This window comes from Micropterus salmoides, unplaced genomic scaffold, assembly GCF_014851395.1.
Source record: "Micropterus salmoides isolate LMB-PRFRI ecotype aquatic unplaced genomic scaffold, ASM1485139v1 Ms_hic_scaffold_12, whole genome shotgun sequence".
Taxonomy (NCBI): domain Eukaryota; kingdom Metazoa; phylum Chordata; class Actinopteri; order Centrarchiformes; family Centrarchidae; genus Micropterus; species Micropterus salmoides.
In genome coordinates this window covers 33,304,623-33,365,570 of record NW_024040263.1, presented here as the reverse complement: position 1 = coordinate 33,365,570, position 60,948 = coordinate 33,304,623, and the positions used below count along the sequence as shown (strand labels likewise).

General features: G+C 39.7%; 2 protein-coding genes across 2 annotated transcripts; one reads left to right on the top strand and one right to left on the bottom strand.

Annotated features, from left to right (window-relative positions):
- The first annotated feature begins 1,153 nt into the window (after positions 1 to 1,153).
- Positions 1,154 to 14,370, top strand: dok1a (docking protein 1a). Its single transcript, XM_038714630.1, has 7 exons — positions 1,154 to 1,305; positions 2,250 to 2,328; positions 6,883 to 7,022; positions 7,108 to 7,218; positions 7,399 to 7,468; positions 7,788 to 7,957; positions 10,739 to 14,370. The coding sequence occupies exons 1-7, from the start codon at positions 1,249 to 1,251 to the stop codon at positions 11,666 to 11,668; spliced, it is 1,557 nt and encodes a 518-aa protein (XP_038570558.1). The 5' UTR covers positions 1,154 to 1,248; the 3' UTR covers positions 11,669 to 14,370.
- A 2,731-nt stretch (positions 14,371 to 17,101) lies between these two features.
- Positions 17,102 to 57,934, bottom strand: gpm6ab (glycoprotein M6Ab). The gene is made up of 7 exons (XM_038714629.1): positions 57,720 to 57,934; positions 32,365 to 32,557; positions 27,392 to 27,548; positions 25,635 to 25,788; positions 24,737 to 24,813; positions 24,555 to 24,620; positions 17,102 to 22,126 (listed from the first exon to the last, which is right to left on the bottom strand). The coding sequence occupies exons 1-7, from the start codon at positions 57,754 to 57,756 to the stop codon at positions 21,974 to 21,976; spliced, it is 837 nt and encodes a 278-aa protein (XP_038570557.1). The 5' UTR covers positions 57,757 to 57,934; the 3' UTR covers positions 17,102 to 21,973.
- Between the last annotated feature and the right edge of the window lie 3,014 nt (positions 57,935 to 60,948).

The window sequence follows — 60,948 nt, the reverse complement described above, 5'->3', positions numbered from 1 at the left end:
ACAGTCTCTGAGTAGTCATCTGGTTTATTAGAAGTAAGAAGAGAAGTCAAACTTGGACAAATGGAGGAGCGCACGTGTTTTTTAGCGCGAGCCGATAGCGTGTGAATCTTCATGGTCAAAGAAGCGAAAACACAATGAAGCCAGATGAAGTCGGGACAGATGAGGATCGATTTTTTTGAAATCGTTTTTTCGAATCGATTTTCCCAGGTAGAAGGCTCTGATGCGGGACAAATGTTTTCAAAGCGGCTCTGAAGTTGCCTGTTTTCTAACTGGTCAGGTAATTATGTTAGTCCAACTTTAGCAATGCAAATGAAAGCTGGTCATAATCCCAGAGAGAAGTGTTGATATGTAGTTGGAATAATTGTAATGTAACGTTATGCTCCAGCGCCGTGTTTTGGCTTTGCTACATGGACAGAAAAATGTGCCACCTATGTTCATGAGACAATCAGCTGATGAATGTTATTGGCAATAAAACGCATGGAAACTCAGATCAGCCAGCTGAACTTTTACTGCCCAGGTAGAAAAAATATGTAGTTGGATTGTAATGTCATGTAGTTATTCTCCTGCGCTGTGTTTTGTCTTTGCCACGTGGACAGAAATGTGTTGATGACGTCACCCAGTAATAAGTTAAGTAATATCATTACTTTTTTAAGCAATTAGTAAGTTATTACAATTTCTGAGTAACTTGTCCAACACTGTTTATAATGGACTGTGGCACAGAAACAGTGAGGCTTACATTTTATCTGTCAGTGGTCAGACTTGATGCACTAGATGTGATAGTTGTAGTTATAGTGATAGTGCTGAAAAGAAACCTGGGGTTGTACTTTGTAATGCCAGAGCGAATTACTTGTCATTAATAGAGGGCCTTCCTATATGTTTTAAGACTATCTTGCCAAATTTACCGAGATTCTTTCAGATTGGTGGAACGTCATTTCCTTCTAAATTTTTAATAAATCTCTAACACTGACTGCTGATTGATTATATATATATATAAATCCTACAATATTAACATATATAAAAAGATAATATTATATAATAAGAAATTAGTCCTTAACTCCATCCCCCACACTTTCTTGACTACACCTCTACCTGCGGACGTGTATCAGGATGAGGATCATATTTCAAGAATGTCTCACTGCGGGCACGCCTCCCCTCCACTATTGACCAAAAAGAAGGAAGCAAGAAAACAGAAAAGCTCATACGTCTTTCTGAATCTAAAGGCAATAACTGCACTGACTTGCTTCTCAGATGGAGTCTCAGACCAAAACAGGGAAGGTTTTTCTCCAACCACGCAAAGCTGGCAAAGTAAGTACATAACAGATTTACTTTGAACTTTACTGTTTCCAGTAGGTGTGATAATTTATGAGCCTGAGATATTACATAGGATTCTTTCAGATGATATTACTTTTTAAATGTATGTTATGATTCCACTAAAAATAGAAAAGAAAACTGACTTGACTAAGTGTGAAAGACCGAGAGATGATGTTCTGTAATACTGGCTTATAATACTGTACGGCTCTGTGCTTTATGGATTTAACATGTGAAACAATATTATGTCTCGGTTTCATTCAGATTCCAGTTAGTTTAGGGAATAAAATATGAGCCATAGTTTCTGTAGAAAAAGCTCTCAGCCTTTCTGTGTGTTGCTCAAGGGACACTCCAGAGCAGAAATCCAAATGGACAAGTTGAAACACAACACAGTTTCCATGCCATGCATTCCTGTGTAGCACTGACAGCACACGCTCATGCTGTGCGGTATCACTGCAGCAGTATCACTGGATTGACTCAATCTTAATCTCAACCGCCTCATCTATAAATTAAACTGCTTCCTTTATAAACCTGCTTTAATCTATCAGATTGAAACGTGAGGTACAGTATTTGTGACTTACTTATTAGTTCTTTTAAAGCACAACTCACAAACACATGCATGCACTCCCTCCTTTATTTTGAAGGAATGGTTCAGAAGTGCCTGATGGTGTTTGTCCTTACTCACATTCTCTAGATTGTTTTATATGATTAACACGGAGAGGATGTGACTAATGTTTACTTCTCTGGGTCACATGTGGAAGGGTCACAATCACAGGGAAAAGGTTTAGGTAAGTGCATGTGTGTACGGGTAAAAGGTGGAGCTCATGTAGAGGGCGGAGGAGAAAATTATGTAATCCATCATAAACGTGAACTACTATATGTGATATAGCTATTTTGCTACTTCTACTACTCATTAACCATCTCTTGCTCACTCTTATCAGAGATGGAAGCCGGTGTGGATGTCTCTTTTTCCCTGCAGTAGCAGTGGAGTGGGTCGCCTGGAGATCCAGGAAATTGGAGGTATAGTAATGTTTTATACTGCTTGTATTTTTCCAAGTGTGGTATTAAAGGAAAGTTCCACAATATCAAATGTTTTGTATAATTTTATACCAGTTATGATAACATTATAATCACCAATCAATCATAAATAAGTAAATCACAACCAGCCAAACAACAACAACAATAAACAGCAGACATGAAACAACTGAGGGAGAATGAAAAAGTCAAGTAAAATACTTAAATTGCACAGCACACAAATGAGAGGGAAATTATCACAATTGAATTAAATAACTTATTGACATGCATAAATAATAATGCAACTACCTGTTGACATATGGACAACCATAAATTTGTGTGCAGGTGTGTGTGGGTGTATGTGTGTGTATATCAGCCTGCAACAGCGCTGCACCTGCCCCGACAGCAGGCAGGCAAAAAACGCAGTATCCACCCTGCAACCCTCCCCAGAGCGCAAAGTACTTGAAACCACATGCCCCAGGGACAGCCACACCGCCCCAAGGGGCAACAGCAGAGAGCAGTACCAGGGAGCCCCGGCGGCCAGGAAGCGAGAATGTGGGACAACCAGGGCTGACAGCCCCCAAGCCCAGCCAGAGCCTCCCCTTTCATCAAATGCAGGCAGAGCCAGGGGCCCGGCGAACCCGATGCCGGCCCAGACACCGGACGAGCAGGCCAAAGCCCTCCCCAAAAACAACCTTGTTTTGAGAGAGCCGGGAGACCACCCCCGCCAAAGAGGTCCTCCGCGAGGGGAGGAAACAACCGATCCCAGGCCCAGACACACGCCACCCCACCCAGACATGAGCAGAAGCTAGAGGCCCCAGGTCCCCAGAACCACAGCATGTCCTACACCAGGGGTGCCATGCCCCACCGCCCCGCCCCGCATTACCTGTCCTGGGTTCGCCTTGATGCACTGATAGTTAGTCAGATTTTAATTGAAGTTTGACCTTTTTAATAATAATAAATAAACATATAATAAATAGGGCTGTCAAGTGATAAAAACTTGAAGTTTTGTAATTAATTAATAGAATGACTCCAAATTAATCACCTCTCACATATCGAAATTTGCTGTGATAGGCATTTAAAATATTCAAATTCAAATAGATTTTGGTAGATGAGTGCATCAATGATAATAAACAAACTTATCTAGCAAAACATATTTATTTTCCCATACATTCAGAACCTTTTTTTCACGGTTCATATGCAATAACAATGCCACAACAATTTTTATTAAAAATACTAATAGTGTTTTTATGGTATTGAAGACCTTGAAGAAACTTTAGGATGATACCTGCCTCCTAGGTTTGAAAAAGCAAGTCACCACATCACTGAATTAAAACCAGGTCAAGCCTGAACAGGAACACTTAGGTCACAGTTACTAACTACCAACATGTCACGTGTACAGTCAGTCAGAAGGCTAAAATAGCTACAAATGTCTCTTGTGCCAAAATTTTTTCTTCTAAATTCACATTTTCTCACCATATTTACCGTCTCTGTTGTGCTTCTCACACAAACTGGATGGAAAGTAAACTCCAAAGTCGCAGCATATGTTAATATTGTAGGATTGAGTTTGCTTTCTCACGTGCCACTTATAATGTCTCTGCATTATTAGTTTTTTAGCTATGAACCTTAATTGATAGGTGACAGTCGTGTCTCTTTCATTCTCTGTTCTAACTCCAGCCTGAGTTCTCCCCCGTCACTAATTCTTTAACTTGCTATATCTTTCTACCTGTTTGGAGTTTGGACAGGCTTTAGCTAAAAACACCAAAATGATAGCTGCAAAGCTTTTTTTTTTAAATAAATGCACTTTTCTATCAAGAAATTATCAAATTAGTCTGCTCACTTGCTTAGAGTGCTGGTTTCCCATGCAGCTCTTTTTGGTCAGACCCAGGTTTGAATCCCACCTCCAGCTGCCATGATAATTGCTTTCAACTTCAAACACCCGTGTGGTGTTCAGTTCCCACTGCTACGCAGTAGTTCTTTTGAAATTTGTATGCTGATCGTCTTTCTAAATGCAATCAATGTTTATGGATATCAGTTTTTCCTTAAGATAGTTGATAATCTATATATTTTATTCGTCCACAGTGGACTGGACCTAAAAGAAAATACATTTACAAGCTAAACAGTGGTATGCTGGGAATGTTCGCTCGTTCAGCACCCTCTGTTGGTGCTTTGGAGGCATTTCATGTCCATTAAACCAGAGCAATAGAGAAAGTTGAAATCAGCTCTTAAAGAGGTGGTATTCTGCTTTTTGGCTTTCCCCTCTCCTTTATTGAGTTATTTACCTTTTGTGCTGTAACAGGTTTGCAAAGCGAAAAAACCCAAAGTCCAGCCCAAAGGGAGTTCCCATCTCCCACAGAAAACGGTTTGTAGTCCAGCCGCTTCCCTAAATGCGCTTCATAAAACTCTCGCCAAGCGGCTACTCGGACACGCCCTCAAAAACACCGGTTGAAAAACACTGAGCTGCAGCACCAACCCGTTCTCACTCCAGAGTCATCACATATGGACTCATAGTTGTCAGTTTGTGACGCACTGGGGATCCCTTTTCCGTCATGGTTCGACGTATTGGGGGAAGCCCTGCAGCGTCAGTTTTTGACGGTAAATGATATTTAACAGAAAACACTGAGTAAGGAGGTGGTTGGGGTTCCGGGGTTGAGCCAGGAGACTGGGGTTCGTGCCCCACGTGAAACAAAAAGTCAACATTACATATTTTTATTTAGGCAAGTTACCAAGTGACGTTACTTAACTTACTTAACTGACATACATAGTTATTTAAACCCAAACCATGATCATTTCCTAACCTTAACCAAGTATTTTCTGTGCCTAAACCCAACCAAACTGCAATATTTGAGGACTTTACTAACGGCATTGCAAAATGGCGATGTTTGGAAACGCTTTTATTTGGAAAGTCTAACCGGACGTTACATATTTATTGTTGCTAACTTTACAGAAAGTTGTGTTTATTGTTGCTAAGCATTGCTAACTTGACCACGGATCCCTTAACGTCAATAATTGACACAAAAGGGCTACCCAGATCGTTAAAAAGCGACGACAAAGGTGTTGGCAGCACACAGCTCTCCTCTCCCTTCCAAACACTAGCTACCCTCCAGGCAGTCAGTGGACATAAAGTTGTTCCTGTGATGTAGAGACAGAGCTCAGTTAAAACTTTATGGATACAGATTAATAACTCACCGCTCTGAAACTCTCGCTCCAGTCCGTGTTGCCGAGCCGGTCGGCAACACGTACGGCTGAACCCGAGCTGTTTACCGGCTTCTCGCTGACCCGCCCTACTCTGCTTCTGATTGGCTAGTAGTCCTTAACTAGGAACTGAGCATGTGCAACTCCCAACAAAGATCATTTAGAGGCAAGATGTATCACTCCATAGCTAAAACGAAGCCTAAATCCTAAATAACTTGTGTCCTCTAGGCTACATAGTAACTTAGGTTTAAGTATGTGTGTATATATATATATATATATATATATATATATGATATTTTACAGCAGCAGGCCAACTGATCTGCCACTTTAACATCATTATGTGCAAAACCCAACACAATGGTAGATCTATGGTATTAGCCTAATATCACAGGATTATTGCTGTAGTGCACTAATCACATTTTTCCTGGCTGATTCTAGTTACTGATATTTTTTAAAAGGTCTGACCTGCCGATTCTAATGTTGGCCGATTCCAATATTATTTCTTTCTAAGATCTATAACTGACAGCATACACAAACATTTTTGTAAGTATTTATTGGAAAAATGTATTTTTAATAGGATCCCCATCAGCACCAATAAAATGTTAGCTATGGTCACTGGTCTCATTTGTATGGTCATAATGAAACACTGATTATAAAATAACATTTTCACTGGAAGGAGCTGAAAATAAATTGCACAGCATTTTAATTCTACTTAATTATCCAATTTATTTTTGTGTTTAATCACAAACTACAGTAATCTGCAGGCAGTGGACTCAAAATGTTTCTAAACTTAAAAAGCACTTTCATTGCCCTGTTTGCTTTTGTCTTGTTTTACTATTTACACAATGCTATTTTAAGTATATTTCATTATATTATTTGATGGTTTTTAAGGGGGGGACATGACCCCCTGGACATGACTGGAAAACAGAACTGAAGAACTATTTCTGCAAACACATTTCATTATTTGATGGACTAAATAGTCTCGAAAACCTACAAAACTTTGCACACACGGCAGGCAGGTCAACAACCAACAGAAAGTCAGCCATTTTGGATTTAATTGTCATATTTGGCGATGTAAGGGCAGAAAATTGTTTTCTTCCTACACTTATCATCTTTTATGCAAGTACTTACAAGAGTGCTATTTTTCTCCTTTTATTATGTCTTATATATTGTTTTAAATCTTTAACCTGTTCTATCTTTATTATTGTTCTTGTTATTCCAGTCTGTCTACATGTGTGGGGTTTAGGTCAGGGATGTGGGGTTGTTTTCCTCACTAGCTGTTCTTCTCCTTCTCCATCTTTTGTTCCCCAAAAATTATTTCAAAATAACAATCCTGTGTCTGTTTGTCCATCATGTGTTCTTCAGGCGGTGGTGCTGGAGGTGATCATGGTTCTGGGGTCAGGAGACATCACCAGCTTCGTGAGGAAAAGAAGATGAAAGTTGTCCGACTGTCCGAGCTGATCAGCGTCCTCAGACTCCCCCCAAATGCTGAGGCCTGTCCCATGGTCAGCCTTTCTAGTGCCTTTCATGTTCACATGTATCATTAATGGTTGAAGAAGTACTACAAGCTGCGATCTGTGCTGTTTGCAGGAGAACATGTCAGCATTTTGTGTAGAGACACAGGACAGAACAATGGTGTTTGCTGCACTCAAAGACGACTGTGTGGAGTGGGTAGAAAAACTGTGTCACAGCACGTTTCAGGTGAGAGGTAACAGAATTTACATCAATAATTGTTAGGCCTCTGATTATTGTTGTTCTGGCAAAACGGACCATAAGTAGGCAGCATTCAAATTTTGTAAGTAGTATAAATCAGTTTGCATGCAGCACATTTGATAACTCTGTGCTTCCCTTTCATTTCCTTGCTCTCTGTTTCTCTTTCAGAAAGGTGTTGGCTCAGGCTCTCGTCATCATCATATGGAGGAGAACCAGATTTATGCCTCAACAGATGAAGGTAAATCTTCTGCTCCTATGCAATTTCTGCTCTCCACCTCTCACAAACTCTTTCCCTCATTGAGCTCCACAAATTACTTTTAATTACTGAATTGAAAGTGATTGGCTGCATGCAATACATACCTGATTTGCCTGCAGAGTCTGTAGGTAACTTCTCATTCTAGTTACTTGTCATTCTAACCAGCAAAAGCAAAGGTATCTGCATGCAACAAACCTAAACAGTTTACTGTGGTAGAGACAAGCAGAATCTGTGGAGTTATCCATACTTGCTAAATGTAATGTAATAGTAATGAAAAAAATATCCTCCTTTTTCTTTCCAGTCTCAGAGTTCTGGGTGGTGGTTCAGAGGAACGATGCAGCGACACGTTGCGGCCTGCAGGGGTCGTACTGGCTCCAGGTGGGGCAAGAGGCACTGCTACTGAGAGAAACACAGAAGAACATTGTTAGAGAATGGCCCTATGAACTGCTGAGACGATATGGAAAAGATAAGGTGAGGTGTTTAATATCATAAATAATCCCAATGTCCCCTTTAACTGATCCTACCGTGACCATTAAAATGGAATTATAGGCTATCTAAGGGTAGGAACTGTGATAATCCAGTTTATCCACAGCAAAATGCATGCAGAATATGTTCTCTGCATTTAACCTGGGGGTGGTGATGGGACCGTGGATAAGACACATGAGTTCAATTCCCACTGTGACACATCAGAGAAAGACACTTAACCCTTAAGTGTCTTTAAGTCAAAGCGACTTAACTTAAAAGTGTAAGTCGCTTTGGATATTAAGCATTAGCTTAATGAATAAATGTAAATGTAACCCATCCTAATTAGGAGGAGTGGGCAGCCATTGTGCAGGGCCTGGGGAGCAGTTAGAGTTTCAGGACCTTGCTCAGGGGCACCTTTGACAGTGGTCTGTCCTGTACTCAAACAGGTGACCCTCTGGTTCTGAAGCCAAGCCCCCACATACTGAGATAATGCAGCCCCACTATTACTGTCATATTGTCTCTTATTATGACAGAGATTAGAGCCTGACCGATTTATCGTTTTGCAGATATTATCGACAGATATATCTGCATCGGCCGATATATGACTATTAAAAAAGAGAAACAGAGAGTCGGATCCTTCACTCATGTCATGAGTGTTGCATAGTTTGCCCACCAGAGGGCGCGCTGCAGCACCACAGAACCACACATCAGCTGACAGCGGTCTACCGGAGCTCAGAGCCGGTGTTCTGTCGATTTATGATACCTATCGAGATGTGCTACTGCGCAGGTGTATGACCCACAAGCGTGGTCTGTTTCCACGCCCATAAATCTGTGCAACCTTGCTGTTGGGAATGCCGTCGAGAAAGTGGCTGATAGGTCAATATCTGTCAGTAATATAAAAAAACAACAACATTATTAGACGCTACCCCTGATATCTTAATTAAAGACGGCATAATATAGTATTTCAACATGCTCCCCGTCTCCGTACACATGGAGTAGTGGTGCAATATAAAATGATTTTGTAGTGGGAGCATTATTTGATAGCGGATATTAGATATCAGTATACGCTGCCCCTGAAATGATGTTTTAATATAATCAAAAAACAGAAGATGTCATAATACTGTGAGAGTTTTTTATGGGATTTTTATGCTGTCGATTTGCGCTACGGTAGCATTTTTCAATAAGGCAGCATATATCGTCAGAACACGGAGCTATGTTGAGTAGGTCCTGGTAGCTCTCACACTCAGCGTTCCTGGTGAGTTGGTCTTTTGTCACGTCAATTATATGACTTAAATATTAATAAAAATAGCCCTCATCACTTTTCCTCTTCGGAGACCAGACCTGATAACCCTCCCATTTTTCACTGCCCTCTCCAGGCTCAGCAGTGTGTTTAATGTTACGGTAACCTCGTGTTGGAGGCTACGCTGCTGACAGACGTGCATGTAGATTTATTTATTTAACAGTTTGGCAGATCTAGCGACCGGGCCTCTCATTTTTCTCTCATTTAATTACTTCTAAATATTTTCTAACATCACCAACAGCAGATAACGCTGCCTGTTGCTAAATTAGACACAAAGCTAATGCCCTGTTTATCAGTGGACGATTACACTGTAGTTTCTACAGTTGGCGTGTGAGAAATGATTAAACCAGAGGAGCCTTGTGAATAGTCGTGAGTTGAACCAGTATCTAACACACAGTTGCAGGTCCTCATTGCAGACAGTCATGTAGAATTAGATTAATTCAAGGGCAGCGTTTCCTCTGCGTCACTGTGTCATAGAGCCAGAAGTGTGTTAGGAAATAGTTTCTGCATTAGAAGATAGAATTAACAGCGTGCAGGTGAAACTAGATGCAGAAAGCAGTCATCGTGGCAGATTATATGTAAGGTAATAACTACTGCATGACAAAAAATATACATATCTAATTATTTGCCTGTGTAGGAGAGCCCTGTTTATCATTATTATGATAGCAATGACATGAGAGATGATATATGGTATTAGTATTTTTAGTAGTAGTAGTATTATATTGGTATTTTTTAGTTTCTGTTTGGCTGGTCCCCACAATACATACACTATTTAATTTAACGTTCATTAGTCGTAGTAATTTATAATGAATCAGATATTTTAATATAGTTTTCTGTAATTTTATACATTTGACTATTATTTATCAAAACTTTAATATATTTTGTTGTACTTTTGTTCAAAGTACTATTTCTAACAATAACAAAGTTTATTTTTAAACAGCATTATGTCAGGGTATCTCGGTGAGGTCTCAACATGACAAATGTTAGGGATAATCTGTGTTTATGTTATGTGTTTCTTAAGAGGGGAAAAAGAATGTCGGCTGATAAATCGGCTATCGGATTTTAAAATATTCAAATATCAAAAACGGTGTCAGACTTAAAAATCCCATATTAGCCGGGCCTGGAATCGCCAGATTAGTCTGGAACCTCTTCATTTTCCAAGGGTCGTTATCAGCGGGCACAGACCAAAATGCCTTTGGCCGCAATTTGATAGACCCGGTGCAGCCATCGGCAGCCATCTGATTGTTTATAAAAATGTCTCAATGGCGCTCCTCTGTCATCGTATCTAACTCATGCCATGTTAGATAAATGGCTGTGATTGGCCTGACCGTATCCAGGACAGGTAGAAATCTGTATCTGTCTGATTGGGCCAGACGTATACGCCAGAGCAAATGAAACCCGAGTTTGCAGATTCGAAAGGCTTTTCATTTATAGAACTGCTGCTTACATGAACATGCTTTATATGCCTCTTTGTGTTTTCTTACTAGCTGGCCTTAACCATTGAAGCAGGTAGACGCTGTGACTCAGGTCCTGGAACGTTCATCTTTGAGACACAGCAGGCTGAGAAAATATTCTCCCTGATTCAGAGTACCATCAAACGTAAGACTTCAGCTGTTACCTCAGGAAACCAAAACCAAGAGGGTGAGAAAGTTATTGTAACCAACATACAGGCTCACTCCCCTCTCCCCAAAATACCTGATATGACCAGTATGGCTGCCATTCTGGAGAACAACCCGAAGACACAGGAGAGGAAATCTGCTGCTTTAGAAGAGAGTGCACACGCTCAAGAAGATTTGGTTGGTTCATCAGAGTGTGTATCACAGCAGCCAGCTTCTATCACCCTCATGCCTCTCCCGCTGATCCCCACACACGACAGCCACTCTGAAGGTCAGCTTGGTGACCAATCAGAAGCTGTATATGCTGACCCAGCTGACTGTATCCAATCTGTACCAAAACGGCAACCAAACTCGGCCCTGTATGTAGACCCTGCAAGTGTTCTCCCACTCAAACCCCCCAGTTCAAAAGAATCTCTCACTATCCCTCGTAACTCCTCTGCTCCACTTCTGTTATTTAACATTGATCACCCAGATTCAGTCTACTCGGAGGTGTACGACAAAATATTTCCACTCCAGAATAAACAAACTTTCAGTCAGAGCAAGGGAAACACAAAGTGCTGTGCAGATAATGAACCCATTTACAGTGAGCCCATAAGCAAAAAAGAGGAAGTGTCTCGTAAAAATGAAAGCAAACCAGACCCATTTGCCCACCTTTACGCTCAAGTCTGCAAAACACCATCATCTAGTCTTTCGTCGTCCTCAAAAACCATCCCATCTAGCTCTGCTTCCTCATCCAGCACAACAGAAGCCACGGACCAGTTGCTTGATGATGTCATTTACGAAAACCTGGGCATTATTTAATTCAGTTGTCAAGTGTAGCTTCATACTGAAATACCTAAATCACGTTTGTTAATATTTCACGATCAGCTCTGGGCATTGAATGACAAGTTTCTGACTTTTCAGATATTTATACCCAGTACTTCTAACACCAAAAATAAATTACATTAAAATGTTAAATAACTTAAAACTTAAATTAAAAACAAAGGAATGATTCATTATCGATACATTATCCAATAGTCTACTGCAGGTTGAAATGAACCATTCGATAGTAGCCTAATTCCCAGTTTTGTGTAAAGGCCTGTTCCATTCAGACAGCTATCCTACAGGCAGGGTGAGTTCAGTGATTGAAGCAAATAAAAACCGGTCTATTGACTTAAGTTTAAGAGTATATGTTTGTTTGTTTTCTTAATATTTTGTTCTGCTAAATAACTGCAGAAAAAGTCCAATAGTTATTTTTCATTTATATCAGATTGTTTGTATAAATAGTGAAAGAAAGAAAGAATTTTTGTATTGCACTTTCATACTGTGTTACTCAAAGTCCCATCACCCCTTTCTATCTGAACCACATAAATTGTACCTCCAATACATAGTGAAACCATTGTATATCATCTGTTTTTAATTAATGTGTTTGTTAAACAATTTCATACAACCCAATACATTTTAAGCAGTTTATAATTACAACAATGTAACAATGTTATCAACACTATTTTCACCTCTTCCATACAATATGTCATGTGTTGAATATATATATATATATATATGTAAAGATACACATAAATTGTCTTTATAGTGGATGTTAATATATGTCGATCTTGAATGTAAACTGAACATTTCACTGGTATGTAGATTCAATCTGCTTGATTATTTGATGGGCAGTTTTCTGAGCTCAAGGCATTATGTACTAAATGTCCGCTCTTATATTAGTAGATAAATGAAACAAACAGATTTGTTGCCATTTTAGCTCGCTACATTAAAATGTGCTTCAAGGAGCGTCAAGGAAGAAACATTGGGGAGGTGACTAAACTGACAACTGACTGTTTTGCTGTCATGGTAGGAGTGTTTTCTGAAATACCTTTGTGTCGCATTAGGTCTGCCTTCCCTCTCAATATTTTGCATTACATTGCAATATGTTTTGAATTCCCTCTGATTCACAGAGAAAACTGAGCACATTCGTATTATGTATTATGTAGTAGACTGCTGGTTGTGACTGCTGTTTGTTTAAATTCTGATTAACTCTTCAGCTTTATTGGCAAATCTTAAAGCAACATTATTGAGTAATTTACCACTGTGGTAAATAAGGTGAGCTGTGTACATTCATTTGTTATGATTACATTACTTATGATCCAAAACTAGCAAGTCGACAACATTGCTAACAGCCAAACAAAAACATAACATAATAACACAAAGCTATAATACTTACTAGTCCAACAGAAAGGCAAGCATCTGTCTCGCTGCCTTTTATTTCACCAAGTTCTTGGAGCCCGTTCTCATCTCAGGGCGTCATATAGCGACGATTTGAGAAAGAGTGACAAAGCGTAGGTATTTGACGGGACCTTTAGTGTCTGTGCGTCCCGTACAGACCGGAAGTGCTGCAACGTAGGAAACGGGGGCGTTTCATACGGACGCTGAAGGGTACCTTTAGCGTAAAATCCTTACGCTTTGTCACGCCGTCTGAAAGCGTTGAGATGAGAACGTGTTGGAGTTCTTGCCAACATCCGGGAACCTCTTTCTTGGTCTCTTTTTCTCTTCTCGGCTTCCTCTGTCAACATCCTCTCTGGTCTCTTAGCCTCTGCCATTAGCTAACGTTATGTCCATAGAGGCTGCTGAGCCCAGATATGTTTTCCACTTTCCAGGCTCCAGCTAAACACCACCATCTGTTATTTTATGAAAAAGTTACATAAGCCTGCTTGAAACTTGGGTAGCAAGCTAGCCAACAAAGCTAGCCAGCAACCGACGGAAGAGAACTTCCATTGAGTGTGTCATCCAGTAAGTTCGCTAACATCAAGTGAAGATTTAATACCAGCGGCTAAACCAATGTCTGTGACACCTCTGTCTGATTTTGCTCGAGTCGACAACTTTTCTATCACAGGCAGACATCAAGCAAACGCAACAACAATAGAAACAGCAAGCAGCTAACAAGTTATTACTAACTAAACCAACAGTGAGAAGGCAGCTCAGCATCTGCATCCTTTCAGCTCTTTATGTTCACGCCGATAAGTAAAAGCCAGTCCGATATTTACTCTTGTCTAGTCTCTTGCTTGGTCACTCTCTCTGTTTCTCTGTCTTGCTTCCTCTGACCACGTCTTCTTTGGTCTCTTCACAGCCTCTGCCGTGAGATCCATACTGAGAATACCGAGCTGGCTTCTTTTAAAGAATGTACATTATATACTTTTGCTTCTTATAGCTTGCTTGCTGAAGAGTCGTGTTGGTGCTATAAAGCTTTATGCCATTGTCGTGAAAGGTTTTGTTCACGGGATTCCACGGGATGTTCACGGCCGGATCATTCACCCCACGCCAATTCAAAAAAAGCAGTGCAGAATGTTCGTGTATGTGTATATAAATAACTGTATTTTTGTTTTATTATTATTTTATATGTTAATATACACTAACTTATATGTTAAGTTCTGTGTGTAGTATGAAGGTACTACAAACTTTGTTTTGTTATACAACCTTGAGCTGTATAATGACAAATAAACGACTTTGTACCTTGAGTTGTATCTTTACACATATTAGTCACTCTGTAAATACACGATCTACACAGACCTTTCCAACTACATATTTACATATTCATTTTAGCCTGTGAAAAACTCTTTTTTTCCATTATAGAGGAGGAACTCTAAGACTTCTTTCTAGAGTCTCCCACTCAATCCAGTTGAAACTGTGGTGTTTTAATGTGTTCTCCTCTGAATCCTGTGCTGTTTGGTTTTAATTTGACAGAGCAACCAAATATTCTACAGTGAAAACACTAGAACATAAAAGTTCCTGACTGAAATGTTTGAGGATTCGGGACTTTTCAATAGATTTCCATCCAAATGTGGCCTCAGAACAGTATTTCACTCACCAGAAAAACGACAATATAGGTCGTTTGTGCAGCTCGTTACGACCCACATTTACTTTTATTGTAGCTGCAACCTCTAGTGGCCGTAGACATGAAGTCCACGTAAGGAGGTATGATGGGGCGGTCGGATGGGTCGGAACTTCGGGCTTTCACTCAGGAGAACCTATGTTGGTGTTTAGCTTGGAGGACTTGTTGGTATTAAATGCTGATGAGTTATAAGACGGAGCTACAATACAGCTTTGTAACTGTGATTATGTGTCTTAAACGTATCAATACACATAAATACCAGATGCTATGGAAAACCTAGAGAGATATGTTAAAATCTCCTACCAGTGCTGATTATGTCGCTTTTATTTTAGATTGTCAGCCACCAAAACTGATACTGTTCTGAGCTTTAACATTGTGGTAGACATCTTAAAAAAAATTGTCTCTTCCAAGACTTACATTTTTACCAGGGCACTTTGATAGCACATAACCAAGCGAGAAGCTTCTGGTCAGCGATCTGAAGTCCCTGAAACTTGAATACTATTAAACGGCCAGCAGGGGGGCGACTCTTAACCTAACCACGGCAGTGTGTAAATTTAACCAGCGCCGTTGAAAAAGCTTATTAGGAGTTGGCTGTTCATTTTCTCTGGTGAGTACATTTAGTTTTAAGCCTTCTGTTCGCTACACAAACTTATCAGCCCTGTTAAAATGACAGTTAAGGTGAATCACAGCACCTAGCTAAGCAAGCTAGCTATCGACCAAACTCGAGGCTTCACAACTGTAGTCCACAAACCAACAGGTGATGTCACCTTCTTATATACAGTATATGCAATTAACCAATAGCATTAACCAACAAATACAATTCTGTACATTTTATTTATATATGCAAGCAAGTTTATGTCTTTACAAATAAAAAAGCCACCGTCTGCCAGGCTGTTGGAAAAACACATGATGATCAGTTTAAGGTCACAGACTGTAATCAGCTTTTAGACCTGTGGTTCAGTTTGGATGGACAAGAGCTGAATTTATTCAGGCACAGAGGATCAAATTTTTTTATCCATACTGAGCTGAGAATTTATAGTTATATATAATTAGATCAAAACTTTCTCACAGGGGATTGAAAATCAGATATAATGTTAGCTATCATAGAATTACTATAATTTTGGCCAAATTCATGGTTTATTATACTGACATGGTCACTTTTCTTAATACAGTCACAAATGTGTGTGGTCGGGGTTATGGAATGGTGTGTTCATGTTCCGCCATGGTCAGTGAACGGAAGACAAGAAGGACACGGGATTAGTACGCGTCAATACACATGTTTACAAGGAGACTTGGGTTAGAAAGTAAATGAGGAGACTTAAACGAACGAAGAGCAGACAGATCACATCCTCTTCCTGTTGTCAGCAGCAGCTGGATCTTCCCACGGCTGTTGAAACCATATAGATCAGATTGTAGGTGCTTTGGCTTAATTTAGGCTATATTTACACCGTCTGGTAAAGATTGTATTGTAAAGAAATGTAGCCTAAATTTATTTATTTTTTGTTCAAATGAAAAACTAATCTAGTAGATGTCTATGAAGATTCTCAGTCATCCAGGTCATAGTTATCCAACGAAGGTTAAAATTCAGTTCTGAAGAAGTCCTTTGGATGAGGGACGAAACGTCTTCCAGTATCTTCAACCAAGTCCAGTTGCCCTTGATTTTAACCTTCGTTGGATAATCTAGTAGAATTTGTCTGTTTGGAGCCATATCCATATTTAGAGATCACATCATCTGCCAGTGTTCAGTCACTGCGGCCCGCAATCATTCTTCTTCACCTTCAAGTGTGATTGTGCAGCTCTAAATTATGATTTTGCTTTGTTAGTGTCCACTGAAGATGGTGATTTGTCTATGTGAGCTGGGCAGATTGTTTTTGTTGCTAGGCTACATGGAGCTTTATTTATACAGTATTATGCAGTATGCAATATCAGTGACTGTTGTGAACACATGCCAGTTTTTTCAAGCATACATCAGAAATCAGAAATAAATCACTTCTAAATAAGGTTAAAAAAAATGATTTGGACATCCAGAGCTGTGGTGCATAAATGGCCAGCATGAGTGGGTGCAGGAAAATGGGTGGCCAGAGCAATACATTACACCACATCTGCAAATCTGCTTTATTAGGATCAACAATAGAGAACACCATGATCATATCACTTAAGACTTGCAATCATAGATTCATGCACTTGTATGCCAGAAATGTACAGGTATGGACTTCTCGTTTACGTCTTGATTTCGTCAAACGGCTACAATATATTGCTCTGGTGGTAAACAACTGAGCAAGCAAGCTAGCTTAGCAACATCTTTAGCAACAGGAATCCCAATACAGCATGCTGAAAAGTGGAGGAAAAACAGCGCCAGTGGAAAGAAATGATTTTTTTGTATTGTTTTAATCATTAAAATTATGACCATTGAATGCATTACCATGCCACAAACAACAACTAGATTCACTGTCTTTTTTTTTTTTTTTTTACCTAGAATAAGATTATCTTCATTATAATGAATTCATTTGTTTTCATCATTGTTATTTCTTCAGGATATAACCAATGCTGCAAGACTATACACAGGTCCCACAATGGGGATCTTAATGCACTTACACACCAAGAATAAGAGAGAGAGCGAGAGAGAGAGAGAGAGAGAGAGAGAGAGAGAGAGAGAGCTCACAATGGTCAATAAGTGCACAAAACTATTTTTTTTTCTTTTATCAGAGGTTAAAAACACTGACAAGACATCCATTGTCAGGCAATTAAATGATAGAATACTGTTACTGTAAAATTAGACCCTTAAAAATATTGACTGTATGCAGCCGAGACACACCTGAAAAGGACACGAGTCTGGCGGAGTCTCCCTTTATCGACACTGGTGGTACATAATCTTTGTCAAATTCAGTTGCAATTACACAACACAAAAAAAAGATTTTGAGAGATTTGGTCACATAGTATTTTTACAATTTGACACTGCTCTGATTTGCTCATGGTCTTTAATACAAAACCCCCCAACACATTCTATACTAGGCTGAGGTGCCATATCATCACCATTTCTACCTGTTAACAGACTATACAGGTGGCTTTGTATTTTTACCTGTTTTACTGCAATTAACATTTTTTGTACATTTCATGATTGCCAAACTTTTTTCTAAAATTAGTTTTAGATATTTTTAAATGTTTTTACTATCTTTAATTCAGCCAATATATCCATTATCATGTGAAAATCATCTCAAGCACGATCACAAGGATTGTGTTTGTGAAATCACTTGTGGAAGTGATTCGTGGTGTTTTGCAAAAACCCATCTTTTGTGTATGTAAATGCAGCTCTCTTAGGGAGTAAAAACTCAGGACATTGGGACTGAACCACCTCCTCCAGACTCTGTAACCAATAGGAAATCATTCTCCCTGCTGCTCACCTCAACTGTTTCACATATATGTATATCTTTATACAGAGCTATGTACTGTAGGTACAGTGCTTAATATTGCCCACAAAAAAAGGGAACAAAACATGTTTCTTTTTTTCTAATTAAATGATTTCACATTCAAAAAGTTTCAAAGATTAAAAGTTGATAATGAAATGTTATCGGTGAAAGGTAAAAGAGCAAAGAACTAAGACTCAGAGTGATGGTGGTGGTGGAGTGTGTGTCTGTATTTGTGTATGTGTGTTTGTGTGCTGGTAATCTCATCAAATCAAATCCTGCAATGACCAATGTCATCATCATCATCATCATCATCATCACCTTCATCTTCATCATCAGTACCATAAAAATTCTGAAGACAAACTGAATTCCCTCTCCGTCATCTCTACTGGCAGATAGAGAATTATCACTTTCCTTCACAGCTTATTTCAATGGTTGGCTACAGCCCTGCACATCAGTGACAGACAATTAGAATCTTTTCATTTTCAAAACTCCCTCTTTTAAATCTGCTGTATACATTTCATAAGAACAAAATAAGTTAAAGTTTAAAGTTATTCCCATTCATAGGTCTGATTTTTGGCATTTTAATGAAAATAAGTTTAATCGGCGTCTTAAAAAAGTAGCAGCAAGGGTTCAAATCAAAATCTCAATAAGAATGATTTTAGTTTGTCTTTTATGAAACCCCTAATTTTAAAATCCAATCCTAGCAGCTTATTTAAAGTTGCATCCCAGCAAGTGTAGTTCAGCTGATCCAAAATACGGTAAACAGCTTCCCATATAGAAGCACCTGAGGAGATTATTAGGACTCCAGATATAAACTGGGAACAGCCTTTAAAACCACCAGTAAAGCAAAGCATTACTAAACAATGAGCCCATTAGCTAGGACACCATTCATCTGGGTCTTCATTCCCACTAACAATACTTCAGTTGAATCAAATCCATGCAGCTACTAATGGGGAGTTTTATCTCCTTTTTCCTTGTTCACTTTCCTGTAACACTTCCAGTACTTTTTAAAATTTTATAATTCAGTGTTGCCATCTCAAGTTACACCACTCCATCCCACCGCGCCCATCTATTTCAAACACCTCGCAAACTTAACCAAACTCTCCGTCAGAGGTACAAATTTCTAAACCTTAAAATGCTTTTGGGAAATGCATCCTCCGTCTAGAAATACACCCTGCTGGGACCAAAAGTAAATAGCTCTGTCTTTACAACCTTCAATGTAGCTACTCCTGCACAACCAAGACACCACCCAGAATTCACAGTAAGTATCTGTTTATGTCACCGGTGACAAGTTGACTATTAGTATTGGTGATTTTTTTAAAAACTCAACTTACAAATAAACAGTAATTTTGGTCACATTAGGATATAAAAATGAAAATATGGCAATGAGAGAATTAAAACTCTCAAGATGATCGGTGTATACATGTTTATGTGTGTCTGTTTGTGTTTGTGTGTGTGCAGAACCACTGAAGTACAGAATCATTACATGAAAATGTGATATAACGCCCCTCACACACACACACACATGCACACACCTGCCCCATTAAAATACCCTCAATGCTAAAATTACACATAAATAATACTGATAAAATGTGGCAAAATTGAGATGTGTGAAAAAACACTAGTTTTCAGACTGATGAGAACATGACACACGTTAAAAAGACATTGTGCTGCTAAGATGTGCTATTTCTGAGGACAAATCACAAGTTTATACAAACAGGGGATGGAGGGGTTAGGACACAAAGCCCGTTTCACTAGTTGCTTTAAATGGCCTCTTTAAAATCCCCAACGCCATCTTAAGTGCTTTTACTTTGAAGTTCAAGTGAGCCTGACATGTGATATACAGTACAAATAAAGCAACATTAGGGGAATTTCGAAAATAAGATAATTTGTGACATCAATTCATCTTGATATTTTGCCAATCAATATGTGGTTTTCATTATTATTATGGGCTATTAAGCCTGCATTTTATTTCAAAAAACCCAATCCCCTGCCCTGCAAATGGCCACATACCGTATGTCTAACAAGAATACTGTATCTGGAACAACTAATGAAACTGGGCTCAAGATGAAGAAGTCACAGAGTAGAGAGAGAGGAGGTGTTTTAGGAAAAAGGAGGGGAAAGTTAGCAAAGCTACTTATTTGTACCCAGGAGGTACGAATTTCCTTAGGGACCATATTTCTCTGCAATACCAGTCATCATAATGTGGCGAAACGACACAACACAGCATGACACCACCAAACAACACTGCCTGCACAACACCAACCATTCAGCCACATCTATGTTTGTGTGTGTGTGTGAGAGTTTTCTGTGTGGATCAATCATGTGTGATGTGTGTCCTGCAGGTATCGAGGCTGTTGGGGGGGGGGGGATACAGTGACACTGTCCTGTTGGACGGCTCCCACATTCAATGATGAGCTCATAGACACCAAAGTCAGTCATGTGTCTGCTGTAGATGTTGGCTTTAGTGAGCTGTCCGAACACAGCTCATAGCCGGGAGACTCGCGTTTTCGTTCCACAGGGAGTTACAATTCTATTTCTCCCAGTTTATGACAAATGTTTACAACTTTTTCTCCTTTTCATTTCCACAACCTGTTTCTGTCACTGTGCAGAGAGAAGAAACCCTCCAACACTCTCGCTATATAATACAGCTATTCCAAATGTTATTTCCTAGTATTAAAGTGTTTGTCCATTGTTACTTTCTTAGGCCAAATGAAGTTGATTGTTCTGCATATGCTCACACTGCAAAGCTACTTTGGGGCATTGGGTTTGAAAGGGATACTGTGCTTAGGGCTCCAATAAGGCTGAGGCCAGCCCTGCTAAATGTATTAATTAATCTACAGAGTAAAATATCACAAACGCATTAAAGTTGATGTAGCCAGACTTTTAAAAAGAGCAGCATGTATTTAGCTTATTTTGTATTTGGCAGTAGTCTCTGCTTTCACTTTTAGGGTAAAGCTTAAGGCTTCCTTACACTCAAAAGTCAAAGTCATGGTTAATAAAAGTATGCATGGAGCAAACTCACATGTCAGCATAGGCCTCCTGAGCCAGTGATCTACTGTGGACACGAGGATTAATATGGTGTCTGTGTTTTCATCATTCATTTTAACTCATTTCTGCAGTGTAATTGACCCTTCGTTAAGCCACCCCCTGAATACGCAGCTGGCCAATCACAGCGCAGTATAAGTCTCTCTCTAACTGAGGTCCGACACCTTCATGGCTGCTCTCCACTGACTCGTATGCAAAAGAAGTCATTTTCTCGCTTTTTTTGCTGTATTTTTCCAAGATATGGTCAAACGCTTTTCCTGGGGCATCTTGTAATAGTTCCCTTTCCAAAACCTGAAACAAATCCAGAAAAACGTTGGCTGTAGATTGTTCCTAATGTGATGTAGCTAACTAACTTACTACTGAATGTAACTTTATATAGCCCTACTAGATGCAGTGCTTCACTTTTACTTTTAGCCTCTGTCATTATTTTTTTCACGTCAGTTTGACAGCCTGAACACAAACCTCAAATGGACAATGCAAACCTTTCTGTCAATATTTCTCCAGGGAGTGCAGTAATAGACAGTGGTGGCGCTTTAACAAAAGTCTGTCAGTTTGTCGGACTTAGCAACAGTAACTAAGGGGGGCGTGGCTTAGCGAAGGGTTAACTGTGTCTTTGAATGTATGTTTGTGTTGTATGTTTTTTCACTCATTTAGTTACTCGTGTTTCTGCTATCTTTAGGCTTGTGTGAGACCCTGCGGGTGTGTGTGTGTGTGTGTGTGCATGTATCATCTTGTGTGTGTCTGACAGGTAAATGTGTGTGTGTGTCGTTTCTAGTAGGTATGTGTTTATGTGTAGGCATTGAGGCGTTCTTTGGAGCGTGTTGAATGGATGTCATGCAGCTCCTGCTCCTCCTTCGACTTGATGTCCTCATACTTCTGCATCCGGCTGGCGTCCTTCAGATAGCCCCAGTTAGCAGCTAGAGCCATCAGAAAATGGACCTGAAGGAGAGGAAAAGTCAGGGTTAAAGATAAACATATGTACCGTGCTAAGTACTGTAAAATACAATGTAGCAGACACAGCTGACTCCCAAATAAGACTTTCATACTACATACTAATTCTATACATTGAAATCTCAACGTCCCTTGGTTGGTTCCAGCTTGTGGCATGTCAGGCAACTGTTGTCGGTTACAAAGCTTGAAAAACCTATATGCTAACTGGTTAGCACCAAAGAGCAAACGGACGCAGCAAGGTGAAGCATTTAGCAGCTAAAAAGCCAGGTATTTTCTTCAGGGGTTGGTGGAGACCAAAAGAGAGCTAAAAGGAGAGTGATTATTGGACTTACATTCATCAGGTGAACAAAAACATGACTCCAAATAAATGTTACTACTATCTGCCAGACGTGTAAATAGGCAGTTGTTTGCTCACAGGTTTGCCATTAAAAGGTAATATGTCAGATGTTTACGGCTTGCTTCTGCTACCCCAAACTTGAATTAATAAAAGGTATTTTTGAATTGAATTACCTCAACAGTTTATGTAATTAGACCATGCTTCATCAAAACTTTGTTACTTTTAGTTTGCTTTTTCTTGCCAGGTACATTTTTAGTATTGTAGTACATTAGTAATTGAAGCAACCTGTAGTATTCTGACTACTTTCCCTTTCACAAATCCATCATGAAGACCCTTTTGCACGCTCAAAACTACCCAAATAAGAGTATAAGTATGATTACAATACAATTTATAATATTACAATTTACTCAAAAAAGTTCCTTGAATACATGTAACGGAGTAAATGTAACTTGTTACCATCCACCTTTTGGAAAACAGCCACCATCATCCCTGTCTCCAAGAAACCCCGCCCCTCTGAACTGAATCATTACAGATCAGCAGCACTCACCTCCATAATCGCTAAATGTCTTGAGAAACTGGTACTGAACACCATCCTCCCGGCTGTCTGCCCACAGCTGGACCCCTACCAGTTTGCCTACAAGGCCAAAAGAGGAACAGAGGACGCTCTAGCATGCCTCCTTCACACTCTACTTCAACATCTGGACTCCCCCGGCCATTATGCCAGGATTCTCTTTGTAGACTTTAGCTCTGCCACCTCTCCTCATTCACTGAATCCATAATTTCCTCAGTGACAGACCACAGGCAGCGAGGGTGGGAAGCACCACATCCACCACCATTACTGTCAACACCGGAGCCCCCCAAGGCTGCGTCTTCAGCCTCCTTTTCTACACTCTATACACCAAGGACTGCCTTAGCCCTTCTCCCATTACAAAATACTTCAAACACTCTGGTGACACAGCCGTACTCACCTTCCTCACTAACACAGATAAATATAGCATGCTGTCAATATTTTAGAGAACCCCCAAAATATCAAAAATCATGGGGAGCTGATGTCTTATTAAGGGGAGCTAAGCCCCCCCCCTGGGTCCCACATAGTTCACACCCTGACTGAACCCATCCTCTTGTACTGTGCTACCTGCTACTTCACCATGCTCACTCTCACCAATAAGAATAAGCTTCTTAAAATCACCAACACTTCCTCCAAAATAATAGGTCTTCCCACTCCCAACCTGCCAGCCCTTTTAATACTGCCACTCCTCGTAGAGCAACTACCATAGTACAAAATCCCAGCCACCCTCTCAGCTCATGCTTCACCCTGATGGTGCTCTTTGTACAGACTGTGAAAACAAATTTCCTCCACTGAGGACAATAAAGAATGAATCTGAATCTGAATCTGTCGTGCTGGGATGAGACGGTTTTGGTGCAGCGGGATCCGGTTGTGAAGTCAGTAGGCTACACCGTGCTGACTTCTTTTGTAATCGCACTTGATGGATACACACAGGGAATATTCTCCTGTTGAAAATATGGTTGGTTATCTAAGCAGGAGATGATGCAAGTGTATGTTCACTTCTTTAACTTTACCTGAGGAAGAACGTCTGGAATAATTCTAGTCAAATCCACATCAAAGAAAAGACCCATTGTTTTTTTTCATAAGTCACTAGTTACTCACTACTCAAGTAATCTTTATAGTAAACACTTGTACTCTTACTCAAGTAGTTATTTGATGACCCCTTCTACTTTTACTTGAGTACAGAGTTATATTCATGCATAACAGCCTTATGCATGAACTTTGAACTTTGGGGTTCTTTAGCATATTATCATGTTTAATATAATCTATATTGCTGTAAGCTTTGACATATCATTAGCAGAACCAGCTGTCACAAAGCGGAAATACATCTGATCACTTTCAACAGACAGTATGTTAAAAGGCTTCACAGCTTGTTTCTCTGAAAGAAGCTGTGGGGAAGGTGGAGAATATTTTTTGGGTAGACTCCAAAGATGGGTTGGAGGTCATACCAATCTGTACCAATAAGTACATCAGGCCCATAGTCAGTCAGATATGAGGATAATGATCCTCACCATAGCGATTACAGCAGCTCCTGCTCCTGCCAGTGCGCACACAAACAGATGGAAGGTCAAGTCCAGCTGTAACACACAACACAAGTGTTATCTTATTTTTCTTTTTCTTCTTTGTCTTGAAAGGGGTCACATATCTCTCCTCTGTCACATTTCTTCAGACTCCTCCCCAGGTTGCTTCTTACCTCATTGGATTCACACATCTTGAAGAACTTCTCAGATCCTGTGCACACCCTCCTCTCCTCAGAGATGGTCACAGCTCCTGATAAAAAGAAATATTAAAAACATAAACTTCATTATTTTACTACTTCTTTAAGCTTATACAACAGTGTGTAACTAGAATGAATCAGCCATTTAATTGGATGATCTAACGTGGTGCCAGAAGTCACAGATACTAAATTAAACCATAAACCATTCTGTTCTGAAATGCAGAGGTGTGTAAATGTAATGTTGTTGTCCTAGAAGTCTTAACTGGACAATTGATGGTTATTATTTCTTCAGTGACACAAATTTCTAGAATTCAAGGAGCAGGCTGCATTCAGAGGCTGATCAACAGTTTATGTGGATTCCACTTAAAAAATAATAAAGGGAGAAAAAATAGATTTTTCATTCAAAATGTATAACTTAAAGTTGTAGTCTGAATAATGTCGTCCAACACATATCACTATGGACCACAGTTCCTCTCAGGCCACAGCAGCAGTGGATAGGCTCAAAAGCAGGTCAGAGTTAACCAAGCTTGAACTCAGAAAGCTGAGGGAGATAGCTGCTTTTCTCTGTCCTCTCTATGCATTTGAAGTGAAGTGAGTGAAATACAAAAGTGTAACCTGGCTGCACTATAAAAGTAAGTCTTTATGTCTTGTGGCATGTAAGCATTTCCAATTCTATGTTTCTCTTTTCAGAGAAATTCTTTCTGTCTTTCTTAGAACTGGATTTGGGGATTCACCCAATGTACTGTAGGTATATTGGGTGAATCCAATATAATTTAAGGACATTGCAGAAGAGAATGCAGAAACGTTAAGCTCACTATTTCAGTATTAAAAATAGATATGACCATTCTGTGTTTTTATGTTGCATGGTGCATACCAAACTGACGCAGGTCCAGGCAGAGGTTTGTTCCCTCCACCAAGCTGGTGTTCTGACACATGGACCAAACGTTGAAGTACATGAAGACCGGAAGGCTGGTAAATGCTGTCACTCCGAGCCAAACCAAGAAGAACAGGTAGGCCAGGAACATCAGCTGCAAACACAGAGACAAGACATGATGAGTGACAGAGACAGAGATGAGTTATTTAACCACCTTAAAGATATTAACTAGAGTTTTAAAAATTACAATTAGTAGGGCAACAGGGTTGCTTAATGACAGGTACTCAGAACTGATTTCAAACAGGTGTGACCAAATGACATTTACTTTATATACTAGATGCTGTATGCACAACAAGTACACTATTTCTTTGCGAACTGTGTTTCATATTATGCCATTAACACTCAATCATAATTTCACACAGAGGCAAAAACACCTTTTATAGAACTGACTATTTTCTCTCTACTCATCCCTTTTTCCTTTTAGCTTTCTCTAAGTGTGTGTTTGTGTGTGTGTTCTCTGCTGCACAGAGAACTACAGATGTAAGGGAAAAATTTCCTGAGCAGATGTGAACAATTGCTCCCTCTGTCTCCCTCCTCCACATGAATACATGAATCAGACGTGACCAACAGAGAGATGCCAGAAGGAGACTAGGTTTTGCAGTGAAAAACACAAACCAAAAAATAATTCAGGGAATAGATACACAAAGATCTGTCAGGCTGACACATTGAGTTAAATCAGCCTTGTTTTGTTCCAAACCAGTATTTACTTCTCAAAAGAATCGCTCAGTTCATGCTTGCAGTGCTTAATTTTACAGTACCAATGCTGGCTAACATCACTACTACACAATATGCATATCTAAATATTATTATCAGATGTTAATTGAATGTGCAAAGTTCTGTTTTAGATAAGATGAGTAGTATACTGTATGTTGCATTTTAACTTGTGATAGTCACGTATTAATTGAGAACTCAGTTTGATAGACAACATGATGGTGATATTAGACTGACTGAAGTGGTTATAATATCATATTAATGAAATATCATAATTCTTTACAGTGTGCAGAAATACACTGTATGTAGCCAGCAACATGTAGGTGTCTCAAAAGATATTGGATATATAAAAATAACCACCCTGATGAAGCAGGGTTGGTCATAATGTAATGCACACATTAAGAAGAACAACATTTATTATTTGTATTATTTTTGCTCACATTATGCATGTAAAACATTATAATTACATAAGGAATAAATGTCTCTGAAAGATTCTGCGTCGATGCAGTGACTGAACATAATCGGTACGTTGATTGTTGTTTTTCCCCCCATTGCTGGACAATAAAGTTATAAAGTTACGTTGCAATGTCTCTCGACATCTGGGCCAATTTGGATTTTATGAACTTAATGGAAAGCACAAACTAGGCAAGATGTGTAATATCTGCCTAACAAAAATTGATACAATGAAATTGAGTGACCTCCATCTCTGAGAGAGTTTTTGTGGCACACACAGATACTGGAATTTAAAAGGTGCCACTTTTATATTTGAGAATGTTGTAGTGATAGTGCTTTTTGAAAGCACTTTCTAAATAAAATGGGAGTTTAGATTTATCTGACTGCTTGTATTAATTAATGAAAAGCAGTAATACAGAAACCTGAAGGACACCACATCAGTTACTGCTAACTATACAAAACATCTTGCTACATGCACCTTTTGCATCTGAACGTGTATCACATTAGTTTTACTGGTTACAAAGATTTCTTACAAATGCAGTCAGGCAGCGTCCGCAGGCAGTGATCTTGAACTCTCCATAGAGATCCCTTATAGCTCCGGTGGTGAAAAAGCCTTCCACCAGCAGCAGCACTCCAAACACAAAGAATCCAGCTGCAAGGCCGTAGATGATGTACTGCAGGATGTCAATACTGTGGAGAGAACACAGACATACACTCTCAGTCATTAATGAGTAGGCCGATTTGATAAATATTGTCATGCTGGACTGTATTTTGAAATGTTATTTGTCCTAAGTCCCTCCCCTTCCGGTGGACCACCACTTCATAAAAAAACAAAAATGTATGGTGATCAATGGCAAGAGACAACAAATTTTTTGATTCCGTTTGAATTTTGCTCTGAATTACACATATGATGATGGTTAATTTAAAATATACATTTACAAGTCAAGAAAGTCGCAGTTTGATATAAAACTGTTGAGGTATAAAATACATAATTACAAAACCAAAAGTCGCGTATGGGATGGCGTAACTTTTTCTCACGACTGAAGCTAACATTACTGAAGCTACCGTCAAAGAACTTACATGTGTAGTTGATGTGATAAAAGGACCAGGAGTTGTTAGATTAAACAATCAGGTGAGATATTTTAAGTTAACTAGCTAGCAGCAACCAAGCAATGAACGTTCGCTAGCATTACCGCATTAACATGTTGGTGACGTATATTGTGCGAGACAAAAGATGTAGTTCAATGAACGGTTTTGACAAAAAACTAAATTTTACTTTACTGTTTTATGACAAACTGCAATTTTCTTGACGCACAAAATTATCTTTTAAATTGACAAACATCATATGTGTAATTCAGGGCACAGCTCAAACAGGATCAAAAGTTGTCTCTCGCCATTGACTAGCGTACATATTTTTTCCGAAATAAGGTCCCATGGGCCGGAAGCGGAAGCAAGTGACTTAGGCTCTCTATATATATCTTCAGCTAAATCACCACCAAACAATAAATTGTTTTCAAATCAAATTTGCGATTTGAAAGAACACGATTAGCTAATCGTGAAGACAGCGATTAAAATGCAGGTGTATTTAAACAGTAGCAGTTTAAAATTCATTCCGTTGACTTCCTAGTGTGACAGATCTGCTCGCCAATCAAAAGCGCCATGCGCCTCCTCTTACGGTCCCACTCACCAATCAGAGCGGGCACAGGGCGTGCACATTTTACACCAACAAACGACACTAGAGGAAAACGTGGGATAATTGCACCAGCTGAACTGACAGAGGCAGCGGCTGTATAGCCTACATGTTGTTGATGGGTTGTTAATTTGCAATTTTGTGTGCTTCAACTACGGATGACAGCTCTCTGTGAGCCCGTCTTCGTTCCGTTCTCTGCAGTTACAGTTTACATATTTTGCCTGATTTTGCTTATTTGTTCAGTTGTCCTTGATTTTTATTTGTTTCTACTATGGTTAAGTAGCTACGTAGTTAAATTGTTTCTCTTTTTTTTGTCTGTTTTAACTGTGTTTATTGTTGATGTACGATCAGAAGTCTGCAAAGGGTGTTTTATTTTGAAAATCGACCGGACTTCCTGCCTGGTTCATCTGCTCTGTGCTGCTTGATATGGCTTCCGTCAAAAAAAGACTGGCAGTGAAAATTTTACTTTAGCAAAACTTCAATAAAAAGAAAATCGCAAATCGAATTATAGTCGCAATATCTGGCAGAAAAATCGTTCAGTCCTTGTAATCACCATAAACAAGTCAGAGATAATAAGTTTATGAGTTTTGACAGCAGCCTCACCTTGTTAGCTGAGTTGTATTCGTCCTACAAGGCTGTTTCTGTTTCAGTTAATGATTATGTTTCAACCTGCAGTACATCTTGAATTTATGATCATTGGCACCTGTTTGGTATTTTGTGTAATCTTACACCTGATCATAGTCTAAAAACTCCCTGACTTTGTGCAAGTGTACCTAGAAGAACTGATTCTGTTTCCAAAGTAAAAGGTGGTCACACTAAATGTGATTTAGAATTTTCTTCTGTTCAGTCAATGTGCATTTTGTTAACTGATGTATTACCATGTTTATTTTTGAAAGCCTTCACCTGCCTTAAACCTGCACAGTACTATACCTCTTCTTTTTTGAACTGAAAATAAGATTTACATTTACCCGATTATATTGTTTATTTTAAAGTGCAACATCTTTTCAACAATTTTATTCAACTTCTCTGAATCTGAATATAAACAGAAATTACAAGCTGGGCAGTAGGCTACCGTACATTAGATAGGAAGTACCCAAAAAGCACAGTTAATTGATTAGCTTTTTTAAACATGCATTTTTATCTTGTGGTTAGGTTCAGGGGCTCTGTCTGTAACAGTCCTAGTATGTCTTTTTAAAGCTAAGGCTTCTGCCTTTGTTCTACTATATTTTATACACAAAATTTTCCCTGTCAGGCCATCTGTAGCTTTTAGATTACGGCTTATTGTTTGGATGAACTTGAATTATGAGTGTTGCAAGACCTGAAAGATACTGCAGTTGTGCTCAGTCGGTGAAAGTGATTTTAATGCAATACAAAACTGAACTTAAAAAGAGTCATTTTAAATTTGGCCATATTTGTGACTTGTATGAGCTGTGGCTCAGGAGGTAGAGAGCGGGCTGCCCGTTAATCGGAAGATTGGTGGGTCAATCCTCGCCTCCTCCAGGCTGCATGTCCTTGGGCAAGATACTGAACCCTGAATTGCCCCTGATGGCTGTTCCATCGGTGTGTGAATGGGTTAATCGATGTAGTGTAAAAGCGCTTTGACTGGTTGCATTTAAATCTTGTGTTGTATTTTTATCTATGTGTTTTCACTGAGATTATTTCCTAAATGATTATTGTTATTCTCAAAATGCATTAAAATGCATAGATTTATACTATAGTCTTCCAAATATTCTCAGGGTGTATGCCTCCAAACCTATCTCGCAGGGCTAACAATAAAATACCTATCCCAATCGAAAAGCTCTGCGCTTAACAGAAGAATTTGTCACTTTCGACTGGCAATATGCCCACTAGCTTTAATGCTGCTGTAGTTAAACCTCTATATAAGAAACCAGGGTCTTGAAATCCTCCTTAGTGCTTCTATTACAGGATCTCAGTGCAGCTTTTGATACCATATAAAAAAAATCTATTTGGCTCAGTCTGGCTTGGCTCTCGTGTGGTTAAAGTCCTACCTAACTGACAGAACACAGCGTGGTTCCTATAATAATACTACATCAAACTTTTCTAATGTGAAATATGGAGTACCTCAGTGCTCTGTTCTTGGCCTGCTGCTCTTCTCTCTTTATATTCACCCCCAGTCACATTTTATCCCTGCTTCTAAATTCTGATTCTGAAGAGATGCTGGTCACTGGACCAGCTTGATACAGACAGCTTGATAGGACACCAGTAACTCTTGGCAACAGTGTGATATCCCAAGAATCTTGGTGTTACCTTTTATTGTGCTCTTTCTTCTGATAAACACATTAAAGGGGCCAGACGTCAGCGAGATGGCCTTTTCCCACCTATGGAACATGGCTAAAATATTGCAGATATCCCGATTCACACCTCAAACCATCCAGACTTAAATTTCTGTGACATTTTGCTGTTAAGCTTAGTATGTACTACAGTAGTATATGTTGGTTAAACTTCCTCACTCTGAATGAAAATAAAACCGAGATCATCACGTGTGGACATTTAGACGCACCGGGTGACCCTCTTGGCACTTTGGGCCCCTGAGCCTCCCAAAATCGATCCTCTATTAAAAATCTTGGTGTTATTTTTGACACCTCGTTCACTTTGAATAAGCAAATCAGTGCAGTCGTCAAGACCGGCTTCTTCCAGTTAAGACTTCTAGCTAAAATAAAGATTTTATTACTTGTTTTTAAGGCCTTAAATGGTTTGGCGCCACCTTATCCGGCTGATCAGTCTGAACACTGGGGTCACCAAATCAGCTGCTCTTGGATGTCCCGAGATCAAAGCTAAAAAATAAGAGCGACAGAGCCTTTGCAGTGGGCGCCCCCATCCTTTGGAACAGCCTCCCCGTGCATATTAAAGCTGCACAGACCCTACAAACGTTTAAATCGCTGCTTAAGACGCACCTTTTTCGTTAAACCAGGTTTCTGATGTTTTAAAGTTTTGTTGTTTTGCTTCCCTGTGATTCACTTTGGTTGTAGTAATTTTTACACTTGTTATTTATGTATTTGGCATCAACCCTGTTCAGCACTTTCGTCAACTGTTGCTGTTTTTAAATGTGCTATAGAAATAAAATTGACATTGACATTGCTGATAAAAATATTGTAAACTTTGCGAAAACCAGTGCATCCCTCTGTCCCAGCCAATTATCCACTCCCTCGTCCTCTCCATCCTTTGTTGTGGATGTTGTGGATGTTCATCCTCCAGAGATTCAGTCTCTCCTCTTCTCCCTCTGTCTGAATCTCTCCCTTTCTCTTTGCGAATGATGAGTTTTTTGTGTGATTGTGTGTTCTGTCCTCTTCTAGATTTCATGGTGGTTGGTTGTTTTTCTCCGGTGCTGTACAGTCTTTTCTTTCATTTTAAATCCTGTGCATATACACTAACACCCTGTTTTGAGCCTGAACTGTCATAGAGCTTCTTTAAGTCAAATATTTGAAATGATACTGTACGAAGAATAAATGTTCAGCTTGCTCAGTGGTATATCAAGATGTCATCTTTGAAGTGTTCATGCATGATGTCTGGTTTGTATCACAATCTGTGGGTTACTGTTGCTGAATCAGTTTTTATTTCACTACTGAGACAATAAATGCAGTAACAAAATGCTCTCTATACATTTATGAACTCATTGTTGATTTTCTTAGCACACTGTAACACATTTCCTTGGAACATAGGAATGAGAAACTTGTGGCATGAGTGTAATGTAACGCAACATGCAATTTACAGTTATGGTGCTAAATCCTGAAAACCCACACATATGGTCTTTTTAAGCTTTCTGAGATATTAAGGTAAAATCAAGTCAAGTCTCACATGGTGAACACGTCCAGCGTTTCTCCCGGGGCTCTGATGACTTCAAAGTAGTTCTGGAGGATGGTGACCGTGCCGCTCAAAGCCTCGTGGCCACACCCACAGAACAAGGCCACACCCATGTAAAGGAGAATAGTAGCGATGAGTGAGGCCCATGGCAGACTGCCCACACATCGCTCACAGCACTCCTTACAGCCTAAACACACACAAAAAGACAGAATTTTAATGCTAATAATCGTTAACATTTAGCATGATTATAACAGCAATCAACAGAATGTTTATATGTACTATTCAAAAAGAAAGCTGATGGCGAATATCTTTAAGCAAGTACACACGATGTGTAATGATGATATAAGACACATGTATAAAAACTTCAGCCGCCAGGGGAAATTCAGGGTACAGTGTACCCAAGGACACTTCAACATGCAGCCTGGGGGAACCGGGATTGAACCACCAAGCTTCCGATTAACGGCCAACCCGCTCTACCTCCTGAGCCACAGCCGCCCCAAATCCAACAGATGACAAAAAAGTATGAGTGAAAACCAGATCTAACAGGGTATGACTACCCCAGAGGAAGTAATAAAAGAATCACAGCTCCATTGAGACTGGTAATATGAAAAGTATTATGAAACATTTCCTAACTGCTTCCCAAGGCGTATTCATTAATTAGTGTTATTAAAATAAATTATAATTTAAATTTACTATAGTAATATTAAGACACAAAGCTTGAATCATATTATACAAATACACTTAAGCACCAACTGGTTGGGAACCTACAGTAAAATAATGGTCTCATTTACATTCATTTGCTAATGAGAAGATGATAGTGTGCAGAGGAAAGAGGCTTTCTATCCACTCATTGAGGAAATAGTCCTTTTTGAAAAATATTGATACTATTTCTGGACAGTGATGTTGCTGCAGTAATTTTTCAAAGCTGTGAGCACCACAAACTTTTCAATTATACTTTACATGACAAAACCTATGAGAGAAAGACAATAATATTCTCAGTTACAGAAACATTAGCAGTTTGAATAAAGGAATATCCAAAGTTTGCAAAAGATTTACAATAATGATTATTATTATTATCCATCCATCCATCCATCATCAACCGCTTATCCTGCGTACAGAGTCGCGGGGGGGCTGGAGCCAATCCCAGCTGACATCAGGCGAAAGGCGGGGTCCACCCTGGACAGGCCGCCAGTCCCTTGCAGGGCCACACATAGACGAACAACCACTCACGCTCACACTCACACCTAAGGACAATTTAGAGCCACCAATCAACCTGGGCCGCATGTCTTTGGACGGTGGGAGGAAACCGGAGCACCCGGAGAGAACATGCAAACTCCACACAGAAAGGCCCGCGGCAACCGGGGTTTGAACCCGTGACCTATTATTATCATTATAGTTTTATAGTATTTATATATGAATATCTATAAATAAAAAAGTCTCTATATTAGCCTTAACACACAGTACATGCATGGTCTTCAAAATAAGCAGTCATCCAGCCGCGCCACCTCACTGTGTAGGCAGAGCGGCAGAAAGCGAGAGAAAGATAAAGAGAATCACACACACATCGCTTCCCTCCTTCACCTCCCTTTTGCACAGAAAGGGGTTTATGTGTGTGTGTGTGTGTGTGTGTGTGTGAGTGTGAGTCATTGTGCTGCTCAGGTTTAATTGACCAGCCTTGTTGCCATGCCAACACGGGTGTGGCAGGAGCCTGCTGACCCACTTAGCCTGTTGCGTTGTCATGGCAACAGCGCAGCTCTGCGAGCATTACAGTCACACTAATGCACATTTTCACACACACACACACACAGAAACACTCACACGCAGCATCCATTTGCATAGACACAAAGTCTGTTCTCATTTTTATTATTGTCTTAGTTTGTGGAAACTATCAATGTCCAGTTTCTCAACAAAATATTAGCCACTAACAGAGGAACAAAAATGGCTGCTACGCCCATTAGAAAGGTGCTTTTTTGCACTGACTGACTCCATTTAATAAAACATTGTTGCTAGCATGCTACATGCTATTTTTTGTCCTTTATACACGCATCTGAGTCACATCACTCCACCTCACTAAAGAATAAGATTCAGGTCACATTAATGCGACAACTCTGAGGCAGATGGACAGGCGAAGAGACAAGTGTGATGTTGTGATATAATGTGTTATAAGCATGTGTAAAGGTGTTTTTGAGAGAAGGTTTTTCTGCAGCCTGTTTGTGTCTTTCATTTAAATATTTTCATATCTGCATGTGCATGATCGTGTGGTTGTGTGTCTGACACTCTGTGTCCTGAATGTCAGCCATGTTATAATCCTCGCCATATTTCCCTATTTGGGCTCTGAATGTAGGAAACACCCAGTGACCTGGTAAAAACTGGGGAAGGCTAAACACAAACGGAGTGACGTCTGTGCAATATATGTGTGGCTGTTTCCTTTTCTTTGTTTAGGAAGAGGTTTCCAGACATGATATGACAGTAAGCACCTATTTGCTGTCCCGTTATCCAAAATTGATAAGTTGATCATGTCCATTGTAATGCCTATAAAGTCGGGGTGTGACGAGACACTTAACCCACGAGACAACACGAGATTCGAGATAGGGTTCATGAGATTAAGACGAGAGGAGACGAGATTTTAACACTATTTTTAAGAAATCTTTAATGCTAAATTACATGAAAAATGTCATGCATTAAAGATTTCTTAAAAATAGTGTTAAAATCTCGTCTCGTCTTAATCTTAACAATATATATATATATTTCCTGCATTCTGAAGAATTTTTCTGCACCAGTTGATGGTGATTTTTTTAATGTATAGAGAAACACAATAATCAGATGGCAGGTGACAATTCAAAATCTATAGCACAACAGCATTTAATGCAGTGTAATGGACTTTAATAGCTTTAATAGTTCAAAACTTTCTGCACATTCAGAATATCTCTCACATCTGTGTCATTTGACATGCCCAGAAAAAAGTCATGAAATCACGACACTAACGTCATCATTTGTTGAGAATTCTACCTGCCCTATATAGTCTGTTGTGCATTACGTATCATTGATCTGCTGGTAGTAACGTTATTCCCTTCAGACCATTTACCGACGCAGTTTGGGACTGCATGTTGCATGTTAAACCGAAACTAAGTGACAACACTTGTGATCAGGCAGAAATCTCGCCACAAATCCACAGATGTTAACTTCAGCAACTCTGGTAAAGTTTATGTTGTAAAGCTCTACCATCTAAGTTACCACTCGTCACAGCTGTCTGGACTCACAGCGCGAGCGGGTTCAGTTGATTACTATCAGGGTGTACTCCAGTGTCGCATCAGCTGGGCAGATATGATTAGCTCCCCAAGTTTATCTTATCAGTTATACATTTGGATTTCACCGTGTGAGAAAATTAGCATGTGACTTGACAGCATGTAAAAAATGTCTATTGTGTGAGTCTTGCAAGACAGATTTTTACCTGGCGAGAAATCTTGTCACAGTTTAATCTCACGCTCCTAGTATAGAGAGATGTACACAGTAATATGTAATATGTTTGGTATTGTTTAAAAGACAGCAATTACATACACAATGGTTACTAGATAGCATCCCCCATATGGAAACTCAATATGTTTTACTAAATTGCCCAGTATAAAGTGTTTTTCCAACCCTGATAATCTGGTTTTTCACTACGATGGCCTACAAAATATTTTAAATTTTCTGGCTCCTTTAAAAACCCGCACTGTTTCCTTCACCCATTCTGCCCCATGTTTTACATCAAAACTACGCCAGCTCAAGATAAAAGGTCGTCGCCTGGAACGTCTTTACAAGAAATCTGGACTCAATGTGCACCAAGAAATGTACAAAAACCACATTCTCCACTACAAGGACACTCTTTCTACAGCCAAATCCACCTATTATGCAGGTATAATTAGTTCAGGCGAAGGAAACACCAGAGCCTTGTTCTCCATGGTCAACGACATACCACGACCACCGGACTCTCTGTACTCAGCTGCTTACTGTAACTCTTTAATGTCATTTTTTAATGCCAAAGTACACAAGATTCACAAGCAACTGACTACTAAATCTCTCACAGTCTGTCTTTTTCAGTTCTCCCAACACCTCTATCTCGTTCATTTTCAAGTTTCTCGCTTCCCTCTGTTTCTGAAATATTGGACATTATTAGAAATTCGAAACCAACTACTTGTCAGCTTGACCCTCTTCCTACCGTCTTAATAAAAGACTGCTCACCCTCTCTCTCTTCCCAAATAACTACCATTATACATTCCTCTCTCACCTCTGGTATTGTTCCCTCATCTCTAAAATCAGCTGCAATAACTCCTACACTTAAGAAACCTGGTGCAGACCCCAACAATTTCAACAACTTCTGTCCTATTTCTAACCTACCTTTTCTTTCTAAAATCCTTGAAAAAACAGTTGCATATCAGGTCCATGCACACGTCTGACAATAACCTCTATGAACAATTCCAATCTGGTTTCTGTCCCACAGAAACAGTGCTGGTAAAAATCACCAATGATCTTCTCATGGAAGCTGATTCTGGACTGCTAACTATCTTCATCCTCCTTGATCTGAGTGCAGCCTTTGACAGCATCTCTCATAACCTCCTCCTTGACAGATTAGTCTCTATTGGTTTCACTGACACACCCTTGGACTGGTTTAAATCATATCTCTCTGGCCGCACTCAGTTCATCCAACTCAAACTTTTCAAATCAGAGCTATCCCCTGTCACTACCGGTGTTCCCCAGGGCTCTGTCCTGGGGCCCCTTCTGTTCATCATCTATCTGCTTCCTCTTGGCCATATCTTTCGTAAATTTCCACAACATCCATTTCCACTGCTATGTGGATGTTGCCTGCCTAGTTTTGAGGTTTTAGATTAAAGATACTAGACTGCTGTTAGCCTAAAGGTTGTGCCTGCTTAGCTTTCGGCCTCGGCCTGTGCCACCCACCAACAAGAGCACCTTTGTACAGACCTTCATTTGTTGTGGCAATGTGCCTAACAGCTGGCCTGGTCCACCCTGCTTCGTACTTCTGATTGCTACAGGAATGCTGCCAACTGTGTTACACCCCAGTGCCTTCCTACATTCCGGGCAAGAAGTTTTGGCTTTCCATGCAGGACCTGCTCCTTTGAGTGAAGTCAAGAAAGCTGTGGGCCCATTTCCCATCTCTAAGGTCATCAAAACCGCAGCTGTGAACCTACATCTCCCCTGTGCCATGTGCATTCATTCTACTTTCTATTTTCTCACAGCTCAAGGTAGTTAAGGAAAGCAAGTTTCAACTGGTTTTCCCTGCCACTCCCTCCTATAACTTTTTCCTGCCAGTTTTACCACCTGACTTGCTCCCCCCACTTACTCACCAGCTCCCCATTCCCTCTGATTATCTCACTAGTATAAATATCGACCCACTTCCACTAACCCTCTGTCAGATTGTCTTTTCCATGATCCTGCCTGCCTGATTTCCTGGGTCTTAATTATTCATCTGCCCCATACCTGGCTAGGTTTGCCTGCCTGGTTTTGACCTCTGTCTATTTTTCAACCAAAAAAATTGGACTTTGCTCTTAAGCTAACTGTCCTGAGTTGCTCTTGTGGGTTTCTGCCTGTTCTGTGCTAACCCCAACTATTTAAGTAATATTTGCATCATGACATATGTTTCTATGTTACTAACTATCTTATATCATGGAATTTCTTTATTGGGTGTCTATGCAACGTGTTATCCTCCAATTACCAAATCACATCAACTCTAACTTGGATTGGTCACACAGTATGATTATAAGTTCATCTTTTCTTTGTTGTTAATGTCATTTAATGTCAGTCTCCATCATTTAAAAGTTGAAAATAAGTCCAGGACTTATGTCTGATGTTATATTTTATAGGTGTATTTGAATATTGTCAATAAGCAAAACAAAAATAAACCAAACTGTGTACATAACTGTAACATGATCATAAATAAACAGATTATTATAAAATGAACAGGAAGCTTTAAGTTTAAATGTTTTTTCATTTGTGGCAAATTTTAATTGTAATTAAATGTCTTTCTAATTTCTAAATAAAACCTTTATCGGAAAAATTATTCAGTAAAATGGGAGTTAATGATGAATGACAAGATATTGGCTTAATTTAGTTTTTAGCAGCACCCCCCCCCCAAAATGTCCAAACCATATATTTATACCAAGAACATATTATACATTTATTTCATTTGTTCATTTATTTCAGGCTCATAACTTTTAGATAAATGTCCCTCTTACACCATGAGAAATCGTTGTAGCTGAACAAATGTCATCCATAAATTGACAGAAATTTGACTTGATGACATGTGAGAGTGTCTGTTTTTCTAGCGTTTCAAACTCAAACACACATTCATGCTTTCACAATGGGACTTGCTGCTCATTAGGCAGCAATTTGGGCAGCACTGTCTAGCCTGATTGTCTAACAGTCAACAACATAACTGTTGTCTGTCTGTGGGACTAGATAACTGTCTAAGAGAGAGTTATTGAGGCCTCTGGCATCAAAAACATGACCTTTTGGTGGAGGTAATGGCAAGTTCAGGCACAGTTCAGCAAAGTTAAGAATAACCCAGACAAATATCAATTTATGTGTATTTCATGGTCTTCACCATAAAATGATTTACATTTTTGTCCCCAATAGGAATGTGAGTCCCCACAATACGAAATTTATGTCATCACAACATGAGGAATTCACGTCCACACACACACAGTGCGAGCTATGTGTCAGTGATAGGATGCCACAAAGACAGTGTTTGCCATTTTACCTCGAGTCAGATCAGAAAAACAACAATCTTAATCGGAAGTCCAGAAGTTTTGACACGCCAAGACTGGTGTTAAATCCACAAACATGTTGGCTTTCATTTCTTGTACTGGATGCCCTTCACCTATGTAAATGTAAATTAACTGTACTTTTATAGCACCTTTTGAGTCTTTCAACCACTCAAAGCGCTTTACAATACATGACACATTCACCTACTCACACACATTCATACACCGATTGCAGCGGTTGCTGGTGGCAGTGGCAGCTAAACAGAACGGAACTAACATTCATACGCACGGTCACATCAGTGCCACAGCCATGGCGAGCAACTTGGGGTTCAGTATCTTGCTCAAGGACACTTCGACATGCAGATTGGAGAAGCTGGCGAGCAAACCAACCATGGACGCTCTGCTATACATCCTCCACAACCACCCCTTTGTTCACCTACAGTAGATACAGATCAGGACAGAAGTGTTGACTGGATGAATAAATGAATAAATAAATCACCAAGAAATTGTTCATCTACCTGTGAAATCACTATTAGAGAAAAGTAATTCAGTAACCCAGCAATCGATACTATGTATGCAAATAATACTCATTTGGTATTGATTGGTATACTGATTGTACTGATACAAAGTACTGATTTCAAAAGGCTTTTGTTTTGTGAACTATGTACTACTGCACTTCTGCAAGACGTTTGTTCACTTTTACTATTTGTGTCAGTGAACAAACTTTGAAGTAAAAATCTTGGGAGCACCACACATCACTGGCATCCTCAGTTTTCATCAGTCTGTCAAAGAGGAGAATAGCCGGCATGTGGTCACAGCCCCCACAATAGCTGAGCAAAACTGTAAGATAATGTCGTAATATTTCTCTTTTCTGGTAGAGAAAATATCTGCAGCTGTGATATTTTCAGGAAAGCTGTCTGCACCAGTATAGATCTGTGAAAACGTACGATAATCTTGAGAAAGAGGATACAGAGCAGCAATAAAAGAGAAAGGAGGAAAGGAAATCCCCAGTGAGACCAATCACATTACAGTAATGGTACCAACTGTATCCAAGCATGGCTTTAATTATTAATGGCTCTTGATTATTAATCAGTTGATTTTGTGAAATACTGGAATGGTCAGTTACTGCTCATGTTTACCTGCCAAAACAAACTACATTTGTATGTGGGACAAAATTGTAAGGTGTTAATCTAGATATTTTTGCAGCTGGTTTACCAAGTAACAATTACAGCAGTTAACAGAAAATGTTCAACAACAAACAAAACAAAAGCCGCTGCAAATAATTTTTGGGCTCCAATCATAAAAAAGAAAATGAACATTCTGGAGTGATTTTCCTTTTCCTTAATTGTTAAAATAAAAATCTAATGCTTTCCATGGTGTACTCCAATAAGCATTTATAGAAGATTCTTGTATTATAAAGGTCGCTGTTGAGTCAGCCAAATCTCAAAACTCTGTGTGAGTGTCCACCAAGGGTCAATTTGTGTTGAAAAGTGGTGGGGACATTTAAGGGCTCAGATTAGGGGTTTGCCGAAACACTTAGGCCGTGAGACGTGATGATGCGCAATTTTGGGGTCACGAGAACCAGACAAGATAATTTAAAACTATTCAGAGGAAATATTTATTGATAAGATATATGATTGGGTGGTCTGGTGGTCCAGAAGATTTTGAGCACTAAACACATAATTTCCCGCATTCTGGAGACATTTTCTGCACCAATTGTGGAAATGTCTCTATTTATATAGAGGGAAACACAAAATTCAGGTGGCAGGTGACAATTCAAAATATAACAATATACTGGAATATAATGTAGTAATTAGTAGCTTGCTTTTTTTAAGCTTAGGTAACTTTTTTTGGACAATGCAGATCTGTTTCTTCTATAGTTACATTGCATTGCAATTCTTATTCAATTCTTTTGCACCAAGACATTTTGACTTACAGAACTCATTGTGTATTGAAATGGAAAATGGAGGAAGAAGAAAGCCTGCAAGGCGGTGAACAGAAATGTAAAGTGTACAATATTTGTCGTTATTGTAGTTAAATGTACATGATTCCACTAAAATCCCTTTGCAATGGTCAAACACCAACCTCAGTACACTGTGCACCAAAATACACAGCGTGTTATTTGCGGGGAGTCTGGAGCTGATCCCAGCTGTACTGACTTTTTTCATTCTCATTAAAGACAAATATTCAGAACAGCACTCTTGGCAAGTGAAAAGCTTTTGAAAAACCATTTTTAGACCATCACAGAAACCTTCCACTAAAATTCAGACTACAGAAATTTCTTTAGCGTGTTTTACACCCAACTAATAACTAATTTACAACTAAATATATTTAATAACTAAATATATTAAAGTAATGTTGAAGCACCATAGATGGTGAAAACTGGAAAAACTGCCAGGACTCTATAATAGCAGCATCAGTGACTTTACAGTGTTATGGAAGCATTTGTTGTCTGATTCACAGCTGGAAACCCCGTATTAAATACCTCGATGTGTGTGTGATTATGTAGTGTAGGTTCCTCTGGGCATTGATGAATAATTAAACTAGGAGTAGTGTAGTGTAGATAACATAAAAAACACACCATATCCAGCAACATGTTCTGCCACAACTCCTCACAGAGATAAACCTGAGGAAATAAATGCATCATCAATAAATGCACCCCCTCCCCTGCTGTCTCTACTCTCACCCACAGTGGGGCTGTTAAGTTGATTTGAATTGACTCACATTCTCCTCTACATTAAGTATTTTTCATTTAGTGGTCATAAAAATGAAGTGATATGGTCCACATTCAGATGGTATATTTGTGTTTGTTTTTTTTGTATTTTTTGTCATGTGGGTGATGGTCCATGCCCAGTAATCAGAATATTTATGCCCCCTTCTAATCCTGCCGGACAGTCCTAGGACAAAAAGTCTTATTAAAGATCTAAACATTCTACTGTCAATGCTAATTTCATTGATTCAGCGTCAGACCCTGATACTGATTGATCGTCATTTTGCACCCTTACTTAATATTGAAACAACATTGAAATCACAACTAAAAATCAGCAGAATTTCAATTCTATTTCAATCATTATTACTGTTGACACAACATCTAACATAAAATGCAGTCATAGATTGAACCGGGAGACTTCCTTAAAGTTGTAGATGACTGACGTGTCAAGTTAGCTGGCTTTTTTAAAGTTAGTAAAATGACAGGGGTGTTAGCAAGGATAAGTTAACTTACGAGAAAGAAAGAAAGGCAAGCATATATTTCGTAAACCACTTGAAATCTGAGCCAAGATAAAATACAGTTATCTTGATTTACAATCCTAATATCTGGAGGATAATATCTACCCGTGAAAAGGTTAGCATTTATGCTAGCGAAATATCCTTTTACGATTGGAACTTGGATATTGTGCAATTTGTCAGTTTAAAATATATTGAAAGACTTGAAATTAAAGTATTCTATAACTGCAAAATGTTAAGACAACGTCAATAAATGGTAATCATTTACAAATTTTACATTTGGTACAATTTAGCATTAGTAATAAATAAATAAATGCTTACTTGATGTGGACTCATTCAGTGTTCAGGAACGTTGATACACCAAGCGGTCAGCTATAATGCAATGACTTTTTAATCAAATTTCCCAGTCAATTATATATAGATGGTTTTTAACAATGTTGTTGTTACCCTGTCAACTACAAATCAATGCTTAATCAATTATAATCAGGACAAAAAAACAAACTGACCTTTGTCAACCCTTGATCAACTCTGGGCGTGAGGGGTTGGCGGGCTTTTGGCCAGGGAGGCCTTGCTTCCTGACATGTGGTCTCAGGTCCTTTGCGCTTTTGGGGGGTCGTGGGGTGCCCTGGCTGTTACTGGGGTTGCTGCGGCCCTGTTGTGGTGTCGCACTCTCACTAACATATGAGAGGCCATTTAGGGTGTAAACTCTCACTAACATATGAGAGGCCATTTAGGGTGGAAACAATGTAATACAGATGCACACGTACTGAAAACAGTCACACACCACCGACTATGTATTCGCAAACTCACATTGAAAACACTGAAATTGCGTGTAAAATTATTTCAGTGCGCCCGGAAGCTGTTGTAGTTTAACAGGAGGACTTATTCCTGTCCTAACTTTCAAAATAAAAGCATGGAGAACATGATAAAACATGGATTTATGTGCTGAGCGATATTCCTTGTAGTGACATATTGTGTAGGGTGACTGGGTGTCACTCTACCTCGCTACTTTGGCTACTTACCAAGATATATTGGTGCATAAATACAAAAATATATTTATAAATAAAAAAGCAAGTACTGTGACCACATGTTACGGCTGCCTAGGGCATTTGTATAGCCACCCATTTTGGAATCACGGTTGCCAAAACGTTATTGAAAAAGGATCTCCGCATCCGGATTATTGATGGCTTGATAGATCAGGGGGAGATTGTGCTACCTGAGCAGGCTCAGCAACCTGTGGGAGTGACACTTCCCGCAGCCATCCCTACAGAGGTAGAGGATGTGCCTGGCCGCCAATTTTAAGAAGTGTCTCCCTGACAGTGTGGTGATGTACCTAAATGAGCAAAAGGTGCAGACACTTGCAGCAGCTGCTACCTTAGCTGATGAGTATGTGCTTACGCATAAGACTGTTTTCTCCACGGTAGCAGGTGGTAAACCTCGCAGTATCCGCCACACTCCACCCTCACCGGCGCTTAGCCCACCCAAAGCAACACAAGCTAAGAAGGATGATCGTAAGTGTTACTACTGCCATCAGAGCGGACATGTAATCGCTAACTGCTACACATTGAAGCGTAAGGAGCAATCTCCTAGAGTTTCCCAGCCTAAGGGTGTCGGTTTGATCAAAGCAGAGTCCCACACGCTTAGTCATATAGATGAGTGTACAGACATAGATGCCTGCTTTAAGCCTTTTGTTTTCGAGGCATGTATTTCACTTACCGGGTTACCTGCTGACCAGCGCCTAGTTAAAGTGTTACGAGACACTGCTTGTTCTCAGTCAGTGATTTTAGCCTCAGCCTTGCCTGATCAGACAGCCTGTGGTTTTGGTTCCGTATTACGTGACATCGAAATGGGATATGTTCCGCTGCCGGTGCACCAGATACATGTACAGTCCGATTTAATTACTGGTTTCTTCCCAGTAGCGGTGTGTCCTGAGCTACCTGTCCAGGGTGTAGTACTACTGATGGGTAATGACATTGCTGGAGGCAAGGTTACCCCTACACTAGAGGTCCTGAACTCGCCGCCGGGTAATGTAACTCTCCCTGATAATACTGGTTTGGTTAAAGTGTTCCCCGCCTGTGTGATCACCCATGCACAAGCCCGTATGAGTGAGAATGAAAGCCTTGACATATAATTTATGTGACAGTGTCCTCATGCCAGCTTTCACAGGTGTGCCTGACCTGAAAGAGGTGGTGGAGAAGCCTGACAGGGGACCTCAGTCTGAGGAGGCTGAGGCAGAAAAGCCCCCAGGTTCTGATTGTCTGCCAGTCACCTGTGAGCGCCTTGTTGCTGAGCAGAGAGCTGACCCAACACTACAACCGTGTTTCGCAAAAGTGGTAAGTGACAACAACAGAGCAAGTAGGGAAAAAGTCATTTATTTCTTAGATATGGATGTTCTAGCACGCCGATGGTCACTGCTCTTAGGGGCTGATTCTGGAGGGGATAGTGTAGAACAAATAGTTGTGCCTTTGCCGTATCGACAGTATGTTTTGTCCATAGCGCATGAGAGCAAGTGGTCAGGTCATCTAGGCGTTACCAAGACATACCAAAACATTCTCAGGCATTTGTTTTGGCCAGGGTTGAAATCCGATGTAGCCCGATTTTGCCGCAGTTGCCATGTATGTCAAATCGCAGGTAAGCCAAACCAGGTAATTCCCCCCGCGCCTCTGTGTCCAATCCCAGTGATTGATGACCCGTTCGACCAAGTCCTAATTGACTGTGTAGGACCCTTACCTCGCACTTGTTGCAAATGATGTGCGCTGCTACACGGTTCCCTGAAGCCGTCCCCCTGCGCACTATTACCGCCCGTGTTATCGTTAAAGCGCTGACTAAGTTCTTTGCTACCTTTGGGTTGCCCCGCATTATTCAGTCCGACAGAGGGACCAATTTCCAAGCTAACCTTTTCAAACAGGTGCTTAAAACACTGAATGTGCGCCATGTGGTCTCATCAGCGTATCACCCTGAGTCACAAGGAGCTTTGGAACGGTGGCATCAGACGTTAAAGTCGATGCTCCGTAAATATTGAGGAGAATGGGACTGATTGGGATGAGGGAGTCCCCTTTATGCTGTTTGCTGCCTGTGATGCGGTGCAAGAATCATTAGGGTTTAGTCCAGCACAGCTCGTGTTCGCACACACACCCCGCGGGCCACTAAAAGTACTGCATGATCAGTTCCTGTCTCGTGAGTGTGTGTGCCCCCGCGACGTATTAGACTACGTTAGTCAGTTCAGAGAATGCTTGCAACCAGCTAATGCCACCGCCAAGCAGTTTCTCTCTGCGTCATAGGCAGTGATGAAAGCCCGCTACGATCGTTCTACGGTGTCCCGACGTTTTCATTAGGCGATAAGGTATTAACACTACTACCCGTTACAGATTCGTCCCTTTCCGCTAGGTTTTCTGGACCTTATGAAGTCCATGAGTGTCTAAGTGACACGGATTATGTGATTAGTACTCCCGAGAGGAGGAAGGAAACCCGGGTCTGTCATATAAATATGATGAAGCTATACCACGCTAGAGACAGAGATACAGTTCCGGTTAAGGGAAATAAGTCCACCTCGTCAACCGCTACGCCCGGCCCGCTGTTGCTGCAGAAATTGTTACAGAGCCTGCATCCGCGCCCGATCCTGATGACCTGCGGCCACGTCATCCGGAGCATCCGAGCGCCCGGCTCCTCAACACCGAAGCCTTGCAAACTCTGCCGGTTACAGCACTTGCCTGCTGCAGCCCAACAGGACGTAATACAGCTAGTTGACCAGTTCTTGTGTCTATTTAGTGACATCCCGACCAGGACTCATATTATTGAGCATGATGTTGAGCTGACAGACCCCCGGCCCATAAAAGTTCACCCGTACCGTGCTAATCAAAACAAGCGTGAGTTAATGAAGGGAGAAGTCCAGTACCTCCTCCAACACGGTTTAGCTGTACCCAGCTCAAGCCCATGGAGCTCCCCTTGTTTAGTTGAAGCGAAGTCTGATGGTTCACCACGTTTTATCACAGATTTCAGGAAGGTTAACTCTGTCACAGTGCGCGACTCATACCCGTTGCCCCGCATGGAGGACTGTGTCGACAATTTGGGAAATGCCTGTGTTGTCAGTAAATTGGACCTGTTAAAAGGCTACTGGCAAGTCCCGTTGACCGAGCGTGCCTTCAATGTTTCTGCGTTTGTTACTCCCGATCACTTCCTGCAGTATACCGTCATGCCCTTTGGTATGTGCAATGCGCCCGCCACGTTCCAACGTTTGGTAAACACTGTGTTAGCTGGTGTCAGTAACTGTAGCGCGTACTTGGACGACCTAGTACTCTACACCGACACTTGGGAGGAGCACCTGCTTCTCCTTACACAGGTTTTTGACCGTCTTGTCCAGGCCAATCTCACCCTGAATCTAGCCAAATGTGAGTTTGGTAAAGCCACCGTCACATACTTAGGAAAACAGGTTGGACAGGGACAGGTTCGCCCTGTCGAGGCTAAGGTTGCTGCGGTGAGTGCCTGTCCTGTCCCGGCTATGCGTAAGGCACTTTGCTCTTTTCTAGGCATGGCCGGTTATTACAGGGGTTTCTGTAGGAAACTGTAGCGTTCCTTTCCCGCATGTACAATCAGAACCAACGGCTTATGCGCTGGGCTCTGATTGTTCAGGATTACAACCTTGAGATACGCCACAAGAAAGGGACTGAAAATGTGACCGCTGACGCATTATCTAGGCTGTGAGAATGACGTATAGAGATGTACGTTATGTAGGGATCTGTCTTTATTTCAAACCTTATAGTCTGTATTTTATGGGGGGGGAGTGTTACGGCTGCCTAGGGCAGCCGTCTGTGAGTCACTGCTGCTGTGCTTCTCCCTACATGTGTTACACTGTGAGGTGGGGGATTGGCTGGTCTGCGGCAAGTCTGGCTGATCCCGCCTCCCACCTCAGACGATCCTGATTGGAGCGGCGCACCAGCCCTTCTCCAATCGCTGAGCTGCCTGCAGGACCGCCTTCGTGCCTTCCCCCTCAAATAGGCTGGTCTGCTGCTGGTTTGAGGCAGCTACCTTTTGCCATGTAGTTTTCCCCGACGCTGGTCCTAACTTTGAACTCTGTGTGCGCGTATCCTCAGTGGAAACAACCATGTCTGTGTTTGTAAGATCTGTGTGTTACTGAGAGTTGGTAACTCACCTGGGCTGATCCCAGTAGTTGGTCTACAGACTTGGGCTAGGGGAAGCTCGTTTACTGATCACTCACACCTGCTAGAGAGGTTTTTGTTCATCCTTTTTTTCAAGTAGTTTAGTAATCCCTCACGTAGGAGGGATCTCTTTTTGTTATATTTGGTTTTTTGTTTTACGCAGCACCCACTTGCCCATTTTCTGTTTGACCATTTTGTGTGTATCAGACTGTTTAATAAATAATCTTTCCACCCATACCAAATCCATCTGGTTTATGTTTACGTCTCTCCTACCCCTAGAGAGCGGTGACGTAACACCACAACTTTACTGTACACTAACAATGTAAAGTCTAATAATAATGATAATAATAAAGCAATGACCTGAACTGGACTGGTTGGAAAGACTGGATCTTTCCAGCCAGTGATGGGCAAGGTATTTCATGTCCACAAGTCAAGGGTGTTGTGTGGAGAAGTTCCTATCAGAACAACAAGATGAGACACATGTGCACACACCCAAAAGTGTGCGAGGTGATTATCATAAATTATAATTCATTAAATGTAACTGATAATAATCTATAGTACCATGAAACCCCCTCCCTCGCTCTGTCTCCCCGCACAACCGGAGAACTACAACTTCAGTTTATGTAAGACACAGGCAATTATCAAGCGGGTCAACGGGCAGTGGAAATGCCACTTTCGCTGCCTGCATGCTGAGCTTCCTGTGTATCCGGGCAGAGCGTGCAATATCATTCTTTTATTTCTGTTCAACTTATTGAAAGAATTTGCAGTAAATGAGGAGGACGGGCAGCATGCGACCACAGAAGAGGCCGAGGAGGATGGAGAGGAAGGAACTAAAACCAATGACTACACTGTGCGAGTGACCATAGTGAACAATTTCTTTAGCTTGAAGAAATAATAATAGACTATGGAATGATTCCAAAAAATTATTTAATTAAATAACTGTATGTGTTACTGAAATCTAGACTGGAATGATTATGAATATTTAATAATTAATGTTTAATTCATTGTTAAGTTAAGTTGTTTGTTATAAAGTAAAATATAAATCAGGCAAAGTACAATACCTTGGGTAACTCCTGACATTATGCAGCTTTTAAAAAAGAAGGCCACCTATTTGAAAGCATACAGATCATTAAAAACACCTGAGGCTAAGCTTATTTTCACATAGTTCAGAAATAAGTGCAATTTTGAATTATTCAAAGAAAAACAGCTATATTTTGAAAATCAAATAAACCGAACGGTTTCCAACCCAAGAACATTATGGAAAACAATTAAATCTATAACTGGTGAAAATAAATTAAAAAATAATAACAGTTTACTAACTATCCATAAATGGTACTCTTCTCACCGATCATGATAAAATTGCTAATTCTTTCAACGAGTATTTTGTTGCATCTGTTCAGGAGTTATCTTCTGGATTTATTGTTCCTCAGTTTCTCCCATCAGTACCAGCGGCATCTCAGCAATTCTCCTTTTCTGAAATTGCACAAAGCGATATAACTAACATTTTGGGTTCTTTGAATGCTTCTCATGCTTGTGATACAAATAATTTAAATATGATTTTTCTTAAAACTCACGCTAGTACACTTATTCTGCTTTTCCATCATTTAGTTAATCTGTGTATTAGGCAATCAGTATTTCCTGCCATGTGGAAAACAGCCCAGATCACCCCGATTCTTAAGTCTGATGATCCAACTAATATCTCCAATTACCGCCCAATTGCAATTCTCCCAACTGTTTCTAAGTTACTTGAAAAAACATTATATAATCAATTAATTAATCACCTTGAATACAATAACCTGCTCAGTGATTGTCAGCATGGCTTTCGACCATTGCGGTCAACTATGTCGGCTTTGCTGCTTTTTACTGAGCAGATACGGGCGTCTTTAAATAAAGGTCAGGTTACTGGAGTCATATACATAGACTTTCGATACAGTTAACCATCAAATTTTGTTAAATAAACTTCTTTCTTTTCATTTGTCCTCCTCTGCAATAGATATGTTTAAATCATATTTAAGTGACAGATCTCAGACTGTAAGAATCGGCTCAGTAACATCACAGTCACGAGTGTGTTCTATGGGAGTTCCACAGGGCAGCATCTTAGGTCCTTTTACTTTTCCTTATGTACATTAATGATCTTCCTAATGTGTTTGATGTTTCTAGTACTTTGTTATATGCTGATGACACTGTCATTTTTTTGTCTGGCTCAGATATTGATACAATTAATTACAAACTTAACTCAGACCTACAGCATTTACATGATTGGCTCCAGGATAACCATTTAACACTTAATACTAAGAAAACAGAATGTATGTATTTTTATTCATCTAGGAAACAACTGTCTATATCAAATTTCATCACCTTTTCTAATCAAAAACTTTCAATTGTATCCACGTATAAGTATCTGGGAGTCTCTCTTGACTCACATCTTACTCATCGTGACCATGTCCAAATTTTAACCAGAAAGTTAAACCAAAAGTTATTTGTTTATAGTAAAATTAGACCATATTTACTGCATTCTGTTTCTAAAACATATCTTCATGCCATTATATTGTCCATTCTGTCATATTGTTTACTTGTTTGGTCACTCACAACAAATGAGATCCTTGAACCTGTAGCGGGACTCTACAATAGAGCCTATAAGATTCACAACAGGCTTCCAGGCTGGACTCACCACTGTGTTGCATCTTTGAGTAATGCCTTGACATTTCAGAACTATAGAATAAGCCATGGTTTGAACCTTTTTTATCAGATCTTAAATGGACACACTACTGCAGGATTGACTGCGCTGGCTCCAAAACTCAGCTCAAGGCCCGAACGCACTACGAGATCTGTTGCAAATGAACTTCTCCCTATACCAGCTTTTAGAAACTGCTATGGACAGAAATCTTTCTTTAATTTGCTCACTAGAGCCTGGAATGAGACTCCACAGGACATCAGATCTATAACATCAATAAGACTATTTTAAACAAACTTTTGCTCGCCATCTGATGGACAGGTATATCTGTGAACACTGAGATAGCTTTATGGCCTCCTGCTGAAGCTTGTTTAACTATCGTAGTTTGTGTGCTTGTTGCTGTGTGTTTGTTATTGTATGGTCTTGGAATTTTGTTGTGTTTGAGGTATTCATGTTCTGCAGAACAGGAACCTGCTGAAAATCAGTTCTATACTGAGTCAGGCCTGATTGCTCTTAATCTTTTCCTGTTTAAATAAATAAATAAAATAAAATAAAAAAAGTGGATCGATGGCCTATATTTCTAGTTTAGTTATTTTATTTTATTTTCAAACTTATTATTATCTAACTTATAGACAACTCAAATATAAATACAACTCTGTAAATAAATAATAAATACACAATTTACATTTTTATTTTGCATTTGTTCTAATCTTTGTTTTTTAGTGAACATGCATATCGCTTATTTTATACTAATTATCCAATATTTGTAAATTCAGGTTCAACAGTTGTAACAACTCAAATAGGTTTTTGATAGGAATTGCAAATACATTTATTTAGATATATTTGTGGATTCATATTAAATTTATAACAACAACAATAAATATAAATAAATGCCAAAATATATTTGTCTATACAATACACAAATATTTTACATAATTGCTGACCATGTTATAACCTGCTGCATTTTAAATGGTTTTAATGATGTTTCCTGACAGGCAGCTATTGGTTTTCACTTATTTCCACACCTTATAAAAATCACTTAGCAGACTTATCACAGCGAAGTCAATTCCAGTCGTTTCGGGAATCTCTTTGATTTGTATTTTGCGCGTAAAAGAATCACATTTTGTAATAACAAATCAAAGGGATTCCTCTGTAAGGTTTACATATATCAAGTTAGTGATATGTGTTCACCCGTGTTGATTGTGTCTTCCTCCAAACAGAAATAAGTCTCACTGCATTAGTCCTGCTCCATTACTTTAATGGTAAATATACAGGCTAAATGAGCGGAGTGGGAGTTCAGTTAATCTCAAGTATACAAGGAGCAAATGCCATTAAAACTGTAACTGTTGTAAGCACTGTGAGGTCAGTACTTTGGGTGCTACCCGAAGGATTTTTGGCAGTGAAGATATTTACACATCAAAATATGCAATCATTAAATGATCTGTAATCATAACATAGCATTGGAGGACTTTGTGATTCACAGCTGGAAACCCCATATTTAAATACACGTCACCTTGATGTGTGTGTGTGATTATGTAGTATAGGTTCGTCTGGGCATTTATGAATAATTAAATGAGGAGTTAGTGTAGGTAAGAATGTGAGGAAATAAATGCATCATAGATTGGACTTCTTGCTGGGAGTATTTTAGACTAACAGCTCTTATGTATATTTGGTCCTTTGGATATATATGGTGACTTTTCGAATAGTGAGATTAAAAACCGGCTGGCATGAGAGGGACAGTCATTCATTCATTACAATGAAAAAGATGAGACATGCTGAGACACTTTGACCTGCTTGTGGTACTAGAAACATTCAGTATGAAAAAGGTTGATTCTCTGGGGAGCATGAATGTGCTCAGCCCAAATTTTTTGCTGATGTTACAAGACATTTCATGGCAGTCTGCCCGGGCATGATATCTACATCAAAGAGTTGGTCAGACAAACCAAACACTAGCAGAGTAACAAGATATTGTAATCGTGGCTAGAGTTTACCTCTTTCACCCACTATTGGTAGGAAAACAGCCACAGTGTGTAAATGCGATACACTCACATGGAGCAGATTAAGCTAGTTTCTCTCCCTCTCTCCTCCTCCCCTGCTCGCTACACTCTCACCCACAGGTCTAAATCGGTTTGTATCGACTTAATCTTCTCTCCATTAGGTTTCTTTCTATAAGTGGTCATAATAATGAAATGGACATGAGACAAATAGCAAGGCCCACCTTCAGTTGCTTGACCGCAGTCAATTTTCCCATCAACGTCCACAATAATTTAGAAATTAATAGTTCAAATTGTGGGCGGCATGGTGGTGCAGTGGTTAGCCTCACAGCAAGAAGGTTGCAGGTTCAAACCCCGGTTGCCCTGGCCTTTCTGTGTGGAGTTTGCATGTGCTCTGGGTTCCTCCCACCATCCAAAGACATGCAGACTAGGTTGATTGGTGACCCTAAATTGTCTTTAGGTGTGACTGGTTGTTTGTCTATGTGTGGCCCTGCGATGGACTGGCGACCTGTCCAGGATGGACCCCACCTTTCACCCGATGTTGGGTTTGGCTCCAGCCCCCCGCGACCCTGTACGCAGGATAAGCGGTTGACGATGGATGGATAGTTCAAATTGTCCTGGGCCTTTACTGCAGGTTTAGGAAGTGGCCGCACAAAGTATCCATAGATAAACCACCAATTCTATGCTAAGAACTAAACCCCTTCTTGCTTTTTCCTGAAAAGCACTTTGTAAAATGGTTATTTTATATTTTTAAAGTGTTTTATATTGAGGATCAAAGGATTTTTGGCAGTTAAGCTGTTTATACATAAAAATACACTCCAGTAAACGAACCACCCTTGCTGAATCCACACTATAGATTAGGACTCACTATAGTCATTTATAATAAGGTGAGACCAAATAAACGACTATTACAATATATAGACAAACCAAGTGAGATTTCCAGTTGACCCCAAAGTTACCCATGAACAAACAAACAGCCCTACATTTAGATAAAGAACCTGCCTTTCCAATTAAGCCCCACAAATCTCTAAAAGCAGCGCTAAGTCCTCAGCAGGATGACCTGCTACAGAAAACAGATCAAAACCTGTCAGTGTGTCTCTCTCACACTTTTTCAGATTAGATTAGAAGACATTTTAAATTTGGGGGGTTGTAAATGCAGAAACTACTAACAGGATACAGTAAATACGTTCATTATAAATCCTATAAGATGATGCAGCTGAGATGATGAGTTCTAAATCCTATGGTCCCACTGTTTCCATTGATATTTGTATTTTGAGAAGTATAACCCGGACTAAAGCTCCTTTCGGACTGAATTTATTGGGGAGGTGGGGAGATTTAAACATTATAGGTCAGTGATTCTAATCCTCTCCCAATGGGGTAATTCTTCACCGCCACCACAAAATGAACTACAGTCACACTTACTGTTTTTCTGTGAACTTACTGGTCCTACTGTAATTTACATTCTACCCCGAGCGACATCCTTGTGTTTTAAACTGAACACCTGAGATTTTTCTGGGGAAAGAGCTGTTCGTCCTTCTTTATCAGTTCATAATGGAGAATGACTTTTGCCTGGAAATGAAAGAAGTCAAATTTTTGCTAAACTGATGAAACATGCTAACGCCGTCATGTAGGTCTATTTGGGAAACAATATGACAAAAGAAAATGCCATCAGGTGAGCAAGAGCTCGTCAAATGGGCTACAGGAAGCTACTGTTTTTTTCTTTTAGACCTGTTTTTTTAGACTTTACTGGTTTACATTTTGTGAAACTGGCACCTTTGCTGAATTAGCTATTAGCACATCCCGCTTATAGTTTGCTGCTACGCGGCTTTATGGGCGTCCGCAATGGACATTGGACATAATGATAACCTCAAGAAGTGTGTCACAGTGAACCAAATAAAATTTAGTTCAAGTCTGTGAGCTAAGATTTCACTCAGATATTACTCTGACAAATTGCCTCAAATTCACCTCACGCAGGATATTTACCTAACCTTCAACCCTCCAGCGCTCCCAGGAGAGACTCCTTTCATCTTTCTCTTTTAGCTTTGTCCTGCTGAATGTCTATTTCTATTACAGACCACATCCTGTAATTTCCCAATTGTTAAAATGACATCTGGCACATTTAGTTAAATTAAAGTGGTGCACAGTGAATATTTAACCTGCCCCTCCCCCTACAATGTTAATGTCCCAGCCAAATGGTCTTACGAGAAACATAGCTTAATATAAAAGCATCTAAACGTTTTGCAAAATCAATTTTCATTTTGGAGACACCGGTAACTTCTAAAGCAGCACGGGAATGGCTGTGATGTTGGTAAATAACAGCGTGCCATGATACCACTTCAACACATAGCCTACTGGACAATTAGGAATTAATGTGTAGTAAATGAATTATAGTGTGTGGATGTGTGAATGATTTTAACAGCCTATATAGCATTGACAAACATACAGTATCCACACTGCTGACAAGACCTAACCACTACCTTGTATTGTGTATGCATATAAGAAACAATATGTATATGTTTTTTATTTTAAATATCTGTACTTATGTTCTGTTTGTGTAGTGTGAAGGGGGCTTCAACTTTAATTTCGTTGCTCAGCCCTGTCCTGTAGAATGACAAATAAATGTACCTTGAACCTTACAGCATGCATCCTATTCATTGGTCAAATTCATGTGATTTATTTGCACGTCCTCATCCCTAAACACAAAAATAGGTTGTCTGTCAAGGACTCCAAAAACGACATACAGAACTGTTTCCCTAAACGACCAGTTCAGCTACAGGCGTACTGGACCTTCACTACGTGACCTAAGTCGCGTGACGTCAAACACGTGATTAATGTTGTGAAACAGTCAGTTTGGTTATGTTAAAGAAACAAAAACTACTTGCTAAGATTTAGGAAAACATCGTAGTTTGGATTAAAATAAGTATGATACATAAGTCACACGACATCAGTCAGAAACACTATTTAACTTAAACTCTAAATAACTCGTGCTCTTTATGTAATGTCACGTGACTTGATTCTTTGCTACCACTGAGGTTGTGGCCACAATTCAGTAAATGTAAATATGGGTCGCAATAAGCGGCTTGAACAAACATGGTGAGGACAGTCTGTGTGTTTGCCAGTAACCAACGGCAAACTCAAAGCAACAACTGGCAAATAACACTTGATCATGTGAGTTTAGTCGTTATTACTAGATAGATAGATGTAACATTTAGCACTGGGATTCACACGTGTAGAACTTACGGTCGGCTAATCACTTGACGATTTGGTTTCACAATAAACATAAGTGTGGGTGGTTTTAACGTGTTGAACAAACAACCTATTTGGTCATTTTTCTGGGGAGGACAGGTTGATTATATGCTGTATAATAATTATCAGAATCTTTAACTAGAGGAAAGACATACAAGGAAAATGGATTTGTCATTTTACAACAGGTTTGTGGAATGACTCTATTGTGGCATTCAGAGTTTTATTATTAATAAAATTAACCAGGAACAGATCTTGTGTGCTAGTCATCTGTTAAGCCAACTTCAGCAAAACAAGCAAAGAAACAGCCAGTTATTCTAAAATATCAGATTTCTCAGAAGTGCAGAGAAGTGCTTCTTTGTGCAACAAGTTAAATTTAAACTGATTTGAGACCCGAACACGTGCAAACAAATTGACAAATTTTCTAACTACAAAACTAGCAGCATTAAATATGTGAAAAATATCATCAATACTAAGGTTAAAGGTACTTAACGGTAATTTATCAATTAAAAATGAAGTCCATGTATATGAACAGTTTCTCTGTAATGGATCTAACATCTGCATCACTCGCTCTCTCTGCCTCGTCTTACAGATGCACATTTTCCTCCATCTCTCCTTCTCACCTGTCCTGTCTTATTTCATCACACACACACACCTGTATTGGTCAGCTATTTATTCCCTCACCTGATGTCAGCTGGGATTGGCTCCAGCCCCCCAGACCCAGAGAGAGGGGAGGCCGGTGACTAAATAATTCTAAATAAGGTTGTAAAAAGAAAACAATGAAGATGAAAAGAATGAAACGCAAATAGGATGGTTGATAGCTAGAAAATAAGGAACAAGAAATGGTGGCTGGAATCCTAAATCATTTGTTTGTTTGAAATATACATACTTCCTGATTGGCTAAGACAGGCTCATTCCAGAAAACCCCCCACATGAATCCACCTATGACACAACCGACACAGACAACTGTTCCATAATGGTGTTAACATATATGTAGTGTTAATAAATGTTGATATGGTGATAAATGCAAATGATAATTTATTTTTCATCTAAAATACCTCCATCATCGTTTGCGTTTCTGAATCTGTGTAAGCAGCACCGCTTATGTCTGATTACAGAGTGAAGGTGCAATGAAGAAAATGGACACGCCCATTTTTACCGCCAACAGCCAGCATAATATGGGATAAAAAACACATATACAGTATCTGCATAAACCAAACGTACAGCAAGAGATTACCTTAAATGGAATGAGTTGGATTAGAAATAGGCAAAAATGAACGGAGGAAGAGAAATTCTGAATAAAAGCTGGGAATGGGGGGAGAAAGAGAGGGAGGGAACTGACAGAGCGAGATAGATGTGAGCAGGAGATGAGTCAGAATAGAGGGCTGACGAGAGAGAGGCAGAAAAAGACAGAAAGAGAAAACAAGAGACAGAGACCTGCAGAGGCAGAGAGACAGGTGGAAAGACCCAGAAAATCAAGTCTGAAATATATATATATATATATATATATAGAAATACACATAAAGGGAGAGGGCTGGTCATCGAGAGGAAGAAAATGGAGGGAAAAGGGTAGGGGGAGACACAGCCAGCAGAAAAAAAGTGAGACATGCAGAGAGCGAGGGAGAGAGGAGAGGAAAAGGCGTTCAGACAAGCGTGAAGCATCAACAATGGAGGCTAACAAAGAAAATCCCAATGGATGCATCAATCACTGCTCCACTTATCCCTCCTCCCTCTGATTTTTAGTCTTTAACGGAAGGTTTTGCCCCAACTCCCTCCTTCTCTCACCCCCCCCCCACCGCCACTCCCACCTCCTCCATCGATCCATCCAACCCTCTATCCATCTGTCCATCCATCTGTGTGTCCAGTCTCCAAAACAACACAGACCCTCGAGTGTTCTTTCTCCTCTCATCCATAGCCAAACAATCTCCTTATTTATGCATCCATTTGTCAAGAAAAAAAAAAAAAAACCCACATAAAAAACAGGGTTGTATAATCCGCGGTATTATCATAAGCAGACATATAGATGGCATGATTAACATCACAGCCCAGCTTTCCATTTTTCGCTTGGAAGAACGATGAGGAAATTGTGAGAAGAAATGTGCAAATTAATGAACAGACACAAATCTATGCTTTGTTTTTTTTTTTCCGCAGAACATGTATGTTGCCTTCTTTCTCTCTGCCCACAACACACACAAAGGAATTCCATGATACCGAGAGAGGGACGGATGAACAAAACAATGACAGAATGGCACAGCTGATGAAAGATAAAAATGACCAAATTTCTCTTCTGTCCTACCTTTCTGGCTTTGCGATTCATCCATGTTTTCCTCCATTGTGGTAGGTTACAGTCCCTTTGTCTGTTTAGTGTGAAGCTGTTTAAAGCCCCTTGCTAGCTCTCAGCACAGTGTGAGTGTGTATGTGGGAGGCTGTGTGTGTGTGAGTGTATTTTTATTTTTTTTGCCTCCCTGCAGATGATAGAGGCTCAGGGAAGTCCCTATTTCCAAACTGCTCTCTCTCCTCACTCTGCCTATTTGGGCTTCGCCAGCATCTTATCTCTGTTTCTATCTATAGCTTTCGCTTTCTATACAGATATTTCTTTAAAAGATCTATATCTTATATTCGAATATTAAATAAAATCTTCTTTATATAAAGCTTTTCTTCTCTGTTGAATTGAAGTTTTAATCGAGACATTATTAGATAAAAAAATAATAATAGCGGATGTCAAATGCATACATACAGGTATGCTCATTTAATATAAAAACAAGTTAAAAGTGGTTGACGTCAGTCTGCATTCACTCTAAGTATGTAAGACACTGACGAGATCTAAGATTTACAAATACTGACACATGATAAAATCACACACAGACACAACACAATCAAAAGCATAAAGCGCAGGATTTTTCTGAGCAAAATATGCTGGCAAACACCAACAAAGGACTCATTAAACAAGGCAGCTCTACACACTTAAATGACAAAGATTTAAACCTCTGCCACACAAAAATCTGACCAGGATAAATTAATCTAGTATATTATCTTGAAGCTCTACTGAAAAAAGCGGTTACAGATATCCGTCTCTGCCCCAGTCCCAGTGCAATAAGTTGAGTTGAATGGAATTTCCTTGGTGGTGCTCACGGCATTGGGAAAATAAGATCAGCTTTTTATTAGAACTACTTTCTTCCAAAGAAAGAGGTCCTATTGGAAGTTAGAGTTAAATAAGAAAATAGACGGACTATAGGGAGTCAGTCAACTTAGCTAACAGCATAAAGACCGGAGACAGGGGAACAGCTAGCGAGTCCAAAGTCCAAAAATACATCGATCAGCACTGAATGTTGTTTCTTGTTTGTTTAATAATGAACACAAACAAATAAGTTGTCCAGTAGTAATGTACGGGAACTATTGAAGCTGTAAGCAATGTTTTCATATGAACACTGGATCAAATGACAATGTGTAAAGTCACTTGTAATGACAAACCCACAGTTCCCTACGCTCTGGAGCAGAGGTCACTAATAGGCGGACCGCCGACCTACAGCCTATTTATTATTGAGAATTACTTCACGGTGACGGAGAGTTTATTTTTTTAACCTTCGCAGCTTTTCTAGCATTTACTGTACTGGTTTAGTGGCCCGAGGTAGATACACCGGAGATGTTTTGGAAACACACAGCGAGAGAGGAGGCGAAAGAGAAAAGAGATTTCACATGGCGTTTAATCAAGAATGTACAGATTCTTACATGTGCGTTCCTCCCACGGGCAGTTCAGAGCCAGAATATCTCATATAGCTACGATTATTTATTTTTTTCTGAAATTAAGCACTTTATTTTAGTTTACTTAAATTTAGAATTTATTACAAGAGTAGTTATTATTTGTTATCCCTCCACTTTGATGTGAAAACTGAATATTGTTGAAATATTGTAAGTTGTTGACTAAAAACACATGAACACACATGACTGAATGATAACGCAAGTTAGTCGTTATGATGTTCTGGACCTTTGCTTCGGGAAATTTTCTCTAACTGGACCTCTTTGAATTCTAACTGAAGACCCCTGCTCTAGAGCTTTTCAGTGTCTTTCAGGTAAATATTTTGAGCTTGCACCTACTACTCGCTGCTCTAACTGTCCATGTTTTCAGCTTTAGGTGGATGAAGACCAAAACACTGCCAAAAAGTGAGTTAATATTGGACTTTTCAGGTGACCACAAAACACAACTCCAAATAAATCCTAATATAATTCTGTCTGCTGAATGTGAAAATAGGCAACTTAAGCTTTAAAAACACGAGGCTATTTTATGCAGGCTTATGTGTTTGTTGACGTGGGTGTTTTTCTCTCAGCACTGGGCCAAACAACAATAGTGAAGGCTCTATTCGAGTTAAGTGTCCCTTTAAGCCATGCCCATGGGCCAGCGTGCTTAAAGCCCTGGAACTGGAACACCTGAATGGACTGTAGTAATATTAAGTGTAACAATGAATTTGTTTAGTTGATTAAAATTACAGGGTTTCAGCCAGCATGTGCCACAAACAAAACACAAAATGCTCTGTCTATGGAAGCATATCGTACATTACCAACGCTCAGGCTACTATCCCAGCCATATTACAAATAATATCTCATCTTGGAGCATTTTCAGGTTAGAGAATTAACTGGTCAAAGAGTGAATTAATGCCTGTTAGGTTCCTGTGACCCACGGTTTGACTGTATGTGTATTCAAAGCCAGTGAGCAACGGACTTTCAAAATAATAATAATAAAATAAAAACTGTGTTAACATGCGATAACATAATTGTCGGCATTAATTAATTAATGCGTTAACGCGATAATAACGCGTTAACGTGTCCAGCCCTAATATTTTTATATATATATATATATATGTACTGTGTGTATATATATTTATATATGTACTGTATATGTATACACACAAACACATACATTCACACACAATGCAGCATGATTTTCCACTTGTGCAAGTACCCTGTCGTTGCACTAAATATGATTAAACAGATCCACAAACATCACAATATATATATATTTAAAAAATTCAACATACATAAGTTACAAGAATTACAACATTACAGGAACTCACACTCACTAAGTTTATCTTATGTTTGATAACAAATACTTTATTTGCAATCTCAAGGTACAAGCATTGGTTCACCATTTGCTCCGAATTATGCTAATTTGTTCATGGGTTTGTGGGAAGACGTGTATTTTCAATAATAACCCCTTTGCAAACTACAAAGGATATATTAAAAGATATATTGATGATATCCTCATGGGGTTTAAAGGTTCTGAGGATGAACGAAGGGGACTTAGTGAACACATCACTAACACTTATCCAACTCTGCATTTCACTTTGGTACACAGCAAAAGTTCAATTTCTGGATCTTTCGATCACAGTTAATGAAAATAGACAACTGGAGACATCTATCTATCGATAAGAAAACAACAAAAAATTTACACGCCACTAGTTGCCATCCTAGCCACGTGATTAGTAATATACCATATGGTCAGTTTGTGAGATTAAGAAGAACAGGATTAT

Bases quoted from the DNA above. Each gene is read 5' to 3' on its own strand.
- dok1a (XM_038714630.1), top strand. From the start codon at position 1,249: ATGGAGTCTCAGACCAAAACAGGGAAGGTTTTTCTCCAACCACGCAAA. The intron at 2,329-6,882 runs GTATAGTAATGT...TGTGTTCTTCAG, and splicing joins GGAGATCCAGGAAATTGGAG to GCGGTGGTGCTGGAGGTGAT. The intron at 7,023-7,107 runs GTCAGCCTTTCT...TGCTGTTTGCAG, and splicing joins ATGCTGAGGCCTGTCCCATG to GAGAACATGTCAGCATTTTG.
- gpm6ab (XM_038714629.1), bottom strand. From the start codon at position 57,756: ATGGAGGAAAACATGGATGAATCGCAAAGCCAGAAAG. The intron at 32,558-57,719 runs GTAGGACAGAAG...GTGTGTGTTTAG, and splicing joins TGAATCGCAAAGCCAGAAAG to GCTGTAAGGAGTGCTGTGAG. The intron at 22,127-24,554 runs GTGAGGATCATT...CCTCTCCTTCAG, and splicing joins GAGCTGCTGTAATCGCTATG to GTCCATTTTCTGATGGCTCT.